We start from the raw sequence: 71320 nt of genomic DNA on the forward strand, positions 1-71320 counted from the left end.
TGACACTCTCCAGGGAGGCATCTATAGCCTATTGCACTGAGGTTTTGGGGGGGCTCCCCATCCATCCCCAAGAAGAACTGCCACATCATCATCACACCCAAAATTCTGTCTGAGGAGGAGGAGGACTGCTGCTGTGCGCTTTACAAGCTTCCAGAGGATTTTCTGGAAGGGCAGCCCTGATGCATCTCGTGAGTGTGAAAACTCCACAGAGCCCCATTGCCAGGTTTGCATCAGCACCACCACAACCAGACAGGAGATGGAACAACAGACGGTAGCTCTGCGTGTGTCATGTTAAGGGCTGGACTCTCGCCCGCTCCCTCCGGAACTCTGACCTGCCCTGTCTGAGAGCCCTTAGAGGAAAACAGTTTGTAGACATTGTTGCTTTGTTGTGTGTGTGACTTCTCTGAAAAGGTGCCACCCACACCCAACGATTACCCACACCTCCCCGCCCCCTCTCCTCCCTTCTCACACAATATTAAGAGACACTTAAAAGTACCAGGCCAGGATGCAGGTTTCCTTCGCCTGCACTGAGCACAACCTCAAGAGTCGCAGTGAGGACCGGCTGTGTGGCCTCCGCACGGCTCCACCGCCCGGGGGGAGCAGCGGGGGAGGAGGGGGAAGTGGTGGAGGGGGTGGTGGCAGCGGTGGCAATAGTGGAGGCAGCAGTGGTGGTGGAGGAGGAGGGGGCAGTGGACAAGGGAACAATGGCAACTACATGTCCCAGAATCCATGCAAGACCAGGGAGGGTCCCGGCTCCCGTCAGGCCCCGCACGGCCATGCCCACATGAAGGAGGCCATCGGGCGCCACTCCAGTATGAAGTACAGGTGAGTATTATTGAGATCAAGGGGGAGGGTTGCTTCACATCAGAGGGGCATGGTTTTCATTTCACTTTGATTACAGCCATTTGGACCTGCGGATTCATCTCACAGGTGGTTTTACAGAATGGCCTCTTAATTCCTCCATCTGAAAGGAGGTAGCAAGATGTGAAGCTCGACCAAGCAAGGCTTTTGTTTATTTGTATTTCCGTCAATCTCTCTGTTGAGGTGAGGTTTAAAGCTAAAGTGCGTAACTTCAGTCGGCCCCATGAATAATTCTGAATAATTACAACAACACCTGTCAGCACATCTGCATGAGGTAAGCCTTCGGTGACCGTGCATTGACTTGATACCTTCTGCTGTACATCCAGGTTTTTCCTTAGCAGTAGAATCAACAAGTGAAATATTTCTTGGTGTCAGCTTGTTTGGCGATTGCTTGAACGTAACTGACATTCATTTATATGAAAAAGTTAAGCACAATATCTTTAACCAACCTGCATCTGTATCATACTGTATTGTGCAGGTGTGCCTACACATTAGCCCAGATGAAATGCCCCCCCCCCCCCCCCCCCCCCCCCTCCAAGTCAGCACGCACACAGCAGTGATTTTACGGACATTATAAAAAAATATGACATTTACTAATGAAAATTCTACTACTGGTGGATGTGAAAATGCTTATATAATGCATACGAAACCGCCATAATGTTATCACAGCATAACAGGCAGTGCGGATAAAGGAGCATTTGCCACAGGCTTATGGGTTATATGCAGATTTTGCCCTGGCCTCTTGCACTTCACCACAGATTAATACAAAAAGCCCAACCTCCCATAGCAGCTTACCCCAAATTACCCGGGGGCACTCAGTCTTTACTCTTTTCCTTGCAGGGTTTCAAAATAATTTTATTTTCACAATATATTGGCGATGCCGAGTATTTTAGGACCGTCGCTGTAAAACCAGTTCTGAGTCACAATGTAGAAGATAAAAAGGCCAGATAAACAGCAAGCAAAGAATGACGTCGAATGTTTTTGCCCTTCTAGTTTTTTTTTTCAAAGAGTCAGGTCCCCTTGATGGATTCAGGCTTCAGCTTGACAAGGACACTTGCCGTTAATGCACCGTCCACTCACAACGTGTTTTTAGGAGCAGTGGAAAATAATGCACATTTATATGAAATGCATCTATAACCACAAAGCATTAGCTCAATATGACACAATCCACAATGTATAAGACCGTAACCTCAAACCGCCTGTTTCCTCCATTAAGACTGCACAATTCAATAACTAGGAGGAGAGTTCTAATGACCTGTTTTCCTGGTAATCAGGTTGATGGAATTGCACCCATGCAGTCAATTTAGTTTTCATTTAATAGGATGTTTAAAAAGGGAATGAGGCACAAGACGAAACCTGGATACATCCACCGCTGTCCCCCCTGGGAATGACATAGATACTTCTGATTGGGTTGGATCATTCTGGTTGCTCTGCTGTCAATGGAAAAGTCTTGCTAATAGGAAGTGCAGCAGCACAATAAGTCCACACAGCATATGGCCAGCTCCAGTTGCCAGGGGCAACACCCAAGGCATTGCCTTTAGTTTTTGTCTTGTTTCCTAATCAGCCAGCACTGCTGTCCCTTATCAGTCCCTCCTGCAACTGAGTCTGCTCACACCCCGGCCACACAGTTCGTCTGTGGTAGCACAGTGGTTTCACATTCTCCATTTTACACTGCTGTTACAATAAGGAGGAAAGAGGACTGTCCATGAAACATGTCCACATGCTGTATGAATGTGCAGAGAGTGAATGGCCTCAATCACATGACAGGGATTGAGGCCAAACAAATACCATGATGGAGCTGAAGTGAGCAGATGTGAGGGAATTTGATCTCATCTGTATTCCATTTTCCTAGATGGCACCTATGGTGGCCATTGTTTGCCCTGTAGGACTGCATGTTTTCTAATCCCTTCTGCAATCCATTAACCCAAGCTTTCAACGCTCACTGACAGGTCACAGGATGTGTTGGCACCTGCTGCTAGTTATCACTCACATGAGCCCTTGCTGTCATCCCATGCCCCAACGCTCTCTATTAGATTTGATCTCTTTATTTTCTTATTTGATTTCAAATGTTTGAGGGATTTTCTTCAAATGCTACAGGGAAGACCATTGCAATGCATTGCATCATTCGGTGTTTAGTTGAAAACATGTGTTTGTGTGTCATTTGTTAGATTAGGGACAAGGGAACCAATGTTAAACCACTTAAACAACAGAGAAATTGTTATTTGGTGGCTGTGATGGTGCCTGCTATCACATCCAGAGAAAAGCCGATCATTTCATGAAGTTTTAATACATTCAATCAATATAGTAATTTCTACAATTTAATTAGTTTGATCGAGTCTCATTGTGTGATAACAATAACTTTACCAAAGCTAAAACACCCACTTCTCCAAGAAAAGCAGAAAGTCAACGAAAAGATTGTGCATTCATCACTTTCCTGAGTTACAATTTAGTTTTTGAATTCAAATTCCTTAAGCCTAAATAAGCACATAAGCCAAATTAACAATTCATGTTTCAATAACTATGTATTTAGCTAAGAAATGCTTTGTAGACACTAGTGATACAGTTATTTGGGGACTTGTGGAAGGGTAAGTCTAGAAGTCACTCGGGCAACGTCTGTCATTCAGGAAATAGGCAGTTTCTATGGTAACCAAGCCCTCTTTTCTTCACTAACAGCAACCTGATAAGCAGGTCAGGTGCACTTGTTGAAGCACAGTACTCATCTGCCACAGGATTTTTTTGTAATCTAATGGCCGCGAGACACGTTGAGTCATTTGCAGGCGGCTGGATGCAATGCTCTTAACACATGAGTGAGCGGAGGAGCGGGCAAGTACGGAAGCCATGCTTATGTAAAACACTTAAAATGTTCTGTCTGAGAGGCAAGACATATTTTTGGTTGTAGCTTATATAACAACTTCAATGACAGTAGGAGAGACAGGGTGGAGTTCTGGGATGTTGCTGCCATACTGTGGTTCTACAGAGAACACATTGTTTTTTTACATTTAGCACATTTTTCTTTGGTCAAAGTAAATGTTTGACTTTTTGGAAAACACACACATGTTGGTTTTGTGGCATCGAGTGAGATGAAATAATACCAGTCTCATCTCTGGTTGCTCAATATTAAAGCTATATATAGTTTAGCTTATAGCACAAACATTGGAAACAGAGTCACCGCTGTTTTACCACGTGACAATAAGACTGGCAAAGAAATAGTCCATACATGACCTGGGAAAACTACTAAGAGTTGTGTTTAGACCTCACACATTACATGTTAATTAGGGACCAGTATAGAGGTGTTGGAGGTTTTGATACTGTTGGAAAGAGCCAGGCTAGCTGTTTACAGTCTCAATGCCAAGTTAAGCTAACTGGCTGACAGACATGAGAGTGGTATCAATCAAAGTTGATTCCTTTAACAGTTCAATATTTTTATTTTTTATTTTCTGTAACAGTAATCTGTGTATCTGAATCCGAATTTGATGAAAATGGGGGCGGGACCTGATAAGCCTTTGGCTTCTTCCGTCTCCCTTCGGACAACACAAAGTATGATGTATGAATATTTGCAAGAGAAAATTGTGTATTGTGTGGAATTGTCCGAAAGAATAATAAATAAAATAAATAAAATAAAATAACCTCAGGTTATCCAATAAGTGTCATATAGTCTTGCTACAGATGCCTTTAAAAACGTTTTTAGATGTTGATCTATATCAGGACAAGGAGTTCCCTCAGATGCTGTGTTATGGTAGAACGCTTTGGAAAAGGTTAATTATTGGACTTTGAGTTAAGATCATTTTGTCAAACTACTATTTACGAGGAAATATATTATCTCCATCATCACCAATCTTGTAGCACTAGGGCTCACACGGTGATGCCTTTATGAACTATGTTTGCCTGTATTAGAGAAGAGTAAGCTGGGAAGTTAAACCATTTAAAAAATAGAAATTTCCAGTAAATGGTGCTATGCCAAAAAGAAAAAAAATATTTGAACAATACTAAATATTCAGTTTCACCTTGATCTGGAGAACAAAGCGTTCATGTATTTGTATCAGGCACTGAAGTGACCTGACATTCAGCTGTGCAGAGAGGTGCTGTTCTTTAACCGAGTACACTTGAACAGTAGTGTTTTGGAAAGCCTGCGCTCTCTGCAGCTGAAGTAATGATCATGTCGTTGGCACAGATGAACAACCCAGTTGAGTTGAACAGATATATCGTGGTCATTTAGTGCTATGAGACAGTGATCCAGCCCCATGTCTTATTACCCTCACAGTGTGCCCGTTGCGGCAGCTACCCTTTTACTCACGCCGAGGGTCAATGACTTCACAGCTTCCGTTTGTTAATTTGATCCCAGAATATTTACCTTACGTAATGTGGTTTCCAGAGTTGCATCACACATAAAATCAGCAAGCAGGCTATTCCCACTTTCACAAAACCCTACGGACAGCATGTGCATTTAGCTCACGATGAATCCCAAACAGTGATAAAATATGGACTTGACAGAGTGGAGTCATCATGATGATAATAATTGAGTGATAATGAAATCATTTGGCCTGATATTGTTTTCATGATTAACCAGCCATTGGAAAGAAACTGCCTGTGAAGCCGGGAGGAGAACGAGCGTATGCTGGAACAACCTTGACCTTAAACTCTTCTCTTACTGAATGTTTGAGTTTCCAGTCGGCTCAACAGATAAGTGACACCACTTTGAGGTCATGCAACAGGTTTCAGTCAGCAGCTGTACCCTCACTTGCTTGATTTCAATCTGGCATATGTGGTCTGTTTTTTGGCAGCTAAACTGCAAACATCTGGCTACTTATTTCATGTGCCACCTACTGCTACTAATTATATAGAATATAGTTGTATCTAGTTTTTATGGCAAGAAACTGCAGGTAAATAGGGTCAAACTTTTCACTTAAAGATATCGTCGTGAAATTCTGCCAATTGATCACTTACAATAAAACAATTATTTTTGAAATGTTTGAATGAGTATGTACGCAATGTTTTTGTGTCTCGCCTTAAGAGATTTTTACATAAGTACATAAAGGCAGGCAATCTCATCTTTTTCTGTATATGTGAATGGACTGCTGGGTCAGTGATGTTTAATGAAGCTTACATTTGTCAATATTTGCCTGTGGATGAAAGTGATGGCAGCGGCAATCAGCAGGATCGTTCCCAACGGCGAGCATCATAATGAGGGCCATAAAATCCACGTCACGTTCTCTGACTGGGCTGTCTAGTCAGAGGACAAAGCCTGAAAGTGTCTTCAGGCTGACACAAAGTCATCATTGCATGTCATTACGTCAGAGCAGACACATAGATAAAGGTCCCGGAGAAGTCTCCAAAAGATTTTTTTTTTTTTCAGACCTTATTCATGTAATGTTTTTGAAAATATATCTTTGCATAAATGAGAATGTCCTTGTCGTTTTTTTAAAAATAATAATAAGCAAAGCAGCTTCTTGGTCTTTTTCCCTTTTCTCTAAAGAGAAGTTTGTTTTAGTTTTTTCTCCCGAGTGTCTCCCTGTGCCCCCCAATTCATTGAGCTGACAAAAGTCCATATATGTGAGGCAACAGAGCGGGACACTGTCACATCATCCCAGTGTGTTCAGCAGGTAGCAGCACAGTGCACTGACTGACCTTTTCGGATATTGAATTTCATTAGTAAAGTTTTTATTTATGTATTGTTTCACCTTCAAGTCACATTATACACCCAGTTCCCCTTCAAAGCATATATGTGGCAGCCTAAGGAGTGCTGCCTATATCCTAATATTTTATATATTTTTTACACAGTTTTTTTTCCACACTTGGTGGTGCTTTTTCACTTACAGTTTCAATTAATAAGAGAGTCACAACCACTGATAAAGTGTGCAACAACATCAGAGCTGAGTGTGTGTGTGTGTGTGTGTGTGTGTGTGTGTGTGTGTGTGTGTGTGTGTGTGTGTGTGTGTGTGTGTGTGTGTGTGTGTGTGTGTGTGTGTGTGCACTCAAAAAATAACTCATTGGATGAACTCAATTAAATTGTGGGCAGAATTTCCATCCAACAAATATATGTAACCACAACCTAAAACAAGTCCATCCATTCAATGTAATGTATTTGAGTTCATCTACCACATTTCTTTAAAGTTGGTCCAGATGAAACTAAATTCATCTATCTAATGAAATAAAATGTAGTTACCTCTACATATTTGTGTCAAAGAGAGCCAAACCAAAGTAATTATATTAAAGTAGTTAAAATAAATTGTGTTTGTTAAATCTCAAAATATATGGTTAATTGGAAATTAATTACTAAAAAATACCCCCGGCCTCTGAATTGAGACAGAGCTCTAGACTCAAAGGGCGTGGTCACCTCACCTGCATGCTCCCCTATTGACCTCAATCTGTTTAGGTTGAACAGATAGGTCAGCAGAGACGATGAATAGATTTAAGTTACATGTGTTAAACTATTTTGGTTTTTCTTTGAATTAATATATATTTTATTAGAAAAATAGAATATTAATGTGTCACATCTAAGAAGGGCTTGAATAATTTTTTCTGAGTGTGTGAGAGAGAGTGTCTGTCTGTGGTCTTTTCATTTTATATTCATTTTCTCTCACAGCAAGTGTATTTTATAATTAAGGCAGACCTGCTTCTCTTAACTGTTTTAATACAATTGAATTAAATGCCTCCCATCACATGAAAAGCAATGAGTCCTTTTCTTTCAGATTTAAAAAGTCGTTCTCACTTATAGCAGTACAGCTAGGGCGAAATAGTGCCCGCAATTTGCCCCGTTTAGCATCATATCCACAAAGGAATTTGCACTAAGTATATGGCGCTAACACGCCCACAAAGTTTGCCATCCAGTTTGCCTTCGTTTTGTTTATGTGAGTAAGCGGTAAGGCCCACCATCAAGGGGAAAACATCTGTACAGTTGTCCCATGCCCAGGAGGGGTGGGGGGCACAGGGAGACACTCGGAGAAAAAAGGAAAAAAAATAGTTCTCATGAGAAAGGGGAAAAAGATGAAGAAGCTGCTTTGCTTATTTCTTATTTTTTTAAACTATACATTATCATCACACTTCTGTGCTGGAGCATGTGAATCAATATTTTGGGTATTTTATCCACGCAAAGCTGCAGAAGAAGGGGTTGCGGATCCACGTCATTAACCTAATGTGCTGTGGTATTATTTGCACTATGGAGAAAATGTGTTCCCGGGCACAGGCAAGACACACATCAGGCAATAACGGGTCTCTTCCCAGGTGAGACTGTTTCGGGCAGCACCATGCGCCTTTAGGGGAGTATAAAGGAATAGCGCGATTTTAATACACGGGTTTCATGTGCAGTAATTGCTTCACTAAAACGGCCTGTTGCAGTTAGCCTTTGAGGGTAAGGCGCTATTTACAACAAGGCTTTGAATAGGAATGCACTGAAATAGGAATGCACTGAAACTGCCCTGCCGTCTGCGCGGCAGGGCAGTTTCAGTGCAGTCTGCGTGCATTTCCCTCTTTGCGCGTGCTCTGGTGTTAGGGCGCTATCTTTTTCTCTCTTCTGCACCGTTTTAGCGGTCGCAAGAGCAGGGCAATCCTTAAGTGGATGTGGCCCCTAGTTTTTATTTAATTTGTCCAAGTTCTGAGATATCTTTCTCTATCTCAAATTGATGCAATGAGAGTGAAGGAGAATTTGTTTCTTGCGTTCAAATTTTTCATTCAGCAGCAACAGGGAAAAATGTCCCCAATACTCTGGATAACCTACGGCCCCTTTGATTACCGTTAACAGATCTATGGATCGTCCAGAGTTACAAGGGCACTAATTATACAGAGAGAGATGTTGGTGTTCGTTTAAACAAATCTTATTTTAGTGCTGTGAGCACTACAAATAAAAATGCATTCTCCTCCATATGGACTGAGGTAGGGCTCTCTTTCTGGGTGAGATATTCTGTTCCTTGTAAATTGAGTGGACTGACCCTTTAAAAACCTTGAAACGGCCGCATACAGCATTATTAAAAGAGAAGAGTCAGTCCACTGTCTTCCCACAATTTGGACTCAGAAAACGCCTGTATAACACACACACAGACACACACACACTGACATGAGCGGTAATAATATCTAGATGTGCTTCCCTCTGGAGAACAGTCTGCTCAGCATGTGTGTGGCATTTTATGACGACCGCAGAGAGAAAAAAAACCTCATCATGTGCACCTAACCATCTGTGTATAGTGTCTTACTCCCGTCTCAGGCGAAAACAAACTGTAAATGTCAGCACAGGTTAAAATGCTGACTACACCGTGACAGAGCACCTGGGTGCCTCCTTTCTCTCCTCCATCAATAATGTGTGGAGCAGCCAAGTCCCTATGATCACCTTGTTTGGAGTCCTTGATTTATGGCGAGAGCATAAATAGACGAGAGGAAGAAAACACAGTAAACCCTACTTATGAAGGCCTCAGAGAAGCATCTGTGTTCCTCTGTGTGCGCCCCGCTCAAAAGTGCATTCATGCACGACTGTATGCAGATCTGTGCCTGTGCTTGAGTGACATTCCCATCAAGCGTGAATATTCACACGAAAGCATCGACCGGCCCCACTGATGCTTGCACAATACAAAGATCTCCTCTTTTTTTTTGGATCCACCAAATCCATGTTGAATGAAACACAGGCCGAGCATCTGTGTGTTACAGAGTGCGTGCGAGTGTGAGAGTGTGATGGAGATCGGGAGAGACTGTCGGGTGGGAGATAGTGAGAGCAAAAGGGAATAGCATGTGTCTCTCTAGACTCACTGATAGTAATTTAGCAGACTGCAGCACTGCAGAGAGTGTCGGAGTTGAGAGCAGGGAGGGGGTGGCTAGTTGTCACACAGAAAAACAATGATATCCTCCATTAGCCAGAAAGAAATATATATATATATATATATATATATATATGTGGCAAATTACTTACTTATATATATATGTGGCAAATATATATATGTGGCAAATTACTTATGAAATTCACCTTCTTATGGTTCCTCATTTGCTCCTGTAATGACATGCTCATACATGGTGTTAACCTACCAAATGTGTAGTTATGTTCAATCATCAAATAGCATATGGATATAGGTAAAATAAAACAGAAAAAGTGTGTGTTTGTGTAACAGCTGTAGATGCTACTGAATGCTTGACATTCTCCTGGTGCTGACTCATGTTTAGTGGTGGCATTATTTTTTTATTCGCCGCTCTTTTTTTATCGTCTAGGTACTTGAACGCGTACTCTTTTATGACTAAGGGGTAAACACAGCTGCATAGGTTTTGGTCGTTTAATCAGTTTGCATTAATGACATGTGCAAAACAGCCTCAGGCTAAATAACTGGCTTATCATACAAACTAAGATGTAGCCTAAAACTAAACATTTAAAATGCAGATCATATGATGAAAATAGAAAAAACGTGTGTGTATGTAATTATATTTATTCAATCTGTTATATACAGTGCATTGATGGACAAATAAAGTGTTGAAAATAAAGATCAATTACTGACTGGTAAAGAAAGGGTAGGATTAAATAAATGTATACTTCTCCCTACTCCTATTCGGGCACGTTATTCTGCTTATTTGTGAATTCCTTTAATTGAATTTTGTTTTGCTTTATTTTGACATGTCTTTTATTCATTCAAAATAAGGGTCTTGTTTAGCACTGCACTTTGACACACAAAAATGGTCAACCATGTCTATAGACTCTCAGCAGACACAATAGTTATCTTGCAGGTGACGTTGAGACCTAAACACCATGCATCTTTATTGTATGATGAATTTCCAGACTTTTCTTTTTGGCTTTGAAGCCAGTGAGTATTTTTGGGATGCTGTCATTGGTTATTGGTTCTTTTTTTAACTTCCTCTGAGTGAAGTCATTCAAAAAAGGCGTCATTTTGACGAATGTCACAAACAATGCCAGTAATAGAGGGAAACAAAACAAGTGGGGGAATAAAACGTTAATTTAAAAAAAGGTTTTTGAAAAAGCCTCTGAAGTGTGTTTTCTCCCATGTGCCTAATTTATAAATCCACTGCCAGTGTTCAAAGTAACTGTCAGTGCTGTCATGGTATCATCAACATCAAACCCCATAACACTTTCCCCTCTGCATGGCATCCCTGGCCTTCCACCTGTGTGCTATTTTGACAGTTGAGTTAAAAGAAATGACACAAACAATAAGCGTTGCACACCCACACACCCAGTGCACACATGAACACTGACGCCCCCACCAAAGCAAAACCCTCACACACATGCTCACATATGCAGGAATCTAAAAATAGCTTTAGGTCAGGCATTAAAAATAGACCATAGGAAATAAAAAGCAGGAGTCGTTCGACTGAGACAAAATGCTCTGACAGTCTGTCTAACTGCATTTGGCTATTTGTGGCAGACGCAGGCAAGCAGACAGAGAGAGAGAGAGAGAGAGAGAGAGAGAGAAGGGAGAGGCAGAGATGAAAAGACGGCGAGTTGCACTGCAGTTCTGCTGCCTCTCCAGCTGGCATCGCCGGCTAATTAGAATGGGGGAGAGTGCGCGCGTGGATGACGAGGAGAGCAAGCATGAAGCCCACATCATTTTCAGCCGCGTATAAACACTCCCGCGGTCAGATATGCAGCACTCTGCCTCTCTGTGCCCTCGCCCTTCAGAATTCAGCTGTCATAGTAATCAGATGAGGCATGTTGGGTAATGGACTCCTCTTTAGCTTATGGAACATTTTGGGCCATTTACCGCACAGACCGAAAGGAGCTTTTGCCTGGACTCCCTCCAGCTGCTTCACTGACCCAGGTGTAATATACTGAACTGTTAAAATACAAAAGATAAAAGATAAATTGTTCAGAAATAATTAGACACAGACAGCATTATAACCACAGGCAAGAAAGGCTTTCACTCAGCAGATGTAGTGCAGAAGGTATTCACATCCAGGAACACTGTGGACCATGTATTGTGTGGTATACACCTGCTTTGTGTTACATCTTATTAAATTAATTATAAATCCTTTTATTTTACGTTTTGTGATCGTTTAGAATGCATCTAAGATAACATCTGCTTGTCTTTTTTTGGTTTTGAGTATGTACACAATGCAGAACAAAAAACAAGGTGCAGTAATCCAAAGTAGCACTAGCAGCATGTTTAAATACTTTAATAGTACTGTGTCAGCAAAATGAAAGTAGCAATACAAATATACAGCATACTGTGTTATAAGATGATTGTCACTGTTTAGACATTTGAATGCTTGCTATCAAAATTCCTTATAATATCACTGAATTTCTTTAAAGGAGGTAGCAGAGTGTGAGGAGGTATTCACTGATTTTGACCAAAAAATGTATTGACAACATTCATTGTCCAGAATTGCTGAATCCACCTTTAAGATGGAGCCAACAAAAGCCAAACGCAATGTTTCCCTCTGAAATGTTGTGCAGTAAAAGTGTAAAAGTAGCATGAAAGGACAAAAGTAATGTGCTTCATACTGCGTGGGTGCACTTCAGTAAACGTTCATCTGGTAGTTACTTTCATCACTGTGTTACTATTATATAAAACTATAATCCAGGATTATTTTGCTCTTTATTTGTCACTCACGCACATCATTGTACCGAGGACACCGAGAACCCCAAACACATCATACCGTCTTGACCCATTTTCTGTATCTGAGCTTCACAGAAAGTTTTTCTTTCGTTTTTACACAGGAACCTGGGAAAGTCTGGCCTACGTGTTTCCTGCCTCGGGTTAGGTGAGTTGGTTTGAAGGCAGGAAAAATGATTCACCTCTGTTTCATCCCGTCAAACTAAACAAATGTCTCTCTCTCTCTCTCTCTCTCTCTCCATCTCTTTCAGGCACCTGGGTGACTTTTGGATCACAGATCTCTGATGAGGTGAGATTTCTGTCGACTCTCTGTATTGTTCGTACAAGTAGTCAATGCCTAAGCGCATATAGCTCTTGTGGAGAGCTATCTGCGCTGTGTTTGCAAAATCCCAATGTTTTCGTCTATAAATATGTTTCAAAATCCCGAACACCAACTCCTGTAGCTTGGTGAGATATTAGATCTTACTGTGTGACCCTCCCTGCATAGTGCCCTTCATGGTCGACCTCTTGGTAATTGGAATTCATCCATCACCTCTCTCTCTCTCTCTCTCTCTCTCTCTCTCTCTCTCTCTCTCTCTCCATCTCAATTTTTGTCTTCCCCTCAGATGGCTGAGAACCTGATGGCCATAGCATATGAGGCCGGAGTGAACCTGTTTGACACGGCAGAGGTGTACGCCTCTGGAAGGTCAGACTCCACTTTTTCTTCAAAGCAGGATTTGTAAAACTTTTTGCTTCTGTTTTGCCTCTTGTAGAAGGTTTTTTTTAATGTAGATGTTCTTCATCCCTTCTTATGCAGCTTCTCTCTTTAAGGGAAATGATCAATTCAATAGAGGGTGTTCAGGTTTCTTTAACACGTGACATGTCTGCATAGGATTGGTGCCACAATAAGCAATGTCTTTCTTTATAGAGCGGAAATCACTCTCGGAAACATCATCAAGAAGAAAGGGTGGAGGTGATGTTTCTCATTTTCCTAAACTTACTCGAATGCATGTGAAAAGCTTTCAAACTCCATTATATCAGAAAGATGTTTTTTTGCAAGTGTATAAATCCCCATTAATCCCCTTGTACTGCAAATGCACTGCTATTCCACATGTTTTTATTTCTGTTGGAACAGGCCCACCATTACATTTTCTCAAGGGAAGTTCCGGCTTTTTGGACAAATGAGACGCTTTAGCCCCAGAAAGACTATAAAAGGATGAAAAATGTTACCACGTGAAAATAAACTTCCGGAACACAAAACCTGTGGGAAGATATTTAGTTGAGATATTTTGATCTGGAGAAAAATATACGGCTAAATTAAATGTCAAAAGAAAGAAGAAAGAACTATAATACTGGTCCAGCTATGCTTTTTCAATATACCACTGATTTTGTGCACAAAGAAAAAAACTATGACTGTTTTACTTGTGTTTGAAGAATTCCCCATAACTGTTTTTTCTAACCCTGTGATGTGTTCTTGTTAGGCGTTCAAGTTTTGTCATCACAACAAAAATCTATTGGGGAGGCCAGTGAGTATAACACCAAAATACTTGATGCATTTGTTATCCAATCACAAACCATTGTTTTCATTTCAATGGGACATCAATAATGTGTATTTTATTCACTCCACAGAGCAGAAACAGAGAGAGGACTCTCCAGAAAGCACATTATTGAAGGTAGGCTATAATATTTTCTTTGATAATAGTATTTATTGTGTTTTTCAGTAAATTACAGGACATAATTCATAAAGTAGCATAACCAAGTACATGAGGATTAAGTTTATCATTCATTAAATGTTATCACACAGCTCAAATATTATCAAAAAGTTCAACATTAGGAAAGAGGTCAACAGCGAAGTTTTTGTATTACTACTAAAATTCTATAAAAGCTGAACATATATTTAGAGACTAATTTAGTTTTTTATTGCAGTGTAGTACATTTTTATTGTTTATAAAATGTTCCCTAGAGCACGTCAGTTCAACCACTGGACAGACCCCGAGCTGTAGTGAATCATTTTATGACCCTTTAATCTTTGAGTGTGAGCATGTTTTCCTTGCTGAGCTAAAGTCACGCCATGTCACATGTCACAGTAAATACATCAGCTAGCGGGAAAATCAAATAAAGTGCTATATGTTGTAACAACCAAAGAAACTTCCTTAGCAGTAGTCAATGGTTGTGTAGACATGTTAGTCTTTATGGAACTGAGAGAATGATTGGCTTAGATGTGTCAGTAAATTGTCACCTAGTAGAATAGGTTGTTGGTCACGTCAGTCTGCCCCAGGGCAGCTGTGGCTACTCTCGTAGTTTACCACCACCGGTATGACTGTGTGTGAACGAATTGAACCAGGAACCCTGTAAAGCGTCTTTGAGTGCCAAGGCAATAAAGCGCTATATAAAACCTATCAATTATTATTATTGTTGGACAATCTTTGTTAGGAGGTTTTTAACATGAGGCCAGTGCATAATGAAGGATGTAGGTTCAGGGATGGCGCTCATATTAGGACTTTTCATTTTATTTGACTTCCCCCACATCTATTTGATTACATAACAAAAGTTGGACAGTTAGCAGGAAGGATATTGATATTTAAAAACATTTAAAAATTTTAAAATCTATCTTGAATGTTTTCAAAAAACGTAACGTAAAATAATAGATTTGAATTACCTGATAAACACCAGCATCTAAGCACGCTGATGCTATAATTTAATTCAAAGTAAATCAGTGCCTAAGTACAACATGTTCTTATAAGGATGATGATGATGATGATGATGATGATGATGATTAATCATTGAGCATTTTTTTACAGGTTTAAGAGGATCCTTATCAAGACTCCAACTAGACTATGTGGACATCGTTTTTGCCAATAGAAATGACGTCAACAGTCCGATGGAAGGTCAGTTATGGACGTTGGACATGTCTATTCTTGTTTGCTGATATCCTTAGGCAGATATCATAGCAGAAGTCAGGTAAAGATATGTCCTCAAATTTGTCTGATTTCTATAAATGAGCGTGATTTGAATATGTTATTTGCAGAGATCGTACGGGCCATGACGTTTGTAATAAACCAGGGTATGGCCATGTACTGGGGAACCTCGCGCTGGAGTGCCATGGAAATCATGGTGAATACCGATCTCACATTCAGAGAAAGCCCGCTCTTTACAAATGTATTACTGCCATAAATGCTGATCAGTAAACGCTGCATTTTGTCTCTGTTTGGCACCAGGAGGCGTACTCAGTGGCACGCCAGTTCAACCTGATACCACCTGTGTGTGAGCAGGCAGAGTATCACTATTTCCAAAGGGATAAAGTGGAGGTGCAGCTTCCTGAGCTCTACCACAAGATCGGTCAGACATCCTTAGTCTCACAGCTCTATTTCACTTTATTCTTTTAATTGAAGGGTCATTTGGTTTCATACGCATGTTTACCCTCATTCCACTCTTCCAGGTGTCGGAGCAATGACCTGGTCCCCACTTGCTTGTGGATTAATCACAGGGAAGTACAGTGATGGTGTACCAGAGTGCTCCAGAGCAGCAATGAAGGTCAGTTTGATTTGAGCGTGGGCCTCCCCTGGGATCTCTCTCACAGAAAATCAGGCTCAGTCAGTGTAATTCTCTCCCCGATCAGCGGGGTATTGCAGTGTGAAATCAGTGCCGTATCAATGATTTTCTCCATTTTGCTCCTGGCAAAGGGATACCAGTGGTTGAAAGAGCGAGTGAACAGCGAGGAGGGCCGCAGGCAGCTCGCTAAAATCAAGGAGCTCCATCTACTGGCAGACAGACTGGGCTGCACTGCTGCACAGTTAGCCATAGGTAAGCCCCAGGCAAACTCTGCAGTGAGTGTAGACATATTGAGACTTGATTTCTGTTTTCTTTTTCTGTGTGTGTGTGTGTGTGTGTGTGTGTGTGTGTGTGTGTGTGTGTGTGTGTGTGTGTGTGTGTGTGTGTGTGTGTGTGTGTGTCTACTATACAATGTACTGATTTGGGATTCCTGTAATGATGTGGCCTTTAAGGCTTATTTGGCCAACTTTGTGTTACCTATACATTTTTAAACTGTTTAAATCTGAAACAGTAGAATTTGATCTGAGTCCTGCAGAAAAAAAACTAAAATCGAATCTGCCCACTTCTCTTTGGTCATCACTTATTACCCTCAGTTTTAATAGAGCATGCATTTCATTGTTTTTTGGCTCTTTTGTACAGCCTGGTGTCTGCGCAGTGAGGGAGTCAGCTCAGTACTTCTGGGTGTTTCTACTACAGACCAGCTACTCGAGAACCTGGGTGCCATGCGGGTAGAATGTCTTCCCCTTTTTGTCCTCACACATTACTTATTCTCTGACTTACAGAGTGATAGTTGTTTGAACCAGTAGATGAGCTTCTCTGTGTGCAATTCAACATTGGAAAACCGATTAAACATAACCAATCACATTTTAAACACATTCCTTCCTTCCTCCTTGCAGATTCTAACCCAAATGACCCCTCAAATGATTACGGAGATTGACGCCCTGCTGGGAAATAAACCACACTCCAAGAAAGAGTTGCGCGCATGAAGATGCATATCTGAGTGACGGATGACGTTTCAAGAAGACGAAGAAGACAGTGACATTTAGGAACATTGCTTTTTGCTCTGCTGTATTACTCAACAACTTGCATGTCCTCAGCAACATTACGCTTCCAGTGTGTGCGCATATCCATTTTGCGCAGTACATTGTGTCATGTATGAAAAAAAGATCTCTCAATTGTGAAAAAAACACAACAACAACATCAAAAAAACAGGACATATATTGCTCATCACCGATTGTTCACAGACTAATTATTTCTACAGCGGGTGGAGGCTTAAGCTGGCTGGCGCGATAGGTCACTGCCACCCGCGGACACCAAGAGAGCTTGAAAGATATGTTGTCAGAGTAGATTTGACTCTTGTTAATCAAATGTTTTAAAGTGGAGAGAAAAGAAAAAAACACGTTTGTGCTAAAAATGCTACTTCACTGCGTGAACGGTTCTTTCTCCCCTCACAGCTGCCTGTTATTCTGTATGTTTAGTAGCCAGAAGCCAGAGAGCCAAAGGTTAGTACTCATGTGTCCTTAACATTCCCCATAATGTGCATGTGACTGGTCTGCCACGCTCACAGCTTTACAGGGTTGGGAACAAAGTCCTTAATATGATCTCAACATACAGTCCAACACATATTTACACGCACTGAAATAATGATTGAGTTTGGCACAAATTGCTTGTTCTGACGAATGGATTCCAGCGAATGGATTGTGTTACAACAGTAACTGATGATTATGTTAGTTATTACACTAAAATATTTCGCAATCGGGAATTAGTAGTGGATGAGATTTTATAAGTAACGTTCCCAACCCTCCTGCTTTCCTTACAGTATTTTTGCCTCCTCTGTTTGTAAACTGTGCGCATGTCCCTTTAAGAGAGAATAGCCCTAACAGAGCGTAAATGTGGCATGGCTTTTATGGCTTATGTAGACTTGCATTGCCATTGTAAGCCATTTTTTAAAAACTCTAAATGGTCTGGCAGTTTGATCCAGGATCCGTACTGGTGGGTACTCTTTGCTTTAAAAGACTCTCTGCATCCTAAAGACACAGCTGTGTGCCAACTGGCATATAATCTTTGTATTGTCCTAATCTGTATCAAAAGATGTTGACATCACTTTCAACAATTTTGAAGAGCATCATTGTTCCTTAATCAGAGGTATGAGAAAGTTGGACTGTGTGGAGAAGTCAATGAGCATTTGACTGGCACATAGATGTGGATACACTGTGGTGAACCAGTAGTTTTCAAATGATAGGATAGAAACTATTAAGTCAGAGTTTATGAAATGTTATATTAGTCTTGCCAGGTCTCTTGGTCACTTGGGGTAAGATTTAGAAAATGTAACCTTTTTTTTTTTTGTGGAAGCCTAAAAATATAGCTTCTTTGCTCATTTCTCTGTGAGTTTTCTCTCTCTCTCTCTCTCTCTTACTCTCTCTCTCTCTCGCTCTAAACCATTTGTTCCATTGATTCTTGCACACATGCACAACTAATTTTACACTGTGCATCTCATGTCTTTTCCCTTTGGTTTTGTATTTATTTCACTACTTTGTAACGTGAAGGGAGAGGGAGAGGGGGATGTGTTCCATTTGTGATTTCCCATGAAAACAGCACTAATCTCCAGAGTTGGGGTGTGTTTTTGATACATGAAGTTGTGTTTAGTTTCTACAAGGTTACATTGTACTATAAATAGGCTTATTCTTTCGGCAGCAAGACAACGAGATAAAGGTTAAATATATGAATCATGAAAGATTTTGTGAAGGGGTTTTCAAAGCGTTGCTCCCCTCTTTGATGCTACTGTGATGATGTACAGTTCGACCGGGTGTAGCTTCTAATGTATATAGATACTTCAATCAAACTTTGAAAATGTAACTCTGCCTGCATAACTTATATTTTACTGTCTTGCAACAAAGAGAAACAAAAACAAAAAAAAAACAGAAGAGACTACTTACACTGAATGTATCATGTCTTTTGCTCAAACCTATCCAACCTAAAGTAACAAAACATGTACGGCATGCAAAGGTATTGTTTTTAGTTTGACACGGTTTACATAAAAACCTGGAAAGCCATTATGCAAACACTTACCAGAACATATGGGCTACTCATAGCTGTTATGTTAAAGATTCCATAGGGATAATAATTTACGGAACAAAACGTAGTGGGATAGCATATGGGCAAATTAGCCACAACGCTGTTATCTCAGCATCAGTTCTAACATACCACATGATCCCATTAAGGATTTCATCTTCAGTGAACGCTTCACCGAGCAGCATACGGTTGACGGAAACACTCATTTAGATGACTTACTAACTGACAACAGAGCTGTAATATCTCAGATTCACTACTAAGATTTTAACATTGTGGCTGAGCGCAACCCTGAAAACAAAAATGTAGACAAACAAGTTGTAGATAACACCCACACCATGATGCATACACAGTATTGGCAAGAATGGTCAAACGTTGAATCTACCTTGAACTCTGAACATGTTTGCCTAATGTGCCTTTGTGTCACTGCTGCAGTTCTGCTTCCTGGCGTCTTAGGCTGAAAAAAGAATAGGGAATTGTTTTGCTAGTGTAGACACTGGCAGCAACAGGTACTGACCGTAAAAAAAGGGGGTTTTCTGCTCTTCTGAAGTAAAATATAAACTGAAAGGGAGGTTTTTAAATCTTCTAGCTTGATTTGGCACGTCAAAAGCTTGATTAGCCGATCTATGTGGTTCATCAGACTGTATCCTTCTCAGAGAGAAAGAGCTGCTTATGAAATGTCCCGCTGAGTGCTGTTGTACCCATGCCGGCTCCCTTCTCTTCCTGAGTGTTTCTAATTCTGGCACAGAAAATGTATAAGCAGACAGGACCAAATTTTTGCTATTTATTGTTTATTGTTAATAGTGACATTTATGACAAACAGTTTTGTTTTGCACACACACTCATTAAATATGTGACAAAGGGCCCAGATCTAATAAATAACTATGGTGGCTTTTAGGCCATTAAGGTTTGAAATACGGCACTTTTGGGTTAATGGCCATTTTTACACACAGATATACAATTGCAAATTGAAATACAAAGAACACGAGGCTTTGCATTTTAGCGTTTCACGGTAAGATGTAGTTTAAAGCTGGGGTGGAGGATTTGGGGAGAAAATGTGGCAGTTGGGATAAAGATTCAAATCCAAATACCTCAACCACTCCACTTGTTCTCTTTGGTCCCTCACCTATGGTCCCTCCCTGACACGCTCTACACCAACAAAGTCGTCCCAAAGTGAATGGACAGTCTCAACAGCCAATAAGAACAGAGAATCGGAGCCTCGCTCTGATTGGTCAAAGTGTATACAGCTCATGTTAACTTTGACCAATCAGAAATCACATACTCCAGCTTTAAGGTTTGGTACATAATGACTCTTGTTTTTGATTTAGTAAATCAGATTATGATAATATTTTTGTAAAGAGAAAAAATTACTGCTTTACAAGGAGTAAATAACAATCAAGGCCAACGAAAAGGACAACTCTAACATGCAAATAATTATATTTTAATAAAACATTTAAAAAATATAAAGAGCTACCAATAATTTCACAAGAACTCAAAGTAAATGGACTTCTGTTATCCCCTAAAATGTGTGGCAGCTCTTTAACCTGAGAGCCCCGGGGTCATTTAAAAGGGTGTGACAGCCATGTGTCCACCACTGCCTGTGCTGCTGGAAGAGCAGAGCATTCTGGGACATCGCACATGCATTTCACAAACAGAATAACATCTGTGGCGCCAACACTGATAGCCCCTCTATGACCAGACTCCCACCATAGTGATAGAGGAAACACATGTGTGTGTTACACAACAAGCCACACTCAGATGAAGTGTATATGTGCGAGAAAAACAATCCATGTGTCACTGCCAACACTGTTGAGGAAAAACATGCATCGCTGTATGATTCATCCTTCCTGTGAAGAAGCTGGTTTGGACATGCTGATGAAAAACAGAAACTGAGGAAATAGCCGGTCAGCAGATGAGCACAATTGTGATTTACAAGCCTCGACATCTAATAAGGTACACTTCATATCATGCCTAGTTCAACAACTGTATTACTGGCCGGGCACAGCACACAAGTCCTAAATAGCCTGTAGTTGCTGCTGTGTACCCAAGGGCACAAGTATCAAATGAAATTCCCCCTACATTGTAACAAGTCAATGGAGCAAGGCAATCCCTGCCATGAGTTCATAACCTATGCTATACAACTGAATCTATCTTGTGACATTTAAATATAGTCAGCAAAGTTTTAAATTCCCGGATCATACATCAGGGTGCTGAGAAGAACATATTATTTCTTCATTTCGTCTTTAAATGGACTGTTGGCAAATCCTGATATACTGTAGCATGGCCTATTCCTCTGTGCTGTAGGCCTTTATCAAAACACATCCGTGAGCCATGTGCATCAGGTGACATTTTCCTTTATGACCATGAACATGGCCACTGTCACATTGACTTAAAGAGATAGTTCAGTATTTTTGAAGTGGGGTTGTATGGGGTACTTAGTAAGTATGTATTGGGTACTTAGTAAGTATGTTATGGAGCTGGCGATCAGCAGCGCAGTCATTTATAGGAGTTTAAGGGAGATGCTGCTGTAGCAGAGGTCAGCATTTTATTATTGTAGTGGGGGCAAGAAGAAAAGTAGTTTTTCTTCACACGTATAAATGCTCATTTTAAACCTTAATACCTTCAATTGTACGCCATACTGAGATTTTTTCTACAGCTTTAGTGTGCCATCTGACATGTTGGTTTTCTTATGTTGTATATTAATCTGCAGTAGCTCTGAGTCGAGCTACTGATTGTGTGGTGTGATACAAAAATAAATGGCTGTCTGGCAGCATCTAAAGCTGTGGAAATAATCTCAGTTTAGCATAGAATTTAACAGAAATGTAGGTTTTAAATTAGCATTTATATAGGTGGAGAAAAAAAATGTTGGCCCCTTCTGCAACAACACAATGCTGACTTCTGCTACATCCACGTCTCCCCCAAATTCCATAAAATGACTGCTCTGACCCCTATCTCATAAGGTAACAGATTTACTATGCTTAAGTACCCCATACAACCCCACTTCAAAAATACTGAACTATCCCTTTAAAGACATAAACCCTCCTACAACCTTAAATATTCACTAGAACACCAGATGTGTATTAATCCTCAGAGGAAAATAGTCCCCAAGAAATTAGCCTTAAAAAAAAGAAAATATGTATTTGTGACCTGCTTTTTAAAGATTTACATCTTCAGATAGAGGGACTGAATGGAAGTCAGAAAGGAGATGGATGAACACATTGTTGTCTTGGTCTTTTCATGGGATTTGTTGACAGCATAAGCCCTAATCCTCTGAGCTTTTAATGACGATGCAACAATATTGTAATCGCCTTGCTAACCTACAACAGCCTTCAAGTTGAATTGTTTCTCATATTGATATATTTTCCATTCATCCAGATACTCAAGACAAAAACTACCAATCATGTGTCATGTCAGTTTGAAAACTTGGAAAATAGAGAAAATCTGCAATTTATCCCCAAATACAAATGCTCCTCCGAGCCTTAATTCATCCCTGCTGTCTGTCTGCACATCTGCTGAATCACACTCCTCTCCCCACAGGTCGCTCTACAAGCAGAGCCCTTCACAACATTTCAAAATGCAGCTTCCTTTGGCCGCCGAGGGAATTAAATCCTCCCTCCAGCTGATAAAGTGTATTTGATTGCTGCTCTTTCAAACCTACCAATTGTTATTCCTCGTTTAAATGATTATTACTGTTTACTGTGGCAACGGCAATAGTTTTTATAGAAGGTTAGAGAACTACCGTGATTGGTTCAAAATAACTATTGTATCATAAGAACCAGAGCATAGCCCCCCTCATCATTAACTGAATTTCTGTAAAGTTTATCAAACTGAAATGACAATATCTTAAATAATATGCCTTACTCTTTTCAGATGCTTACAGATGAAACTAACTCCCCAAATTACAATTAGACAGATGTTGTGGATTTGGGTCTTTAAACATATCCCAACTGTAAGTTATAAAAAGCAAGCTTACAAAGAGTCGGGTGATCACAGGTTACTTTTATTTTCTACTAAAATACATGTTTCATGCAGGTTTTGTCACTTTCCACAACAGTCAACAAAAACACAATGAAACTAGTGTGGAACCACATGGAGGTGTTTTTGCCTCATGAGATTAGGCAAGGAAAGATGTTTTAGTCTCTCAGTCCAAGGTTTTGTATCAATTCCTAGCGGCTTTATAAATGGTGAGTCTTCATCTGCCATGACGTGATGTCACATGCTTTCCTTTGAAAACCAACAGCCAGCCAATCACACTCGCTCATAATGCTGTACTTAAACAATAGGAAAAAGATGGGAAAAAGCCTGTTGAGAAAAATAAATTAATAACATAAAGTTAAATATTGCTTTTAAAAATTAATGTACCAGTGTGCAGTACAAAGTTGCCCAAATGCTCCCGACAGAAGAAGCAGCATGTGAAAAAGTATCTCTTTCGGTGAATCGATAAAAACTCATAGATGTGGTACAGTTCGATTGGTCTCTTCGTTGATTAGCTGGATGTGGCAAGTGTAGAGTCAATGCTTATTTTTTCCTTTCCAGTTCTGTGGCACCCACTGTGACCTCTAGAGAAAAGGTGGTGTGCTGACAGGCTGTGACACATCATATACAGGATTAAAGAGTGGAGTAGAAGGCATATGTGAATCAGAGTATACTCAATGTAAAGGAGAGACTGAGCACTGAGGGAAAACTCTACGCTCCCCTTTACAAGGCCTGCTATATGATGATCTTTATATGAAAATAAAAAGAGGTAGGCAAATTCTCTAACCCTGCTCAGAAAACACTGAGAGTTCAATAAGATGCAGAAATGGGTTTGAAGTTATTGTCAAACATGCTAGTACACACAAAGCCTGTTTTAAAAGATGACAGTCCAGCACAGCATGCGTGAAGTAAATAATCCCCCTCCCCACCCCAACCCATTAAAAAATAGTTTCCTTACATACAGTTGGTTGCATATTACCGGTAATAAATACTATTAAGACTTAAATTACTTTTTCATGTAAACAAGGAGACAAGAAAACACACGACTCATGCATGCATTATTCTCTCCAGAATGTAGTAGAACAACAGTAAACACGGATGGATGTTACTGCACGGCATAGCCTATTCAGTGGCTTTTGCTTGGGGTTTTTAGGTTGCAGGAGAATGTTAAAGAGAGCTTTGTTAATAACACGGATAAAAGCAACCACAATTTCTTCAGCGCATCTTCTTCTCTTTCTTACTGCCCGTCTGCATGACATCATTGAGGGTGAAGGACATGAACGCAATCTGCTCCAGTTCGCTCTCTTTCCCGCACTCCATCAAGCACGAGAACTGATCCTTGTCCCCGTTGTAGGCCAGGTCCGAGTAGCCACTGGGTCCCCTGTGGATGATCCTGGGCCTGTCCCATCCTGAAGAGTGCAGTGGGGAGCGGTTCAGATACACGCCCATGTCCCTCCTGCTGGACTTGTTGGTGGGGTGGACGAAGAGGAGCCAGGTCTGCGTGTCCGGAGACAAGAGCGACGTGCCGCAAGCTTTGCTCTCGGCGTCATCGTTGGGGACAAACTCGGGAGCGGGAAAGCCTATGATGCTCCCCTGGCAGCCCGAGCGCGTTTCCACCAGCTCCGGGGCCACGTGGGGTTTGTCGAAACACACGCCGCTGTTCTCACTCAAGGCCTCGCATCTGGGGCCTCCGGCGTTGCGCGCGTTGCAGTAAAGATGGCTCCTGCCCTCGTGGTCTATGATCTCAGCCATTTCACACTCGCACGACTTCTTTCGGAGCATCTTACCTATGCGCCAAGTCTGGCCAAAGTCCTCGCTGTATATCGACAGGGCCCGCGGGTAGACCGTGAATGGAATGGGATAGGAACAGCATCTGTACGGGACGTAGTAGGCGTACGCCGGGATGATCAACCGGCCGTTCTCCAGCTGAACACCATGGCCCGGACCCACGGCGAATGTGGCCCACTTGTGGATGGTCTCGCCGATCACACTCTCGGTTAAGTCTCTCACTTGACTCCAGGTTTGGCCGTCGTCGCTGCTGCTCACACAGCAGAGACGCGCCTTGTTCTTACCTGTGAGGATCTGCTTGACCTCCGTGGTGGTTCCCAGGACGCAGATGAAAAACAAAAACAGTGTTTTACTGTTTTTTTCAAACACCGGGCAAGGATTCATTGTGCGGTGGTTTGGTAGACATGCCGTCGCCAGCTCCTGACTGGACCACCACTGGAAAAACACCATAAAAGACAACAATTTAAAAAAAAAATAAGCAAGGGTATGCTACTGGTAACAGTTATCGGTATAAAAGCAAAGGCTAATTTGTCAGTCATTTTCATTCAGTCCTTCGGACAACACAAAGTATGATGTATGAATATTTGCAAGAGAAAATTGTGTATTGTGCGAAAGAATAATAAATAAATAAATAAAACATTTTGAGTAAATAACAATAACCTGAACAGATCCATCATCTTTCCGCGTTCCCCTTCTCATGACAAGAATTTTGGCATTGTGGTCACAGGGAGAGGATCGTTTCTCTGCAAAGGCGAGGAAGGTGTGACAGTGCCTCAGGTAAATGAGAGCAGGTATTCTGTATGTGATCCCACTTGGCTCCCTTTCAAACAAAGTTGTTTTGACGGGCTCCTCTCCGCTGCCACTCTTTGATGGTGTGTTTCCCATGGTGGATCAGAGTTCCTGGGAATGGAAAATATTGCAAATCTCTTGTTAAGTCTGTTATACTTGATCATAACAATCTTTAAAGCACGTAGACAGGAAGAGTTCACAGTCCAGCAGCTCATCATAGACACATTATGATTGCATTGTTACAAACGACATCCAACGTTTAGGCTACTGCGCATGCATAACAAATCCCTTACCTTCACTCGTCACTCTTCACATTGGTCACCCTTGATCTCTGCGTGAACGGCATTATACCGTCTAATTTCACGCCAAACCAGGGGACCTCTGATGTTCACGACACTGGTGCTATGGGTTCGTCTGAAAAAATATGACGGCATTGAAGCGAGAGGAAACACTGACACTTACTTCCGTGTTGGCTTGGACTACATTAGACGTCGGGTTTACCTGCCTGCTCAGCAACATGCCAAAAGGTTCAGTGTGGTCCAACGTTTATCATTTTCCTGCTCAAGCACGATATATATCTGACAAACAATTTAGCTGTTAAGGCACAAACGTTTTAAAAACATACGGTAGCCTATCCAGCTCACGCATGCGCAATGTGGTCAACCCAGATACGTTAGCTATCTAAACAACATTTTAAACGAACGAGGGTCTTACGTACATTTGTCTCGAAAAATTATTTGAAACTCCTGTGGTGTAAACATAGACTGTAAAAAAAAAAGTTGTAAACGGAAAACTACTAGCCTATCTGTTGTCTTCGCTTCTATATATCGAAGGTTATTATCTTATCATTGAATAATATCTTTGATAAGCTTTTCTTCCGCCTTTGCCTGTAAAGTAAACACGCACTTTCACTTCTTACCGCCGCGCACTGGACGGGAGGAGCAGCTCTCCGCTTACGTGCTGTTGCTAGGATACAGAGCACGACAGTGTAGCTCAAGATCAAATGAACTGTAGCAAGTTGTTGTGACAGTTCAGTTCGTGAAAAAGTTTCCTGATATAAATGGATCACGCGAGCGAACAAGATGACTGCAGCATCCTATACAAATGACGGATATATATTTTCGATCAAATGTTTCCCAGCCCGGACATTACTCAATCGAAGACAAGAAGGTGCGTTAAGTGAAATTATATTCTGAAACAATTAGCCTATGTTTTGATTGCTAGTTTAATGACAAAAACAAACCTATAGCCTAAACAAAATAGCTATTTATGAATGTAGACTAAATAAGGCTTATTTTCAAAGTTTAAGAGGTATTTTGTCTTAATACATTGCCTGATATCTATAGTTTCAATAATGGAATGATATTCTAGCCTATTAGGCCTACATGCTATTAAAGCCTATTATTTACATAGCCTAATTAGGCCTACCTAGGCTATAAAATAATAGCTAGGCTAAATAATAAACTGTCAAAGTAATAAAGCCCCAAAATGCAAAAACAGCCAACTTGAAAAAATGTTATAGTATTAAGCAAAAATGCAAATATTAATTTGATTCGTCTTTTCAAATGTAGCCTATGGGCCTAATGATTTGCTTATTTCTCAGTTTTATATCATCAGGTATGGGCTACTGATCTGACATAATACGTTATGTAAAATCACAGTGGCTGTTTTTAAAACAAATTTTAAATACAAAATTATTCATTGGAGATGTTTGACTTTCTTTGCAGGTGCCAGTCATTGGCATGTGGCTTACAGAAAGGCAGAGGAGCAGAAATACAAGGACGTGCTTAGAAGAGTTAAAGAGTCTTATACAAAATGTGAGAACAACACAAAGGCTGATACTCCTCATGGTATCACCTTAGATGGACCTTTCCTGGTAAGGCACTGAAATCTTTCAGTATTGCTTATTTGACAATAGCCATACGGTAGCCTACCTCTTGTCTGTTGGTGACCGCAAACAATTACAATACATTTTTTGTCTTTGTAGCTCCAGTTACATCGTGTTGATGAGCCGTCTGAGCTCTGCTCCATTGACATCAGTGAACAAAATCTGAATTCTGTAATCCTCTCTACTCACATTTTTGTACATTTGATAATCTGTGGATAACATTGATAAAATGTGTTTTTTCTTCACTGTGAACAGGTCAAGCCAGAGGACCTCAAGGTGTTTAACAATGTTGCTTACATTGATACATCTATTAACTCCCTCTCCTTAGGTAATTATTCATGTACAGTAGGCTATATAGTGCACATTTATCTTCATTAAGATTTTGTGAATGTTGAAAAGTTCCATTGTTTTTGCTGCAGGGTCTTTCAGCAGTTTTGTGTCTTTAAGAGAGCTCAATCTGTCATTAAACGGACTCTGCAACATGACCTTTCAAGCTGCTGACTTCCCTCATCTCGAGGTAAGATGATACATTAGTGTTATAATTACTATTTTTTTATATTGCATATTTTTATTCATCAACCAATCACAGGAGTCATACAACTTAACACAACTCTTTCAGTTCTAAGAAGATTGAAAGCTTTTCACTTCCATCCATACAAATGTATCTCTAAAAACAGTAATCAATTAACACTTGAGCAGAAGCTTTTGTAGATAATTCTTTAGTGTGTTACATTGGTAATATTTTGATTTGCAATATTTCAGGCTTGTACCCTGCTCCTCCTCTGTTTTCTATTGCTAATTGTGGTTATGTCTCTTTAAATCATTCATCTTGATACTAATAGGTTTTGGATTTGTCCCACAACTGTTTGTCAGTTGATGATATTGATACAATTGGTCAACTTCCATGTCTAAAAATCCTTCATCTGACTGGAAATGAGCTTCATCATCTACCTCCTCATCTGGGTTGTTCCAACCACGGCCCCAACCGACTGTTAGTACCTTATTTTCCATGAAGCAGCAATGTAGGAGTGATAGGTACCATATTTAACTTTCTCACTGCTAAATTAAGGAATGCTTCACCACCTTTGGTCACACAACTTGCCATATCAGCTTAGATGATCTGCATTAAAGTGCATCATTACTCTATTTTGCTAACTTTTTAAGCTTGTCTTTCTACCTATGATGTTGAATTGTCAATCATCCTTATCAGTATACTGAATCAGTGCGTTGGTACAACCTTTTCAAACAGTTCATTACAGAGATAGGCCACAAACCCAGTATTCATTTGAAACAGTTTTCCGATTGACCAAGAGGGGGCGGACAAATGTTCCAAATACACACTTCTGATTCTGGTGAAGCAAATGCATATAGATGTTCAATCCACCTGCTCTATTGCCAGGTTTATAAAGATGAACTGGAAATGGTTCACACACAGACTGTATGTTGTATGTCACTCTAACTTTGTGGATCATGACATACATTCAGTAATTATCAGTATGGATTTTATCATGTTGGTGAATTGTACTGTTTTTATACAGGGCTGCTAAAGAAGAAAACTCCCATTTTAAAGCTCTTGAAGTCCTGATGCTTGACAACAACAATCTGTCCTCTGGAGTCTTCAGCAGTCTTGCGAACCTTAAGAGGTCCTGACATGGTTTTAAGTTTGCTACACGAAACAAAATATTACTAACGGCTGATTCATGTCTCACATTGTACAAAAACAGATGTATAAACATTCATTTTTACTTGTCAATTACAGGCTTAAGTATTTAAACCTGCAGGGGAACCACATTTCCACAATACCATATTTGGAACCAACAGGCTGTGCAAAACCTTTGAAGACTTCTGCTGAAGAGCAAGCTGAAGAAAAAGCAATTGGTAAATGCTCAGCATCTGCTTGATGTGATTTTTATTGTGAGTAACTTAACAAAGGTCCTGCATGTGAGAGATGTAGTCCTTTTTATCCCCTCAATCCAGCCCACACTGAGCCAAAGTCAACCGCTGACCAAAATGTCAACAGGACCTCACAGGTGATTCACGCCACAGTCAGAGTTTGAGATTTTGCATTACTGTGTTTCTATGGCATATGTTTTAAATCTCTGCTTTTAAATCTGCGGCCTGCATCGACCTCCCTAGATCATTTACAAGGAGGAGTACTGTGGAGAATCCAGTTTGCCACTACCAGAACTTCAGTACCTGAATTTAGCTGAAAACAAGGTTTTTGGAAAAAATAAACAAACCATGACCCCTTTTTCAAAAAGGATTTAGAATGGCTCATCAGTGTTTTGTCGTCAGATTGCAGAGGAAGAAGCACTGATGGCTGTTGCTCTATTCCCAATGCTTCGAGAAATCGATATTCACTCCAACCCTCTGACCAGAAAGACAAGTGGTAACCCTTCACTTTGCTCCTATAAGAGGCCATTTTTAAAGATTGGTTTTACATTTATTACATTTATTTATTAAATTTTTTCTCTGTTTTGTACACAGGATACTCTCAATTACTGACCTATTACCTCCAAGACAGATTGGGGATAACAATAAAACGTACGAAGACACAAGAAGCTTTGATGCCTCCGGTGAAGGTGTCCACTGATCCAAAATGGAAGGTTGGATATGTTGCACATTGTCGATGTTGATGGATCATGACTCTGAATATTTTGTTATTTAGATCATCCTTTTTTATTGTTGACATATATCTGTTTTGAAGGTAAAAGGAAAGTTCCTCGAAGTATCAAAGAAGCCATTGTTGATGGACACTCCTTGTCCTGATCAAACTCAGGTTGGGGAAAGGGAGGCAACACCAGAATCACTCCAAGAAAACACAGAGCAGTTCTTTGTTACTCAGGTAAGGCTTTTCAGATATACACAGTCGATCGTCCTCTAAGTCTCAACCTTTCAGAGAACTTTTTTTTATTTCAATATTTAGGCAACAGATGTTCCTGAAAGTGAGTTTGATCTTCAAGCTGACCTGACAGAAATGGCAGAGAACGAAGAGAGACACATCGGTCAGGACTTGTAGTTCCACTTGCTGCTACATATTTGATTTTGCACATTTATTCTTTATTTTTTATTCATTGTCTTTTTCCATACAATCATCCCATAGCAGTAGGTTTTTTTTTCTTCTGAACAGGAATTCAAACAGCTGTTCGGATGCTGGAACAAACACTGAAGAATCTTAATGTTTACAGAGACTCCAAACCAAAGCTTGATAGCATCCAGACACCATACAGAGAAAGAGAGAAAAAGGTGAGATATTTGATGTTTTGATACACAAAAAAGTCTATTACTGACAAATTATTATAAATCTAGTAAGTGAAGAACAAGGAAAATGTCCCCTTCATGGTTTAAAAGAAACAAATAACTATTCTGTTCACAGATTAAGGAACTGCCACCTTTGAAACCGATAATTCAGCCAACTGAAAGAGTTGATGAAATGATCAAGGAAATCAAAGCGAGTAGGCCTACAACGAGAAGAGAAGTCCCCTTAAGTAGGCACATTTCTGATACAATAAGCTAACATTGAGTTAGCTTATTACACATGAGTGAGCTAACATTACCTTTTTCAAGCTTTACCTTTCCTTATAACACTTTGTTTTTCTGTAAAGGCAGCGCCATAAACAGCACAGGTGTTAACAAGGAAGAATATAAGGAAGCCCGGTCGCTGCTGAGGGATATGAAGACAAAGTACAAGATGGTCCATAGGAAAACAATGGAACAAGAAGCCAGCATAGAGTCTGACAACCAAAATGGAGCAGAACATCCACCTGTGCAGATGCTCTGATTCATATCCCAGTGCTGAGCTCAACTGTGATTATTATTATAGTATTATAGTATTTCTTGTTGCATGTCGAAAAATAAAAGTGGTGCTGAGTGAATCTCGTTGTGCTCCTTATTGAACATAAAATAATGATTCCTTGTAGCCAAAATAAATCTTCAAACTTTATTTTTGAAGTTTACCAACAGGAAACATATAGCCTAGCTAGCGTAAAGCAGGAAATAAATCATTATGTGGTAGTTTATTAAAGTTCCTTTAATATTATATCTGTTAGGTTTTAGGTAACTGCTCTCTGCACAGAGAGAGCTACGGAGTTCATTGAAATCAAGCAGAGTGAGCTGTGTGTAGTTGTGAGTGGGTGGCATGTGTTTCTGTCTGTTATCTGATAGATACAGTGACAGGAATTGTGTGATGGTGATTGATGACTGAGCAGCTGCAGCCAGACTTAATCCAGTACGCATCAACTGTTTGCCATCAAGGTTTAGCTGCAACAGTGAAGGAATGCCTTCTTTGGAAAGTGGAAAGCCACTTTCAACTGTTACGTGTTACTGGTGATTAGTCTAAATCCAATACTATGCAAGAGTGGTGGGAAATATGTGGTTTCCAGCACACGTCTTGTAAGCCTCCACCCTGCTAAAGTGCCCTGGGGCATGAAAGCAATACTGCTTTCACTCTATTTCACCTTTCACCTCATGAGCAGTGAAGAAATACAACACAATGTTGGAGATTAATAAAATCCACAATGAGCACTGTGGCAATTGAAATTGTGAGTTAGGCCTATCATGTGCAATATCCTATTGAAAAGTAAAATTTCAATTGGCAAAACAATATAACAAACCCCAGCCCCAAAATAATTTATTTTGGCATTAGTTATAACACTGCAAATATTAGGTTTGACAGACCATTGATCCACTCTTGCATAACCGATCACTATGTCTAGTGTAGTGGAGCCTGCTGTCATGTATTTGGCAGGAGAGAGAGGATTTAGTGGAGGAATAGCTTCAATATGATTTACCAGGATTTACAGCACACTTCTGTACCCATATAAATTACACCGCACGTTAATACATCATTATGTGACATTCCTACAAGCTTGCAATGGATGCTTTTTAATTTCTAGTCATGCTCATGTTTTTGTTTTTTTATTTTGCGGGCTCACCCTTCATATGATTTCAATTATTTCTTTATCGGAGCAGCTTGCAGATGTGGAATGCACCCTGCTCTGAAGATGTTGAGATGGGATTTTTCATTATTACATTCAGATGTGGATATGTCCCTTTTTCTGTATGTATTGAATGGTGAATAATATATGTGTTGCATACATACAGTAAGCCTAATGTATACAGCCAGACCAGTGGATACTTTCTGGTTAAAGGTGAAGAAAGCGGTTTATTTATGTTAAGTGTAAAATCGCTCTTTATTCATACAGTGATCACTCACATAATGTGCGCGTTTCATAAAGCCGATCTCTAAGTCAGCTGCTTTGCATGTAATCGGCAAATAAACTTATTGTAGTATCCCGAAATTTGTATCCAATCAGAAGAGAGAACCTTACACTTCGACAGGCGTCTCACTCATATATGATACACTCCATGGTCTCACTGCCGGTGCACGCCAGAGCAACAGATGGGTGGATGTATGCGCCTACAATGGCGGATCAGGTAAAAATCCTTCCCAATGTCTGTTTTGAGGGTTTTTATCATGTTTTATCACACTTATGGATCTGAGATGATGCTAGATAACTTGCTGCTTGAAGACCGCAGTGCATTAATGTGGTGACGTAGGGACGAGCGAGGGGACTGCTAACTGCAGTAACTGACAGGAAGTTAGCTAAAAGAACCATTACGCTTACAGCACCTTTAAGATAGATATCTAGTGACTTGTGTAACAAATATGATCCAAATATTTAGAAAGTGCTTTTTTGATTAAATTCCTTGGAATAAGCAATATTCAAATTATTTGCGTATGTTTTTTTATTTCATGCTTTAAAAAAAATCACATTAACATACTTACAACTACAAGGACATGGTAACCTTCATAGTTTGAACACATGAGCAAAGAGATGTCAACGATGTCACAAAAATATCTAAAGCTGCAACAACATCGTCAGTATTTCACATATGTGACAGTGTGGTTTGATTCAACATTTAAAAGTGTACATGATGTGTTTGCTCTGGTTAATAATTATAAATACATTAACATATTGAGGAGAACCAGCAGTTTCCTATTTGTGATCAGGCTGACTCCTGGCCTTCATTCTGAGAGGGTCTGGTTGGGGTCTACTCATCTTTAGCGGTAGCCTATATTTGATGGTAATGAGGAGAATGTGCCAAATGGCAGTGATTTGACAAGCTGCAGAACTACAATTTTCCAGTCCATTGGAGCTCCACTCAGCAGAGCTTGCCTGTGTAGAAAATACTGTATACCACCCTGGGATTGAACTGTGTTAGGCCAAATCACCTCAGAATTTCACAATGTTTTTACTGATATTTTCTGACTCGACTCAAGCTTTTCCAACAACAATTCTTCTCTCGTTTTCATATCATTTTAAACATTAACGGCCAATGGTAAACCAATGGCGATAGCGATAGGGCTGACCGTTCCAGCGCTGCGACAGAAATGCACTGTGAACACAAGAGCGAGCGAGACGCAGCAGTTGCAGTGTGGCAGTTTGTCACGTCTAGTGTGAACATGGCGTCACACTGTTTTCCCAGCTGCCCCAGATCGGCAACTCTCAAGCCATCCACTTGATGCCCTCACAATTTCCACTGGACCATCTTCACACCTGCCCTTCGTTGTGCAATATATTAATTGATTCTTACGCTTTCCAACAAGGAGCATAACATGTAAAGTAAGTAAACCAGTAAGTACACAGATACAGAACAGGCCCTCTCAGGATTTGTTGTTGCGTTCAGTTAAATGATGAAGTTTGTCCCCCAGACTCTGAGTCCTGGCATGGCTTTATTTTTTGCCGGAGTAGATTGTTGTTACAAAGCAATTGTGAAGTGATCATGTTTAGTGCTTCAAGCAACTACGAGTTGCAAGTGTTTTCATGCTGGAATTGTCTGATGTAAATATATAGCCCTATAAAAAAAATAGACGTGTACTATTGCGAAAAAGGGTGTTATGCACTTAAATATTCCACAGTTTGGGTAATGAATGATCAGTCACAGTAAAGCCTGTTATATTCCAAGCAGATAGTAGGCATTCACTGACCTCATTGCAGACTCACACAGCTTTAAGTAACCCATCAGAAACAATTTCCCCCTGCTTTTAATGTTCACAAGATGGCGAATAAAAGCATGAAAGTGTTTTACTGATTACCTTTCAGCATTTGTCGACAGTTATTTGGTGATAAACACACATTCCTTTGTCCGCGTGTGTTTGTGCCAGCTATTACACACTAAAACAGCCAAATGCCACACACCTTCACCACCATCTATTCAATCCTAGAAGTTGGCAGCAGAAGAAAAGTCAAAAGGGTAGTTAAGTACAAAAGCATAGAACAATTCCAGGTCCCTTTGAGGTCGGATTGGCCCGATCAGGACCTGATCAAAGTGAGTCATGCTTGAATCTGTCAGCACGCTTTACACAGAGATTTTCTCTATAGATATAAATACAAGCCTAGAGGACAGCCAAAAATACTCCAACAACTCCCGAGCATGTTTTCTGTAAACATATCATTACTGTTTTGTTTTCACAATGTTTCAGAGAAGTATTCCCCATGAAAAATCATCAATTAGAGCAACTGTTAAATGGGCGTTCTGCATGGTGATTGTATAGTGCCATAAAGTTTCAATAGACATATGACGACAAAGAGATAGTTCAAAATGGATGCGGCAGAGGTCAGGTTATCCTGACTTTTTATTTTCCATGGTTTAAACTACACACACTGGATCCTACTCTTCCCATAATGCAACGTGATTCCATCTTTAATTTGATCCTCCCTGCCTAGTAATCATTGTAAACACGGTATTCAAACTCCACACCCAAACTCTGTTGTCTTTCTGTTATTATTTTGTCGACAGGATAACCCATTGGAACACCGCCCAATACTCCTCAACTGAACGTGATTTCCTAAATTAGTACTCATTAAATATTTTTACTTTAATGTTACTTGATTAGCCTCCAAGTTAATTTATGTGCCTTTTTTAAAACAGTCCAACATTATGACTTTTAAACATAGCAACAAAGACATTGCAAACACTGAGCAATTTGGCCTGATAATGTTGGTGATTTAATCTTATAAATCTTTACTGACCTCATGGAGGCATGCTTAATAGGTGAAAATGTTCTACTAATGTGACAAATCTCTTTAAGACTGAATATAATTACTCAATGCACACATGCTTTTAATCTATTTTATTAGTTACTCCAGCTTTCATTGCAATAAAGACCAAGACCAAGTTAGTTTTACTTATTTGCTTTGTTCCATATTGTAGAGTGACGGCGGTAGACAGTAGGCCTAATGTCTCTTTTATTTTATTTCTACTAGACTCTTACTTAGATCAAAATCAACACAGTAAAACAATACAACAGACAAAAAGCCTCAGTAAAGGTTTACCCCTGTGACCCCTTTTGTTCTTACCATGAAAAACCAATGAGGTGAGTTATTAACTGAAAACACATTTTCCATCCACGCTCTCGTGATATAACAGAATCTGGCAGGAGGGTGAGCTTTTCCGTCCAAATGCAAAAATAACAAGACTTGGTTTGAGAAAGGCATCGATGTTCAGTGTCTTAGGCCTGACAGATATTTGTTTATATTTCTAAGCAGGTTTTTTTGTCAGTATATTTCAGAACACTTCATATACGGAGCAGTGATCATCACTGCAATCAAGCCTGAGACATGTTTGGGTAAGATTTATATGACTCTCAGACTGAGGGCCAACAGTTAAGCTTTGAGAATAACCCTGTTGAGACTCCAACACCAGATTTGGCCTGGGGGGAGAATGGGCCCGAATACCTCATCAACACTCCTCATTACTCGAGTGCCAAATGAGTTCACTGCAGACTGGTCCTATTCATTATTTCTTTTGATGGACAATTGAACTGTAACACACTTATCATGTAACGCTGGACACAGGCTTTCAGATACCCTGGCTGATATCTGAAAAGAGGCCTTTCCCAGATCAGAACCGTAATGTTGTTGCTGCATGCTCTTCTTTAATCTGTGAAAACAAAAGTTGTAAGCCGTCATGCTATGTCTTTTAACTTTTAATAGTTAACAGTCATTACAAGCACAGGCTTTTAACAATTGTGACCTTTAAGCCGAGCCGCTCAGGATAAGGGGACGAACCAAAGTGTTCATGGCAAATATCCTGGTATTGTCCATTGCTTTTTTGGCCCGCCTCCAAACCTCAGCTAAAATGATCAGGGCCAACTTAATTAAGGAGAGGGTAAGGGTGTAAAAAACAGAGTCCTTGATAGATTTCGGAAGTATTTTGATGAAGTATAAACTCGAGGGGTTCTGCCGAGCGCCTTAATCAGCTATGAAAGCAAACACATCTATCAGACTTAATTAACTTAACACAATTTGGCTCCCTCTGAATCAAAAGACTGTCTGATTGATTTGCAATGCTTCAGTTCCTCACAAACACTGTATGCATCATCAGCGAGGAACTGCTCGCTGCAGCAGATCAGGAAAGGTTTAATTTCATCTTTTGAAATTTGTTCAACTCAGCTGCTTTCCTATGCTAGACTGAGTGGTTTCTGCCCTAAAAAAAGGGTTTCTTAAATGAAATCCATGATGGACTATACCATTAAGGATGTGTATGTGACATGCATGAATCATTGTTCTCTTACTGTCTTGCAAAGGGAGCGGCGTGTAAAACGACAGCAAAGATTTGTTCATATTGCAACAATGGCTCAGATGTTCCTCCAATCCCGGGGCCGAGCCGTGACCCCTAGTCTCACATTTTCACCAAATCTGGGTTACATGGGCGGCAGTGCGGAGTACACACACACTAACACACACACACACACACAGCTGATCGACTGCAAGATTTATACCAACTGACTGCCTCCAGCTGTTCCAATTGCCAGAGCCAAGACTAAGCATTCATAGCTGAATTGGCCTGTGAGACAAATTCAAACATTCGTAAAATGAGGACTTATAGGATTTCCATCAAATGCCTGACAAAGTCATTTAAACATGCAGTGCCACAAGCGGCACCTTTGTTGTAAATAAAACGTGTTTTAAACTCACATGCAGGCTAATATTCATCAATTAATGACCTGCCTGGGAAACTGGTGTCATGAAAATGTTAATTACAAATTTAAGTTGGCAGCAATAAAGTAGAACACCCCCTTTCTCACCCCTTTGACTGGAACAGCCTCATTGGACAACTAAAGGAGAGACTGTTTTAAACGGCCAGGTCCAACAGTTTAAATACAAGTATGAAAGCCTTTTTTGGTAGAGTAATAAAGGAATACAAGGAGAGTGCATCTGTTCCAAAATATTTTTTCATGCCTTTAGCAAGAGGAAGACAGAGCTGTCTGGCGCAAAGTGTGAAAGCAACACAATGAGTCATTGTGGAAGGGGAGGGGACCGGGAGAGAACTTCGGGAGATCACAGAGAAGGGAAGCAATATAATTCTCAAGCGCCCCCTCGGTCTTCCTAATGTGCAGTTGTATGCTGACTGAGTCATGGGAACCACAGTGATAATTTGACACCTGTTGATCAAACAGGCCTGAGGACAGACTGCACACAGTGCCGCTGAGCAAAAAGACCGCTTTCACAGATCATGCTTACATCTAGGGAGTCCATTATTTCTATGACATTATCTATAGGGTTGGATTTGTTTGAACCAAGTATTGGGGGTATTCTGGGGAATACAAAGTAAAAAGTACAACGATTACACAGGTATCAAACAATTGGTTCCATGAGGTACTGTATGGCATTTAATAAGAGATTTTTGTGAAAAAATGCTGTTAGCAAAATATAATATTTGTGTATGTGTGTGTGTGTTTGAAAGACACTGTTTGGGTGAGTAAGGGGAGTTTGAAGCTCTGCTTTTGGTTTCCATGCCTTTGATAACATTTCATCTCAAGCAGGAAAACAGTTTATCCAAACTTCCTGAGTCCTCTTTAATGGAAGCCTGCAGGCAGCAAGGGTTTTAGGACGTCTCTGCTATGGCCGGCATGCAGACAATAAACGAAACAACCATTTTCAAAACAACTGTGAGCTCTGAGCCAAATCTTTCTGCCGGTCTTGCCATGTATGGCCCCATGCTAATAATTCCATTTTAGGATAGAAAGATGCAAGTTGTAGCTTAAAAGAAAAGAACAAAGACAAAGTTATTTCTGATGTAAAACAGTGTAAAAATCCTTTATGGGTTCAAATTGTGTGCAGAAGTACAGAGTGCATTCAGCTACATCAACGAACTATGACCATTGAAGAATACAACTATTTCTAGTATGTGGAGCCCTTAAAATGTCATTAGGATATGACAACAAACCATATCCTGTGGCTGCTTAACAGCTACAGTGGGTCTATATATTGACATTCATACAAAAACATTCAGAACATCAAATGTATATACACAGGAAACAATATGCTTTAATTAAGGTGACACAACCTCTATTTATATTTACAATAAATATGTTGATTATTACACATCCTTAAAAAAGACACTTAACATTATGAACATAATCTAAACAAATACACATGATTTTTATAGGATTTGTCTGAGTAATACTGATCCCAAAATGTCCTCAATCACACAATAGATGGATACTGAGGCTGTCCCCAACTCTGAGCCCTTTAGGCCTACTCGTCATTCACATTTGCCTATTGTTAATATTTGTTTAAGCGCTGGCACCTAAACCCACTTAAGTGTTTGAATCGTGACTGGAGGCAGAACCTTCTGCAGGTCTATGACCCCAACAGACAAACACTAATGTCCCCTGTGTTCTTGACCTAATAATAATTTACATAATAAAGTAATTGATTATTAAAACACAACGGAAAACAATGTATCAGCCAACTATCATAATTATAACATGACTCCACCTGTTTAACAGTAATGACACAGGACATCCAAGTACAACATGTATATGAATAAGGTATGCTCTGTATTTTTACCATGTGGTTATTGGGAATATAGATACATAGAGAGTCAATGGAAGAAGATCTACTAGGGTGAGCAGAGGTCTTCAATCTGCTTGGGATTTAGGAAAGTCATCATCTCTCGAATGCCTTCTTCACAAATTGTGGTCTGAGAGGCTTTACCCAGATTCTCTCCCTCATCTTTGAATTTTCTCCAAGTCCCTGAAAAGAAAAACAGTGAAAACTTGAATGAATAAAAATATGTCACATAAAAACAAAAGTATCACATTAAAAGAATTCAGGAGCATTTAACAAATTAGCAAAATGTATCAAACCTTCGTCGAGTGTTGTAAGTAATGTGTAATTCTCTGGATGATCCATAATATCTTTTCTTTGGACGTCACCAATCTCCATTAATTGTAAAACACCTATGAATAGAGAAATCAGATGAGAGTCAAACATTGGTGCAGCAATGCTGATATATTTGTCTTAAACTGATAGTTTGTCATTTTGGAAAATACGCCATTTTGCTTGGTTGCAAAAGTCATTAAAGAGGACCTATGATGCTTTTTGACTTTTATGACCTATAAACGTTGTTATGATGATTCATAGTCATGCTTAACCATACTAAATTATCAAATAATGACTTACATGCATTTCGACGTATTCCCTGCTGACCGTCTGGGGTGTCTGTGCAGAGCACTAAACACTATTCTAGCCAGTTGAGAAGTCACGTCTTCAAAGCGGTCTACCCTTTCATAATTCGTGACGTCGCATAAAAATTCGTGACGTGACCACGCGGATGTTTCCATGTATGGTAATGCTGTCACTTCCCTGTTCGCGTCTGCCTCGCGCCATTATAGGTCCATGCTCGCGCTTCCCGCCACTGAAAGTGTTCCGGAAGGAAGGTAACCAATCACAACGGAGTGGGGTTTGCAAGAGGGGGGGGGGAGGGTAGCGGAGATGGCCGATGCACAGGCGGAGGGAGCGGAGATTGCCGAAGCACACATACTCAAGTGTTGACAGGATGTGCTGGATCGCCAAAATAAGAGAAAGAGCTTCCCGAAAATCTACATAGTTTTTTGTGATGTGATTCGTGTCAGGTTGCTCTATAGCAGTGTAAAACAAGAAATTAAGACCAGAAAAGTAGTATAATAGGTCCTCTTTAAGACAAGTTTGCTTGTTGGTGGAACATGTGTTATGTTACATAACATGTGTTATGTTTCACCTGACAGAAATGTATGCCGTTTCCAGATCTACTATTCCTTTCCTTTACATTTTGCTTTGCTAACTATGAACCTGCTTTCTGGTCACATGCGTTAGACCCAGTCTGTACAAGTATTTAAAAAATAAATAAATAAACACACACTCACAAGCAAAAGTGACCAAATGAAACCTGTGTGTGTTCACTTAAATCTGTAGACCGCAGAAGCAAAAATTCCAGCTTTAATTGAGAAAACTGACACCACTCTCATATCTTTATGGTAATGCAGCTACAGCCAGCAGCTAATTAGCTTAGCTTAGCACAAAGACTGGAAACAGGGGGACACAAGTTAGCCTGGCCAAGTCTAAAGCTAACTAAATCCTTGGACCAACACCTCTACAGCTCATATGAACATGTGATATCTTATTTTTTGTAGGAAAAGTTCTGACTGTATGAAGTGTTAGGCCTATGTGCTGGACAATGCTGTGGCTATCGGTTTCATACAACCTCTTTTCACTCTTTATGCTAAAGCTAATCTAATTGAACAGATATAAGGGTGGTAGCCTATTACTATCCTCAAAAGGTTTCATTTACTCATTTAGAATAGCCTACTTCCCACTAGTATTAACAGTAGCCTACCTTCTACAGTGTTCCATACTTGCACTTCAACCTCAGCCGTACTTTGCCTCTCAACAGCAATGATCCTCACTGTGTTGGTGGAGTCCACTTTCAAAGACGACTGTACTTTATACACCAAGAGGTTGTTTTTGAATCCAAGATAACACTGGGTCTGGTTTCTTTCAGCTTTGCTTTCTAGGGAGGAAAAACAGAGATAAGTTGTGTGGTAGATGTTTAAAGCCAATCACATTATGTCAGTACAAACATTTTTACTATGTGATGATCCCATGTTTGACTAGTACCGGGACATGTCTTGCAGCACTTCCCCGCTGATTTAATAGGATGCTGGCATGGGTACTGGCTGGGGCACGTGATACGCTTGCAGTCCTGAAGGCCATCAGTACAAGTGCACACGATGCATTCAAGGACCTTCCCCAAAACTGGGTGCCACGTGTCACCGTGAGAGTACGTCTTGCCGCTGTACAAACATGCTGAGAGACATGGAACACGCGGAAACGATCGTTAGCGTTATTAGGAACATCGATAATATAGAAAAACCTCTACAATATCTTTCTGTTTTGTCAGTCTCACCTCTTTGGTGTTTTCTCTGCAACAGGATCTTGACAGTGGTCTCTGAAGCCCCTCTGAGGTTCAGTTTACTGAGGCTCAGACCTCTAGCAGAAGCACGAGCCCGGGGTGAAGTGGCACGGTCAGACCGCGCCCTGCTCTGTTCTCCAGAACACTGGTCCACCGAATGCCTCTTTTGTGAACACAGGTATAATAAAACACAAGTTATCTTTCAACTATGCAGCCATTGGCTTCACTTGGCTTTTCCCCTGAGTGATTTAAAAAGACAGTTTTCAGTCTTACTATCAGGCCAGAAGGTCCATGTTTCAAAATGGAGAATGGGTAAGGAGAAGCAGTGGTGAAGTGGGTAGGGAGATTGCCTATGGAGTGCTGGGTCGGAGGTTCAATCCCCGCCTATACCGCCACATGTCGAAGTGTCCCTGGGCAAGACACTGAACCCCAAATTGCTTTCGATGGTTCAGAGAGCGCCTTGCATGGCAAGCTACTGCCATCGTGTATAAATGGGTGAATGTGGTAAGAAATGTAAAGCGCTTTGGGGCTGAGAAAATCGGCTAAAAACCACTATATAAGTCAAGTCCATTTACCATTTTATTTACCCCTTAGACAGGGAGGTCAAAGGTCAGCCACAAACTCGAAAGCCTGATCCTCCCTTTTATCTAACGTCAATCAAACATGTGTTGATTTGTACGAGAAATCAGTGAGGACCTACAACGCCTCTGTTCAGCTGCTGGTTTCCATCCTCAGTTGATGAGGACCCACTTGTGCTATGATCTAAAGACAAAGGAGGGAAAAAAACGAAGAGTAAGGACAACGTTATTAACATGATAAATAAATAAATATATATATATATATATATATATATATATATATATATATATATATATATATATATATATATATATACATATGTTATAAAAAAAACATAACATTATTGGATTTGTAAAAGCATATGATTTTGTGATTCAGAATAATTGTTCGCTTACTTGTACTGTATATTTGTGATACATTTAAAAAATAGTCGCAAACATTCTTATTATTATGCAATATGCCTGGGCCTAATTTAAAATCCATGAACAAAATATTTGCAGGTTGGAAACTGAACAGAGAAATGTTCTCAGCTTGGAGGAGTTGCACTACCTTTACACACCAAACAGCAGGTATCTGGGACTGAGACTGGAGAGGAACAGGTGATTGGTTGGCATGTTTTTAGAGCGCAGAAGATGTTTCCATTCTAAGAAAATGAAAAGGGAGGAAATATGTATTATTTTCTTATTGCCCAGGTATGCACTCCGTAGGGCAAGCCCTTCAAAGTACTCCAAAGTATCTGCAGGCCTCTCTGGACATGTATTTATATGGAATCACATGTACAGTACTGTATATCACTCGGAATAACAAAGACAAGGCCAAAAAAGCGGATAGTCAGCGTCTTCTATAGTGTTTTTGAAAAATGCCAACCAACATCTAATGAGATATTAAATTTATTTGAATTCTTCCCCCAAAATGATCATTTTCAATGTCACACATACTGTACACATGCCAGTGGTGGCTGAGCTGCTATGCAATTAAGGGTTCAGCGTCTTGTTAAGGCCAGGACACACCAGTCCGACATGTTCCGACTACGCAAAAAATGGAGTCGGCCGTTTCAGGAAGCTCCAGCTTCCCGTCGCTGCTAAAGAACACACCGAGACGACTGTTTATTTTCCGTACGCTCGCGGGACGTAATGTCTCCACAACAGCAGGCGGCGCTAATCTGTATTGTGGCCCGAAAAAATACGAAAGCCGGAAATGATTGGACATCTCTCTAGTGCATAAACATAGATAGAAATACGTATTTATATTTATGGACCATAAGAGCACAATTTTTAGCAGAGAGTGTCGAGCATGGTGTCGAGCAGTCAACAAGGGTTGATGCATGTGAGTACTCTCAAAACGAAACGAACAAACACATTAAAACGATGGCTAGCTGTTGTTAGCTGTTTGTGCTACCCGCCTCACTTCCGGGCTTCACTGATTCGCTAGCCCTCCACCAATCAAATTGCTCCAAATGAAAGACGGTCGGCCGCCGATTGAACATGTTCAATCGGCGGCCGACAGGCTCAAAACAAGCCCGACGACCTCTACGTCGGCCGACGTCACGGCACACACCAAACAGATTCGTCTTTTTTTTTGACGACGGCGATTATCGGGCTGGTGTGTCCTGGCCTTTAAGGACACTCAACTAGCAACTCTACAAATGATTGGCAACCTGCTCTAGTACCCGAGAAACAGGACATCTCAAGGCATGTCTTGAAAACTATGGTAACTCATAATCCCGATATCCTCTGTGATATGAAGGAAAGTAATGAATAAAGCTGTCAGCATGTTGTACAGAAATCAAGGCCCTTCACAGAAACTGCCAAAAGAATTAACAATTAATATTGATTAATGGATGCCTGGAAGAAATGTATTAGGATAAACATGATTTTGTACAGTAATAAAATGTATACAAGGCATAATTTTGTTAAGTGTATTGGTATGTGCTGTCTCCTTGGAAACATGGAAACATCTGTAAACAAACACAAGTCCGGGGTTGTTTGTCGATTTTGGCTTGACTCGCGGTTTCCTCTCCGAAATGTGCCTTGTTTTTTTTCTCGATACGTTTTTTTCCCTCTAAATAACAACCCTCGTCCATTCTCTTGTGCCAAACATGACCAAGCCAACAGTCAAACGAGAGCAACATGCTTTCACCAGCATGTGGGTTAATTTCATCATTTCATTTTCAATGCACAAGCATACGATGAGTAAGTGGGACGGAAAACCCAACACACACACACACACACACACACACACACTCACACTCACACACACACACACACACACACACACACACACACACACACACACACACACACACACACACACACACACACACACACACACAATGCTGTATCATGGGGGAATGTTCAATGTTGTACCTGTTGCCTTTAGGTGGATCTAGTGCAGAGGCTCAAGCTATTTTTTAAATAATGTTTAAAATAATATTTTTGTGACCATAAAATAAGTGTTATATTGTGTTAATGCATCACTCAAGTTTTTAATTTAAAGTTTACTATATACATCTAGTAATTCAAATCAGAAAAACATGAGCTTATGATTTTAGATTTCTTGCAAACTGCACGCATTTATAGGATTCCAGAATAATCATAACGCAGTGTGACTTCAAAACAAATAGGAGTCAATTAGATCAAACTTACAGAGCATGTGCACATGACACACTGATTGCTTTGCTTGGATGGGAAGAGGTTGTACTTAGTGAAGGTCTCCCCTGGCTGATAAATGCTTCCATTATACCTGCAGGACTTCACCGAAGCTCGCAGCCCGGCAGGGATCCTAGGCTCATCTGAGGATGGCACATCACACAGTACAGAGGTCACAAACGAGAATCTCATTTAAAAATAAATTAATAAAATAACAAAACTGATGAGAGGATTTAGAGGAGGGTCATCTACTGTAGGCCTATACCTGTGCATCTCGGGCAACACTGCTGAGGCTCAGTTACTGGGTTTTCACATGGCAGAGCAGGACACTTGATTGTGTTACATTTCACATGGCCTGTCTAAGAGAGAGCAATGTCAGAGTTTACAAGCATGCTACTTTTAACCCCTCTCCCCAAAAAAACGCAAAGTTAGCAACTAAAAAAATCCTGAGACAATGTCAGAGTAATATTCCTTAAGATGTTGATCATTTACAAATAAACATTTTTGATAATGATAAAACGTTTTTTTTAAAGGCACCTCTGTGCAGACACAGCGCATGCAGAACATGAATCCGAACGGCTCCAGATAGGGGTGCCAGCTGTCTCCTGGGCTGTATGTCTTGTCTTTAAAAGGGCACACCACCCCAGACCCTGGGAGTAAAAAAAATTAAGAGGATGAGCAGAGATAGGCCTATGGCGCAGATGAACCGAACAGCATACACAAGAACTTTTCCTCTATGCCTATTTAGGCTAAAACAATTGGTCTACAACATTTAAGTGAAAAAGACAGTCAGCTCTGCATACTAGAGAAAAACACGGGAAACGGCAAATGCCACTCTGATCCTTGTTCTTCACAGAAATCACATGCAAGTTACATATCCTTCTTTTAGGTAGCAGAGTGAGGGCATACACTTCTCCATCAAACATCAACGTTTTGTTCAGAGCAACAGAGGTTGTCAATCTGAAAATATCCGCTCAGTCCGGGAATACTCTCCTTTACAGTTTCTCTGCTTAACCTTATTTTGAGCCCTACAAAACGCCTGATCAGGACAAACGCAGACGCAGCATCAGCAGGGTCTGCTCTTACCTTTCCGGGCTTTTAACTCTGCATCTGCAAACCAAATTATAAAAAAGAACCAGAGCATGGACTTCATTTTTTTTCTACATGTGCGTGGCAGAGTCTCCAGCGCGCAATAAACGTGTGTTTCTGCTAGACAGAAACTACAGGACAGTGTGAAACAAGGATTAAAAAAAGAAAAAAGAAAAAAAGATTTAAGGTTTGTCTTGGTTGATATGGCGCCCTCTTCATGGCACAAATGGAAGCGCCCGTTTACAAAACATGCAGGGCATTGGAGTGAACGCATGGTCATGAAATAGATTAGCATGGAGGAAATGTTGAGGTCATTTAATAAAGTAAAAGTAGCAACACTTCACATTTCTAGTAGTTTAAAAAAGTGTTTGCACAAATTACTTTTTTTAGTATGCTCATAAGGGTTCAAGTGTTAAGGCTGGTTGATTTGGACAGTTTTTTAATTATATAGTGTACAAATAACTTTTAAGAGTCAGCTCCAAAACATAGTTTAGTAAAAGTTAAATATTACCCTCTGAAATGTGGTAATGTATTTGGTAGCTAAAAATTTAAGCATTCAAGTAAAAAAACACTTCTATCAAAGATCAGACTTGGCAGAAATGAGGGCAACATACAGAGTTATCCATTTATTAACACATAAAACAGTGCAACCATCTTAAAATAGACATCATGTATCCAAAAAAAGAACCTTACTTGGAGGAATGATGAAAAGAAAGAGATGCTATATATACTATTCCCACAATGAGTCTGGTAGTCTCGCTCGCTGCTACGATGTCTTTTGCAAGTCATCGCATAGCTTCATAATAAAACATTTAGTTTGACCTAACAGTTCAATTCACAGTCAGTGCAGATGTATCGAAACAATGAAACATCTCAGACAGGACCACAGATTTCCTAAAACCCACAATGAACAGCACATTTGTCCTATAAGGGGATTCCTCTTGCGATGGAGGAAATGGCATGCGTTCAACTTTACAATGTTCTTGAACAGGTTGAGACTAGGAAAAAATACAACTTAAGCCAAAATGCTCATCGATTGGCAGCCTTTCTGTTTCCCTTTTAAAAACTGCCTTGGATTATAGAACACTCAGTCAGTCAGTGGGGGACTTTTTATCCATGGTTTTAAACTTTTATCCAGCACTAGCCAAAGCTAAAAATCGTCAATATTTAAAAAAATAATAATACTAATTCATCAAAAATTTAAAATCGCTGCCTAAAACTGTCTTTAACTTTTTTTTATTATAAAGATATCGGGTGTTTTTTAAGTCGCTGATCAGCCATTGCACACATTTAAAAAATCCAAACAAGTTTCTCATCCTTATTGGGTGTGAGAAGCTTGATGACTTGACAGAATGTCACGGGCAAATGTTAACACATGAATAAAAATGATCCAAGTCCTGGATCAGACAGACACCTGAGCATCAACGGAAACAAACTTTCATGATTTCAACACAGTTCCAAAGTCAGACAGTTGCATACAGAACAAGATTCACCGTCTGTCTTTACGAGTTGTACGTTTAAAATGTCTGATGTACAGGATATTGCATTATAGGAAGAATTAAGACTGTGCACACAGACACAGCGATGCACTCTCTCTCTCTCACACACACACACACACACACACACAACAGTAGACGTAAGGCAAAAACCAGTGGAGACTCAAGAGCTGCTGGTGTGTGCCCCTGTGTCATCCTCCTGCTTCAGCCGTTTCTTGGCTCTCATTTCATTCATAGCTTCCTCTATGGAGCGAGTGTCCCTCTTGTTGGCCACCGGCACTATGAGACAGAAAATAGTAACGTGATGAGGTAATAAAGACTTGCAAGCAAAAACAACACAAGTGCTTCTGTGGGAGACAGGTCAGTGCAACAGCATGTGTACTCACCCATGCCATACGAGGTGTTGGCCTCTAGTGTGTGTGCTGCGTCCTTTGCAGACGAGGTGCCAATCAGGTGAACGTACTTGTCTCTGTAGTTGGAGTTGGGACACGCCTCTGGCTTCTTCGTCTTACTGGATTCTGTTTCCTCCAATGCAGCTTGTTCCTGTGGTGAAGAGGGGGGGGAAGACTGTGACGGAAGTTCACTCACAAACCCAACCGTTTTTAGAAATGTAGATATCACTGAGCTGCAATGTGGAGTTACTTGGTAATAAATTCAAAAAATACATTTTAATTAACCTGCTCTCCCTCAACAATTTACACATTTCAATATTCTTTACTGAGAATGTACCGGGAGTCAGGATTTGTTGCAGTACACTGATTGTGCACAATATAAACTACATGTGAAGAGCAACACAATAATGATTTTAGTTGCCAAAGAAGACCCTTTCCAGTCAAGGCAATCTAAGTGGAGGCAGTTTCCCAAACACACAACATGTCATTATGTGAATACCAATCTTAATGCTTCATTGATGTTACAAGAATTCCATGATGACATTTGTTTCTGTTGTGTAGAGTGCCTGCACGCGATCGGAGCTCTACTCATTGATATTCACTGACTTTGAGAAAAAGTGATTTTGACAACAAGCATTCTTAAAAATTGCTGACTCCACCTTTATTATGAAGGCATGCATTTAAAAATGTGTGCTGTCGGTGCTTGAAATCCATTTAGAAATTCTGCAAGGACCCACCTCGCAAGTCAGATTATTGTAAAGTCATGCACGCCTGAAAGCGATTTTAGAGAAATATTCAAATAAAAGGCATGCAGTCTTACTTTTAGTCTGCGCCGTTGCTGTGCCAGCTTGGGATCCCACTCCTCACCTTTGCGATAGGCTTCCAGCTCCTCATCTGACGGAGCAAACTCCTGTCAGAGGACATGTTGGAAATAGGTCAAACATTGTTCTCTCACCATTTCAACATCTGACACTGGCTTGCAAACAAAAGTATTCAGACCTTCTTAAAAAGCATGACATAACGGCTCTCTTCGTCCTCCCCGAAAGAAAAAGAAGTCAGGCCGGCCACTTCTGCAACATCATGCCTGCAATACGGGGAGAAATAAAATTAAGATGGCCGTGAGCATATATGACAAACACATGTAATGTTTCTTGCCTCAAAAGAGGCAATTATTATAAAGTAATGGCTACTTACAAGATGCTACGTTCAATCTTTCCCATAGGATTGTATTTTCGTTTCTGTTGCTCACTGTCTTGAATGAAATCGGACACTTCTTTCTCCATCTAAACAAGAGATGGAGGCAAACAGTGAGCATTATAAAACTAAGTTAATTCAATAAGGTGGGCACTGATTGTGTTTTCAATGTGTCTCTTGGAGACTCACCTTTTTCCGGAAAACAGCTTTCTTTTTTTTCTCATCTTCCTCCATTTTCTTGAGTCTTGCCGCTTGCTCTTAAAAGGACATAAGTTCAAGTTGTAAACACAGACTGTGCAGACATACAGCCAAAACATGGGCTTCCTGTATTTTAACATTGTTCAGTCACAAAACAGACTTCTTTTAAATCCCATAACCACATTTCCAGATCATTCAGAGCTAGGGTACAGTGACCCATGTTGTATTATGTGTTGCATCTGTCTGCAGACAAACATCCTATGATGTTTTATTGCTTGGCGTAGCCCTAGCCTACTCAAGTTAATTCAGCCGTCTCTATTTTCACAACTACTGAAAAGTGGGGAAATGATACAGTCATTTTGACTGTTTAAAGGCTTTGGAACTAGGAATCAATATCACAACTGCTTCGGAGTTCGGAGAGCTTCGTTTCCCACATCACTTGCACAGACTGGGTTTACGGGGCAGTTGTTTGCGGGACAAGCGGTGGTGCGTGCTCCGGTGAGGCGGTGCTAAACGCGGGCCAACAAGCTCAGCGGACCAATGGCAGCAACTGACTTTACTCTCTGCTCCGGTCTTTTACATTATCAGGTCAATCTCAACTGTTTGAGTCAAACGCAGAATGACGCATAAATAAGGCAATACAGTAAGTACCTCGAGCCTTTCGTCGGCTTTCCTTGTCGCCGACTGTTGGAGGCTTTTCCATTGAGTTTAAGATTGAGCCTAGGAGGTCCGCCATCTTGAAATGGAAAGGGAGACCCATGGACATATAAAGAAATGGACACCGTATTGAAACATGGCGCCCATTCATTCCTATGAAAGCTGCTCATAGGCGCAGAGAAGCAACAAGGAAGTATAATCCGGAAATTCCATACGGCCCAAAGCATGACGTAGCATCGACGTAGCTGCATTATGGACCTATCAAGAAAGAGGGCGGCAAGCGTAGCGGACTGGAGGCGGGAGTAGAATCATTCTCGTTCTGTAGCATCTAGCCTGGCGAAAACAAACTGAAAGCCGTTAAAAGCCGTTGGGCTAATAAAACGCTTGAGGTGGCGTTTTGAAATGAGAAAACTTCAGTTTTAATAGTATATGGTCTAAAGATAAGTATGAGCCTATGATTGATATCCAGAAAAATTTTGCAGAGACACAATCTTGTTCGCCGCTTGTACTGTGTGGACAGGGAAATCTGCCTACGGGCCGCATGAAAATAAGCTCCACCCCTCACCATGCAATACTAATTGGTTGGCCACATGTCCATGCTGGTTGCTCGGAGAAGGCACAGTCCTGGGGGCCTGGGGAGACCGACAAGACAAGACTGTTGTTGTTGTTGTCGGTGCCCGCTGCGCGTGCGCAGACGACCAGAGTTTTTCTTCTCTGTTAAAAAACTGGCGTGTAACATCTATATCGCCACCCTCTGTACTACACCTGTATTACTAGTACGCAGCCATATATGTTGGTCGATGAAATAACGATTTCATAAAATCATAAAGAACTTGCTTTCGTCTGTAGGCTACATATCCACCTAGGCCACCTAGGCTACATAACATAACCTAGGCTATTACAATACTCATTCCATATTTATTCCCCTACAATCTGCACTCTTGCACATCATATTTGTGTTAACATTTTACAGAAAGAATACATTGAAATTGTATGATGTATTCATATAGGCCGTCTATAAATGTATCTATTTTTTCATCTAGCCATAGGCTACTTGTATGCACACAGGCCTATTAAAGGTGCAATGTGTAATAAAGGTGAAGCCTATTTTGGCGGCAACTAGTGGTAAAAAATCTAGATTGCAACCTATTGCACCTCCTGTTCAGAGAACTTACAAAAGCCAAGGTGCGTGGCCTTCTAGGTGAAGATGTATTTAGGTATTTATTCTATAATAGGGCCTACTAATTTTTCGTCTTCCAACAGGTGCATTAACGGCGGACACAATATGTAAAAACACGTAAGGCCATTACGTTTTTCTGTTCTACTTTAGAAACATGGGAGTGCAACTATTATATAGGCTGTACTAATTAAAACATAGCCTACTTATGAATATTTCATTCCATTTCAAGTCTGTTTTGAAAATCACCAACTCCCTTTACACTGTGGCTTGTTGTCCCTGTTTATACTGTAGTATGCCTGTTTCTATATTCCTAAATTGTTGTAGGAAAAGTGTGTGTGTGCTTTCAAAAGCCTATTCTGAAACATGTCAGGTTGCTAGGCGTCAGGGAGATGAAATGGCTTTCTATCTTTCATTGCAGCCCAACTATGTGAGTTCAGCTGATGAGATGGGTGTACTTTTAACATGAAATTCCATCGAGAGTAACCTAAAACCAACATCCTTTATGTAATTCACAGGAAAGAAAACAATTTAATGTCTCCATTTCCTTTTCATCCATCAAAGATAATCAATGTTTCAATAAAAAATAGAGTGTGCAGCGATGGAATTTTAGATAGCTGCTTGAATAAGCTCTTTTTCAGAAAAATAGCTTTTTAATTTGACAAGTTGTTCATGCCATGTGCTTTATCCTGCACAGATCACAGTAAAGTTGATGGGCTTTTTCACGCTGAGTTGCTTTCCCGGACCAGTGATGGCAAAACGACAGGCTTGAAAAAAGCATACTTTAAACTGATTCATCATTGATTGGATCATGATTTGTTCTTTTTATCTTGGTTTATCAGTAGGGGTATGTGTCAGACAGAGAATATTTACTTCCCATTAGCACTAGGGGGCATGCTATACAAGTGTATGGTTATGTGCCTGTGCCCAGTGTTGTAATTGTTTGGTTAAATTCCACCCCTGTGTCACCGGAGCAGCGTGTTTTGTGCAGCTTGACTGTAGTTTCACAGCATCAGCAATAACACATGAACTACTGCCATATTCAGATGTGAGCAGAGTGGTGTAACAGAGGGCAGCCCTGAAAACACAGCAGGACGGCCAGAAATGTACTGCCTACTGCGTCTAAAGCAAACAGATTAGTTCGAAAACTTTGCCTGTAATTATAACTTTTGAAGGCCTTGTTTTGAAGGAGTGTGGTCTGTATTATCGCCTCTGTCCCGCCATAGGGGTGTATGTAAGTACAATGCCAGAGAGCTGTCACTTTTTCCTTTAGATATACGGTATGTCTTGGTCAACAATACGGAACGTCTAAATCTCTAAATCACAGAGCAGGTTGAAATTTGAAGTATTTCTTCACAAGAACAAAAAAATGACAGTGCTGTTTTTCTGTGAATGCCTAAAACTAATCTCAAAATTCTCAAGAAGCTGCTGCAGTTGACTGAGCTGAGTAAGCTGATAGTCCTGACCTTCATCCCTCAGACTGCCATCATTCAGGGAGATACTTTGTTATTGTGATTTAGGACAGTGCACGACGGACTCCTCCCCCGTGGTTGTAATGCTGTATAAATGCAGAATCAGCCTGTCCACAACACTGTCTGACAGCGTATTGGTACCCAAACATGAAAGGGCTGAGCTTGGTTCTCCTTGTGCTTCTCCTGATGCTCGCAGTCGGGGAGGGTAAGTGATGTATACTTTTTCTTACTGTGTGAGAATCAAGTCAAGCAAATCATGGTATGGCAAATGCTGCTATTCTATACACTGCTGCACTCATACTTGGCCTGTTTGTGTGGATCGGAGGAGAAGAAAAAAGAACTTAACTTCTTTTTAACAATGAGAAGATTTGTTGTGATTACAGTTGACCTAAAGGTAAAGATTCATGAGAAAACATGGTAGCATATTGGTTATTCCTTTATAATCATCTACAGGCGATGATCCAGAAATGCAGTACTGGACATGTGGGTATAGAGGACTCTGCAGACGGTTCTGCTATGCTCAGGAGTACATCGTCGGTCATCACGGTTGCCCTCGGAGATACAGGTAGGCCTGCAGAGATCATAAAGTAGAACTGTGCAAAAATTTGCAATATATGCATTTTCCTTATAGAGATGATTCGTTTTTTGCAGAACAAACAGGTGTATCGTAAAGAAGGTGAAGTGAAATGATTGCTAATAGCAAGATTTGAACTGTGCTCATTGTTAGGTGCTGTGCCATGCGGTCTTAGCACCTGTCACCTGATGAGGCCTGCAAGATGTCACGGCTGACGTCTTGGGGGTAGCTGGGATCCTGGTAACTGACCCAGCGTTCTACTGGCTAAACCATATTGACGACTTCCTTTTCCGCTATCGACAGCTGTTGGACTACTAACATGCTGTGGGATGTGACTGATTTCTTTGAAGTGTACTTTTTTGTTAGCAGCTACCAGTGTGCAACTGCAACCCATTTTGTTCATTAATATGTTACTGCTGCCTAAACCTTTGTGTGTCTGATTCTGGATCTCTAATTTAACATTTCATAATCAATGCTTTGTGAACAGTTCAGCTGAGCACTACTCTTTGAAATGCAGTGTTGCCAATAAATGCAATCAAAATGAACCTACGCCTGTTTGATTTGATGCTGTTTGGTTGGGATCATCATCACTATTGGCTTAAATTGTACCATCCCAATGAGTAATGCAAGGTGATTCTTTCGCTTGACATCCGAAAACCAAAACCAAAAAACAAACAACAACTCTGAAATATGGCGAATTCCCCACTTGGCTTGACCTTAGGGAAAGAACAGCATGGAAAGCAGTCTGAGTCTAGTCTGGCATGCGTTCGCTCAGCGCTGTACTGACAGGGGACAATAATGGTCAAGTGACTGACCCAAATAGCTGTGATGGAATAGTGAATGAAGTGTTATGCCTCTTGTCTGTGTTTATGTTATTCGCCATTCTGTCCGTCTGGACAACATTGTCTGGAACAGCAACGCATCAGACACGATTGCAAAGCAAATTCATTGTCATATTTCCCGCCTATCTCCGATTAGTAGCCTAAGGTCAAATGTCTTTGTTGGTGAACTTTGGCTTTGTAGTTTATTTATTTATTTAGTTTAGGAAGCGATGTGACTGTTCGCTGAAAACAAATATTCTCACCTCAGTTTGAGGCACCAATGTTAGTAGACAGAAAAATGGCTGGTTTTAATAACTGATAAAATATGGATATCCAGTAACATGCCTGATTCAAACATTGTATCCTCCACCTGGTTACTGAATGTCCCACCATAGAGCCGGGATCTGAAGATGGTTGATGACTGGCCCTGGGCTAGTAGGTGTTAAATGCATGGATGCTATTTGTAAACACCAGCCACTGTATTGTGCCCTGCATTGTTATCCGGGCCCAATCTTTGTACTATTCAGACAGCGCAGCGTGACCAAACTACAAAGGGGTAGACCCCCACAGACCTGTTTACACGAGGCAGTCTGTCTTCACAAAGCCGACAGCAACAGCTTAAAACAGAAGGTTATTACAGAATGGATGTATTTCTGAACACTCACAGTGTACACCTGTTTCAATGAAGGGAAATAGGGTTTGAAAATGCTTCAGTTGTTGTTGTTTTGTTTTTTATACACTGTGTGCAAAATTTTTAGGCAAGTTGTATTTTTGAGGATTCATTTTATTATTGAACAACTACAGTGCTCTCGGTCAATCCAAAATGTTAAAGAACCTAAACCTGAATGTTTACGAAAGTAAAAGTGAGTTTTGTCTTTCTTACGAGAATATATACACTGTGTGCACAATTATTAGGCAAGTGAGGATTTTGGCCATATCATAATTTTTATGCATGTTTCCCAACTTCGAGCTGTATAAACCTAAGTGCTTATTGGATTTAAGCATACCAGGTGATGTGTATTTGTGTAATGAGTTAAGGTGTGGCCTAAGGGGATCAACACTCTATATCAAGGTGTGCATAAGTGTTAGGCAGTTTCTCTTTCTCAGGCAAAATGGGCCAAAAAAGAGATTTAACCGACTCTGAAAAGTCAAAAATTGTTAAAAGTATTTCAGAGGGATGCAGCACTCTTGAAATTGCTAAGATATTGGGGCGTGACCACAGAACCATCAAACGTTTTGTTGCAAATAGCCAACAAGGTTGCAAGAAACGTATTGAGAAAAAAAGACGCAAATTAACTGCCAAAGTTTTGAGAAGAATCAAACGTGAAGCTACCAGGAACCCATTATCCTCCAGTTATGCCATATTCCAGAACTGCAACCTACCCGGAGTGCTCAGAAGTACAAGGTGTTCAGTGCTTAGAGACATGGCCAAGGTAAGGAAGGCTGAAACCCGACCACCACTGAACAAAACACACAAGTTGAAACGTCAAGACTGGGCCAAGAAATATCTGAAGACAGATTTTTCAAAGGTTTTATGGACTGATGAGATGAGAGTGACTCTTGATGGACCAGATGAATGGGCCCGTGGCTGGATCAGTAACGGACACAGAGCTCCACTTCGACTCAGACGCCAGCAAGGTGGAGGTGGGATACTGGTATGGGCTGGTATTATTAAAGATGAGCTAGTTGGACCTTTTTCGGGTTGAAGATGGCCTCAAAATCAACTCCCAAACCTACTGCCAGTTTCTAGAAGATACTTTCTTCAAGCAGTGGTACAGGAAAAAGTCTCCATCTTTCAAGAAGACCATGATTTTTATGCAGGACAATGCTCCATCACATGCATCGAAGTACTCAATTGAACGAAAAAATAATGACATGGCCCCCTTCCTCACCTGACTTAAACCCTATTGAGAACCTGTGGGCCCTGCTTAAACGGGATATTTACAGTGAAGGAAATCAGTACAACTCTCGGAACAGTGTCTGGGAGGCTGTAGTGGCTGCTGCACAAAAAGTTGATCGTCAACAGATCAAGAAACTGACAGACTCCATGAATGGAAGGCTTGTGACAGTTATTGAAAAGAAGGGTGGCTATATTGGTCACTGATTATTTCTTTTGACATGTCGGACATTTTTATTTGTAAATTGAGTTGTTTTATTATTCTCACTTTAACAGATGAAAATAAACAAGTGAGATGGGAAAATTTTCGTTTTTTTATTTAGTTGCATAATAATTCTGCATACTAATAGTTGCCTAATAATTGTGCACTTATATATATTCTCGTAAGAAAGACACAACCTCACTTTTACTTTCGTAAACATTCAGGTTTAGGTTCATTAACATTTTGGAATGACCGAGAGCACTGTAGTTGTTCAATAATAAAATGAATCCTCAAAAATACAACTTGCCTAATAATTGTGCACACAGTGTATATGTTTTGCTATTATTAGGCAACTATTAGTATGCAGAATTATTCTGCAACTAACTAAAAAAACGAACATTTTCCCATCTCACTTGTTTATTTTCATCTGTTAAAGTGAGAATAATAAAACAACTAAAAATTTACAAATACAAATTTCCGACATGTCAAAAAAAAATATCAGTGACCAATATAGCCACCCTTATTTTCAATAACTGTCACAAGCCTTCCATTCATGGAGTCTGTCAGTTTCTTGATCCGTTGACGATCAACTTTTTGTGCAGCAGCAACCACAGCCTCCCAGACACTGTTCCGAGAGGTGTACTGATTTCTTTCACTGTAAATATCCAGTTTAAGCAGGGCCCACAGGTTCTCAATAGGGTTTAAGTCAGGTGAGGAAGGGGGCCATGTCATTATTATCCAACTAGCTCATCTTTAAAGATACGAATAGTTGCCTTTAAAGATGAGCTAGTTGGACCTTTTCGGGTTGAAGATGGCCTCAAAATCAACTCCCAAACCTACTGCCAGTTTCTAGAAGATACTTTCTTCAAGCAGTGGTACAGGAAAAAGTCTGCATCTTTCAAGAAGACCATGATTTTTATGCAGGACAATGCTCCATCACATGCATCGAAGTACTCAATTGCATGGCTAGCCAGTAAAGGGCTTAAGGATGAAAAAATAATGACATGACCCCCTTGTACAATTGTATTTGTACACGATTATAATGTAGGTTTGAGATCTGAGCATCACAAATCTGAAACATTAATAATTCTCACTGGCCTTAAACCTTGCTGAAACAGGGGTTGTTATATTTCCTGCGCCCTATTTTTGTAATTTTGCAACTTCACATCTGCAGAAAAGACATGCTTAAGCCCAGGCACCTGGACCTACAAGTCATGGGTTAAACTGTCTAAAATACCACTGCTGAGTTACTAACAGTAAGGTGCAATATTTAACATTGGTAACAAAGCACTTATTAGCTGCTCAGTGTATGACCTGCTACAAAGGGGAAGAAAATCCTAAAAATGCAATTTGCCAATGAAATCAAAGCAGTGGGCTGATCAAAGCCTGAGAATGTGATTGTCTTAAGTGTGTTTTGGTGCCCAGTGTCTGATGAGCCAACAGATGTGGAGGCTGATTCACTTTAAATTCAAAATGTAACCCGAAACTTCATCTAACAGATTATTCAGTGTTAAGCAACTTGTTATAAAAAGTATGATAGAAAAGGTATTCAATCTTTTACTACTTTGACAAAATTGTAATTATTATTAGAACATGTCAAAATAAAGTGAAATGAGAGTGCATAGACAACAAAACTCCTTTCAAACAGTTTATAAAAAAATAAAGAGCCAATCTAACAATTCAAAGTGCCTTCCAGGACACAGCAAAGCAAACACGTCTGGAACTTTGAAATGAACATAGTCATTGCTTGTTACAGAGCTGGATTAGCAAAAAAAAAACTCTGACCCGTGGCTCACGCACAACTTGGCAACAAACACTTGAAAACCCAAGAAAAAAAGATATTCCACTGGAAAATGACAAAAGCACTGAACTTAATATTGACAACAGTAAAAACAAAATTTGCAAACTTATTTACATTGATCGCTTAGTAAAATAGATAACAAGTATCATCCATCTCCGCACTCATCTCCTACCTTTTAGTATGCCGAATGCTCTAACTGAACCATTCACAAAACAAGAGAGATATTCTGTCCCAGACACATAAGATGAAAGGGTTGTAGAGGGGCGGTGCTCAGTGCACACCAGTAAAAATACAATCACAAAGACTGACTACCTGTAACTCATAACTGGCTTAAAAACTAAGATGATGATGATGACGATGATGGCATATTTTGTCAAATTTAAGAGCAAAAAAAACAAGTTTGGCAATGCAATGCAAACAGCATATTTAGATTTATATTTGGTAAAAAGTTCAATGGATATTTTCAGTCCTTTAAAGCTGGGGTGGAGGATTATGGGGAGAAAATGGCATTTGGGATAGAGATTCGAATCCAAATACCTCTACCGCTCCATTTGATCTCTTTGGTCCCTCCCCTATAGTCCCTCCCTGACACGCTCTACACCAACAAAGCCGTGCCAAAGTGAATGGACAGTCCCAACAGCCAATAAGAACAGAGAATCGGAGCCTCGCTCTGATTGGTCTAAGTGTACAACTCATGTTAACTTTGGCCAATCAGAAATCATATACCCCAGCTTTAAGTGAAAAACCTAATTACTACAAATGATTTTTTCGTTCAGCCTAGATTTAGTAGCAAGAGAAGCATAGCAAGTGATTCTGATGCTGTTTGAATGAACTCCTTTCCAGTAGTGATAATCGGACCACACAAAACAATGCATGTTGCCGGATTTCATACAGCACCAAAGACCCTGTTGATCGTAAAGCACAGGCCTCGGAATCAAACTTTTACACTTAATTGTATTCAGTCAGCACCTCATCATGTAGTACATTTGTAAAAGACTCATAGGTTGGTGCTATGGCTTAACGGTCATTTGAAAAGAAATATATCACTGCATGCTTCAGATTTACCTTTAAAAAAAATCGCCCTTGTGGTGTGTCTGTGCTGGATTATTTTGAGCTCAGCCAACACCTGGGTGTCATCGTAGCTCAAAAGTGCCCCCTACCATTAGGAAGGGGCATCAAAAAGGCTTTAAGAAACCTATGGAGTGATTTGTTCTTCCCAAAACGGTTCAAACTCTTCTAAGTCAATTACACCGAACTGAAGGGTCGTAGAAAGTTTACATTCAAAACAGCAAAAAAAATATGTTCTTAAAAATAGAGGAATTGAGATGTTTCAATGTGTGCTGAATTTAAGTCAGATATCCAGTTTGAGGTGCCATAGTAAGTACTCTTTCCAGTGGTATTAGGCCTGCTAAAACTAAACACTGTCTCCATGTTATTATGACATAATCTAATATGTTTGCAAACCGTCTGTTACTCAAAAGAAGAGACATAACTTTAAAAACAGCTCGGCTGTGCAAAGTGGATGAGCGTTCACTATTTAACTGGATAGTTGTTGTTTCGGCTGTTTTTTAGTGCACCTTCCTAGTCATCAATCATTGTCTTCATCAGTTAGAAAAGCCACTTTTCACTTCATAGCCTCTAAGTTTTGTGCAATTTATGAGCTTTTTATTTATGTTTTATATAAATTGTCAATTTAAAAAAATATGTGGACCTAAACAGGAACTGATTAAAAGTTTATCCAGCTCTAAGGTCTATTCTTTTGCAAAGATGATGACAAAACAATTGATATATAAGGGTTTGGAGATGGGACAAATACACCAGCTTTTAGCGATGCACTGAATCTATGGCTGATGGAATTAGTTTGCCTGTGCCGCAACCGGATCCAATGCTCCAAACATGATGCAATTTTACCACTAAAAGCACAATGGTTATGCCATGAGCCGCCAATGTGGGGCTGCCATTAGTATTTGCTTGCACGGCATAAAAACTGTGAAAAGAATACACCATCTATTGCCAGTTAAGTGGTGATGGTGGCCAATTTGATAAGTCTCCCCCATCGCTTCAGCCCTTATATGTAATGTATGGTGATGTGGTGGCACAGAACAGAGTTATGAAAGTAAAAGATATATGGCCAGAGATATTCAAACACATGGTATAGCCGTGTGTCACACTCTGAGCGTCATTAGCTCTAGGACAGTCCAAGGAACTGATCTGATAAAGCACCTCTCTCCCATCGTCTGGCCAAAACAGGTTACACATTGGAGTAGAGTCTCCGAGCTCACTCAATACTTTATTTGATTCAGATTTGCAGTCACAGAGGAGTACCGACAGGTGCATCTTCTTCTCCACAGATCATGAAATTTAAGTCCACTTTTTGGTCCCGTTCTTCATCCTTTCATCTGAGTAGCTGGAGTAACTGTTAAGGATTTGGGATTATTCCTTGCAGTCCAGGGATGCTGCTGGCTTTGTATGTTTGGTGGTGGTTCAGGCTACTCACAATCAATGATGTTCAAGGCAGGAGCGGTCATTTGTGAAATAAGTAGACGGGCCTCTGAAAACCTGTTGTGATGAAACAGAGAAGTTGAACACAGACATCCAGCAATCGATGTGGAGAATATGTCACGCCATAAAGTTGTTTCAAACAAAATGATTGAATTACCTCTCATTGAACACTTGGGGGCCCCGAGGTACTCATAACTGGTGAAGCCCACCTCGGTGGTAAGGTATGATGAAAACTGATCAGGTCTGAGGCGGATGCTGTGGTAATTCCTGCTGATGGTATCCTGTCAAATGAGAGGGACAACAAGCTGCTTAAAATTCAAACCAAGCTTGTGCATGTGTATTATTTTTTCATTATTCAAAATGGTTTGTTTAGTGTATATGATTGGATGTTGCACTTGTTTATGGTGAAGAATGGGGGTAGGACTTGACATGCCCAGGCTGCTTCCCATCCCTTTTCGTGTTTTATGTTGAAATTAGGGCTGTCAAGCCATTAAAAAAATGTATCTAATTAATTACAGGCTCTTTGATTAATTAATCTAAATTAATCGCATACTTATATGACACTTTTATGCCTGTTTATAAACAACTGTATAGGCTACCGTTCGTCTCTCTCTCTGGTTACTACATTAAATAAATTTAGGAACTACTAGTGCCGAAAAAAAAAACAAGCAGGCTAAATGACTGTCTATCTCCCACAACAGACAGCGTTGCCACAGGTGCGGTGCGCATAGCCTATGCCGACTCATTCACCGTCCTTCTCATAGCCAAAAATATTGACACACACACACACACACAAAAAAGACAGGCATATGCTTGGAAGAGTGAGAGGGGGCGGGTGTCCGTTTGAAGGAGACGATCGCAGCTAGCAAACAAAAGTGAGACACAGAGGAAGATTGAGAGATAGGCTACTGTTTTGAACCTATTGTTAATTAGGTACCCACTAAATCAATAATGCACAGACACTGCAGAGAATAACATAAGATGTATTCCTACCTTCATGCTTATTTGCCCAGAGCTTCCCATAAAACGTCCCTCTCTATGCTTCTTTCTTTACTCTTTAATCCCGTGCGGGCCGTGTCAGCAAGCTACAGGTGCAGCTCCGCTATCGCCTCACCTCTTTTGCACCGGGTCAAAGGGCAATATAGTGCGATTAATCTGCGTTAATTTTTTTTTTTCATAATCGCGTTAATTTTTCTGTGATTAATTTATCGAAATTAACGCGTTAATTTGACAGCCCTAGTTGAAATCATCTTAAACATTTTTTTTTTAATATTATTTTTCCTTTCGTTATTCTTTTATTAATTTTTTTAAAATCATTCGAAATGAAGACTGCATTGATTCGTTCCCAGATTCTTACCGTCAGCTTCTTCCTCCTGACGTAAGACTCCCATGGCTGTGGCTCCAGGATGAACTTGCCTCCTGGACGTAGATGGTTGTAGACCCTCTTGAAGAGCCGCTTGAGGCCACTGTCTCCCCAGTTGAGGTGAACCCACTTGGTAACGCTCATGCACAGGATCACGTCGTACTCCGGCCGCTGAGTCACAAGCAGGTTGTCGCTCTGCAGTACATAATTGGCCTAAAGGAAAGAAGAGAAGCGGTGAGTAGAATTTTTGGATTTCACACATCAAACTATTTTGCGCTATCACTGTAATACTGGGGCGGCACACCTGTCAAACGGTAACGCAGGTGTCCTAAGGCGAACAGAAACCTCTGGCAGAGCAGATGTACAAAAGCTTGCTAGATCTTGATTTTCAGTAAGTTTTTTTTTGTTGCCTTTTTAGACATGGACATGTAAGGAAATGCTGGTGGCAAGACTATGTATACACAAACAAACAGAAAAAAGACAGGAGGTATCGGGGGGAAATACTAATACTTTTACTGCTGCTCTTGTGAAACCATTGGACTTACAGATGTGGAGATATGGAACTTTTCTCTGCTTTGTACAATTTGTCACTATTGTTCAGACAAAATAAAACAAAGGGAATGTGTCAACAGAGTCTCTGCGAAGTTGCAATGGGAATTTGTCATTTATGCCTTTTCTTTTGCAACACTGATTTACTAATCTTGAAAAGTATCATAAAGCACTAACATAGAGCAGGTGAGTGGAACAGCAGAAAACATTTACCACCATTACGAGCAAGTGACTGTAAAGAATGGCGAGGTCAAAGGGTTACTGACTGTACAAAATTTCCCCTGATTATAATATAACTGACATTTGATGATCAGCAGGGATCTTTTTCACAGTAGATATCTTGAAATGCGTATCAGGAAAAGCATAGGTATTACCAGCAATAGCTGTGGTTAGGCATGACACACCATTTGTTATAGTTATAAAAGGGGGTGAAGATTTTTTCTCCTGGTCAGAGAAATTATTTTTGGTAACTTTTATCATTTGGGAGCTGATGAGGAATTAGTCATATGGAGTAAAACAAAAACCCACCTGCTTTACTAAATGAAATGTACTTCCTTACAACTTACCCCATACCGTACCTGAAAACAGGGTAGGCATGTTTAAACAATTAATTGGCAGCCTGACATTTCTCTCTCAAATCCATTTAGCCTTGTGCAGTCTGAGGGAACTCTAGGCGCTTGGCTTGAGGCTTCATTTTGCAGGGGAAGTTCTGTGCTGGGCTGCCATTTATCTCTAATGCTCATAGCAGGGAGAAGGCATTTATCGATTTCATTCAAAAAACACAAAGCTTTCTGCATCTAACCAATTCATGTTAGCAGCCTACGCAAAGCCTGCGGGCCACAAAGCTAGTCGAGTGAAGGAAACCTTGACATAAATTTAATTGAGAATCCTTTGTATTTATAAGAGAAGATCTGTTGTAATGTCAAATTCTCAGCCGGGGGGCGGCGGCACGTGATTAAAAATGCCACCAGCCACATCGCTACAACTGCTTCCTCTTCACTGCTTCCATCTTTCACTTCCCAACATCACTGGCTCAGCTTCAGAGGTAAAGTGACTCCGGTTGTAGACACACTCAATGAAGTGTGCAACAAACACAAAATCATAAGGGTGGGCAAGCCAGAGGTAATATACCCTCTGCAGTCTGAGCAGAAATAAGTGCCTCAGAAAATTAAACTGGTCTATGTTATGGGATCTAAACATGTAGGATTGTGGCCAACATGAATGCTTTGAATATATTTATTTTTCTAAAACGTATAAGGTCATTGGTGGGTCATTTTGACTAGGAGCGGAGAAGCTTTTGTTAGATCACAGCAATTAGATCAAAATGTAATGAGTTTTTGGTGCTTTTTTTGTTCAAAAATTCCCAAAGTTGTTGAAACTTTTCAACAATGGCATCCAAGCAGGCAATGATGACAAATATCCTGAGAGATCTACTCTACCCATTTGATCTCTTTACCTTTGTGTGGCCTATAAAAAAATCGCTTTAATCATGAGGTCTAGAAGACTCTGATAAATTAAGAAATGTTAAGACTAAATTTCAACATCAATATTCCATTGCTAACATTGTATGCTATTTAAAGCTGCTATTCATTTTCCTGGTGAGTTAATACCACGTGCGTATTATCCAGATAAGCCACATGGTGCAACCTGCATGCTATAAAAAGGAGCTGACTGTGCTGTGTGACAGTGCTATTCATAATAATAGGCAAGGAAATCATCATTACCGGTGTTTAGTGTAAGTATATGAATGTATATTTATTATGTTATGTTTATTTGTGAGGAAAATAAACGCCGTCTCACCTTGACGAAAGACACATTTTCTGGGAACTTCCCAGGATGTGTGGTGGATGTCTCTGTCAGTGGAGGTGCAGCGATGGGCCCCCTGGAGATCCTCAGGGACACGGGGAAGGAGGAGCTCACCAAGTGATCGACGGGGGTTGAATCACAATCTCCCTGCTCCATCTCCTCTGTTGTGCTTTCCTGCCTGTGGGTCCCTGTCTCCTCTGTGTGACAGCACTCATTGTCCTTTACAGCCTCTGCAGGGCCACCTTCTCCTTTCACCGGTTTCCCGTTCTCATCCCTGCTCTCTGACTCCTTGTGCTTCTTGTCTGCGCCTGTGTGGCTATTACTCCCATTCCTCTCCTCCTGTTTGGTGCTCTTCACTGCCCGCCTGGCCTCTTGGGTCTGCAGCTCTGACAGATAGTGTCTGATGTTCTTGCGGGCTGCGTTCACCAGTCCACTGTCTATGTCCAGGCCCAAGATGCGGGCAGGTCTCAACACTTTGGCAATGTAGAGCGTTAGGTGGCCTGCGTTGCAACCCAAATCCAGAACGTCTTTCCCTTCGAACCATTCTGGATGAAACAAACGCACCCGCGGGTCTTCGCTGGCGCCTGGGTTGCGGTAGCCATAATACTTGTTGTAGTTCCCATACTGAAACTTGTCTTTATCCTTGGCCTGGCTGTTGGGCTGCTGCTGGTGTTGGCGACCCCCCGGCCCCGTTTTGGAGCCACCACTCCTCGGTGTGTGGAAGGAGGACTGAGAAGAATGTCTGGACCCCGCCGTGCCACAACTCCTGTCTCCAGATGCTGCTGACTTTGCAATTGGCGTAGAATGCGTCACGGGGGCCTCCATTTTGCCAGAGTTACGCCTGCGCTTGCGTCTGCCCGTGTGTTGATTTGGAGGAGCTCCCGATACGGCGGACGTGGAATCCTCCATAGATACAGATGTCACCTCCTCCTTGGAGCTGGCCAGGTTGTCAGTTGAAAGCTCGTGGGAATCCCCGGAGACGCTGGAGGAAACGTTGGACTCTTTGGAGACGTCTAGTGCAGAACACGAGGCTGACAGAGCCGGGAGCGACGTGGACAGGCTAGATTTAGCGTCACTTTTCCCTGATTCTGAGAGGTTGATCTGTGTGGCTGAAATTCCACCACCACCTCCTCCTCCTCCCCCTCCTCCTCCGTGGTGCCTGTTGCGGTGTCTCTTCCTGCCACCACCACTCTTATAGGGGGAGACCAAGAGGCTGCCGTCCGCTAGCCCGCTGTTCAGGTTGAGTGGATCTGTGATGTCCCTGGGGATGAGGATCTCCACCGGGTCTCGACTCTTGGCAGGCAGCGGGGAGGATTTGGGCGTCTCTGCGTTCAGCGCCTTGTTGACCTCCTCGTCCAACAGGCTGTTGAGATTGAGCGGGTCGAAGATGTTGCCGCCCAGGAGAAAGTTGGTAGGCAGGACCGAGTCGCTCTCAGAGTTGGCCCTCCGTCTCCTCTTGCCAGACACTGGGTGCTTGAAACTCAAGTTTGCCGTGTTGCGACGCTTTGTCACTCTTGTTTGTTGCTGCTGCTGCTGCTGCTTGGAGTGATGAAAGCTGTTCCTGCGATTGAAGTGGTTGTGATCGTTCCCCCCGGCTCCCTGGCCAGCATTGTCTGAGTGGGGGAGCGCGTCAGTGGCCGGCGCGCTGGTGCGTTCCAGTGATGAGGCTGCAGTAGTGCCCCGGACAGGGCAAGCCGCTGCAAAGTCAGGGGTGGCTGCTGTGCCCTCCACCATCACGGACACACTGCTGTAACCTCCAGTACATTCAGAGAGCTGCTGCAGAGATGATGTCGCGCTGGCTCGTGGACTGCCAGTCTTTACAGTATCCTCGTCAACAGACATAGCGTTGGGTTTCCAAAGCTGGCGCAGACATAAAAAAAAATCTGGATCTGAAATTCACAGAAAACATCAGTCAAAAAAATTAAATGTAGGTGCTGAACAAGTCATTTAAAATAAGTTAAACAATGTTAGATTAAAATGAGGTGACTCCCTGTTGCTGCAATCACACACCCCCTCAAGTGCAAAGTAAAGCCATTACAAAAACAACTATATGCTTAAGTCCAGGGATTCTGCACTTCCAATAAAACGAGGGTCACTTTAAGTGTACATCCTGGTCACTCACTTTACAGAAGAGGATGTAGCCTACCAGATAACCATTAACTTTCCACTGTCATTTCCCAACATAGTGTTGCAATAATACCAAAACACTCCGCTTTAGATGCAGAGTCTAGGACTACACTTCTATCACATGGGGGATCTGACGAACCCGATTAGTTTCTGTTCTACTCAGGGGTTATTGGCCTGAAAAGTTTAGGATTCCCTGTGTTGGACAGTTATCCAGTTAGCACGCTAGCTCCTAGCTTCTCTATCGCGGGCCAGGAGACTGAAACGTCGACTAAACGTTCAGCTCCAATCTGGCCAAAAAGGCGATCATATTAGACCAACAGTCAAGCCCCCACCTCGATATGCTGCCGACTATAACCCACCTGAGTCACGTTAATGAAAGTGTTACTATCTAGCAGATGGCCACCTATCAGCGTACAGTCAACAGTGCAGACACACCATCAAAGTAACAGTCTCACCTCAAGGTAGTACTCCCCGCCTCCGACCGGACTGTCTCGAGCTAACGTTAGCGTAGCTAGCACAGCGCAGCACACAAGTGTCCCTTCATCAACACAACGGTGGCACGCGACGCAAAATACGCGAGCAAACCCGGCAGGGGGATTCCGTGCTGGTGAGTCCACGGTAAAAGCTCCGCCGCCCACCAAACGGTCTCATCGACTTCTTCAGTCAACTCCTAGCCGCCCTGCTGTGTCAGGCAGGTTGGTGAATAAATGATTCCATTCGCTGATAGACTGTCGGCATGGCGGTGCATCCGGGCTCCGAGCTGCTGCCCAAGAAGACTGGGGTGGAGATATGTGACTGGGAGGACGACTCCCTCTCCAGGATATTATAAGCCACTGTGATCTTCTATGTTGTTAACATTAGGGCCACAACAACTATCGTTCATTTTCGATAACGTTAATTATTGCTTCAATTGATCAATTATTAGGCTAATTGTTTTTTTTTGTCTGAACAGCAGTCAAAAACATAGGCCTACAACGATGTCAAACAAAAAATAAACAGCTCATCCCATCCTGTTTTGAAAATATCCATTGGCTACTTGGAGGAAAGTTAAGCCTTTGTATTTCAACACAAAATAGGCTTTAGCTACTTTTTTCCTTTAGCCTACATATTCATTAGGCCTAGTTAAAACGTAGGCCTACAAGCAGCAAGAATATTATTTAGGCTTATTCTGAATAATAAGTGCACTGCAATTATTGATTTGAAAATATTAAATCATTTTAGATGGTTAAAAAAGCATTTTACTAAGGTTTTCCAGAAGAACTGTAATTTCTGGTGTTTATTAATAAATGTAATATGCAGACATTTCTATGGACGAGAATGACTGCAGCCTCTTGCAGTTACATGAAGGAGGTTAAATCCCAAAATGTACCTTCTTGTCTTCTCTCTGCACAGTTGGTGACCAATGTAATGCGAATGCAACTTCAAGCCCATGGTAAGTTTGCTCACAAAGTCACTGCCACATTTTGGATTTTGCTACACATCAGAATTACATGCACTCAACAAATATGTCTATGAGATTAGATGAGATGATTTTATCTTTATTTATTACAGCATCACAGACATGGCTTCAATCCACAAACCAGTTGTTGGTGCTTTGGTTTTGGTGACACCTTCGCTGTCAACTTCAAGGCCACACTCTTCAAGGTAGGCCTTTTCACCCTTCCATTACTCTCATGACCAGTGTCTAGAGAAAACCTGAAATTACAGCTGTGCATTTGAACCAAGATGAGATTTAGCTGAGGTAACAGGCAGGGCGACTTCTTGTCACTTCAATCTCCACATAATTGTGGTTGTTCTCACGACATTGCAGCTTAGGTGTGATGAAGGGTTTGATAAAGGCCGATGTTAAGCCCCCAGGTTAGTGCTGACACTCAGTGGCCATGGTGCAGGGCAACAAATTGGTGAGTGCTGCTTGAGCCACACACATTCTCTAAATGAGTTAAAGCATTTATTTGACCCACTTGTCATCAGAATGGTCTTTGTGATCTGAAACTTAACCTCCCGGTTGTGAGGAATGAAAGTCTTACACCGAGTGGCATAGATAAACGTCATTGTATACACATTAAGCTACTGCCTATAAGACAATGTGTGTTCTTGTAAAGTGCAATTTGTGTTGTTCTATGATCTTAAGAATGACGTGAAATATGATAACCAAACTGATAGGAGATCAGTAAACTTTGAGTGTGGCAGACAGTACAACTCGTTTTTTGGTATATCAAAATAAAAAAACACAATGAGGTGCATGCACGCAGGTATGACCTTATATGCAACTTCCTTACAGGTGCAGTGTGTAATGAAGGTGTATTTTTGCATCATGTAGTCATCAAAGTTTCCGTGTCTACGCCTCCCGTTCAGGGAATTTAAAGAAGCTATGCAGGCCTTCAAGGACAATGAGCCAGTTACTAAAGCTGGCATCATTAACCACTGCCTTTCCACACTATCAAGTGATGATGTGAAGATGTATTTAGTAATGTAGTCTATACTGTAGTACTTCTGTGCATTTCCTTCAGACACCCACTATATTAAAACTGTCTGTCCCTGGGGGGCTACTTTAGCTCAGTTGGTAAGGCGTCCCCTCCATGGGCCTCGGCCAGCAGCGGACCCGGTTTCGATTCCAGCCCGCGGTCGTTCTTTGCATGTCACTCCCCTCTCTGCCCCATTTCAACTCTGTCAATAAAGCATAAAAATGCCAAAAAAATATCTTAAAAAAAAATATATATGTTTGTCCCAGGCCCCCAGGATTAGCCTTGCACCGCCGGCCTACCTACTTCCGCTCAATTTTCATTTCACTTCAGTAGTCAGTCTGGGGCTGCGGTGTATTCATGGGTTCCTGCTCAGGCAGATTTCTGCCGGTCCAATCAGCGAACAGAGCGAGTGGCTGAGACAGTGACGTCAAAGTGGCGCTCCAGTTTCAGTTGAAGTCAGAAGCCGGCTCATGATATACGTCACGACCAAACGTTATGTGATTGGTTGGCCGATAAACTTCAACAGACACCCGCCTCCAAGTGAGTGAACGTTTGTCAATAGAGCAGTTCCAGACCTTCTATACAAATGAAACGTACGATGGTCTGGTAGGACCAGGCTAACCCAGGATTAGCGCCAGAATCAAATGCAGCCATGGGGGCTTAGCGTCCAGCCTTGGTATTGCATCCACTCCAATGCTAACAGGGGAGGAGGATTCTGTCATTGATGTTTTTGGGTATCATACCGAACCATCACAATACAGGCCAAATGGTACTGAACCATAAGGTACCACAATACGTAATTATGGCGTACATAGACTCAAGATGACTTAAATATGACAAATGTACAGGCTTGTTTGATTGCAGTGCAGAACTTGCACTTTGAGAATTTTGAGATGTATTTTATATAATGGAGACCTTGCTTGTTTGCAGCAGTATTTTAATTTTTTACTGAAAAAGACCCAGATAATCTGTAATTGTAGTTAATGCTGCACCTTAACACAAGTTCTTTCCAATTAACAACTCATCTCAGACACACTATGGTTTATACCCTTGTCCTTTGTGGCTCTTTTTTTGTCTTTAAACTTCACGTCAGGGTGATTGGACGTGATGACATTGAAATAGGTTAATTGCGGAATAAAGCATGGTACGATAGAGAGTTGTGGGTGATGTTTCATTTTGACAAGGGTATTCAGTTTTTGTCAGCAATACAACTCATTCTTCATACTTGGTTTCATCTTAATACAGCATATCATGAAAATATACTCTATTACACTGAGGATTTAAATAAATTGATTCTCAAAAGTGTGAAGTCTTCTAAATTCACTCTCACCGTGAAAATATCACCCATCCACTTAAGTTAATTAATATGAAATGGCTTGGCTATCCCTTAATTCCTTTGAAAGCAAAACACCAAGGGCACTGTTTCCTAACCTTATTTCTTACAAACGTAGCTCAGAGCAAAGGTTGACGGCATGAAAAGACACTTCATCCACTCGTTGCAAATGAGTAATAAAGTTTTGATCACTTAACTTGTTAGGTTTCCCTCAAAGCTTCTTAGTCAACATGGGAAACATAATTATGTACAGAAATAGTGTGGTAAATGTTGTCATTACCAAGAGAACATCTGAATATACTAGAGATGCTTGCTGTCCTTCAAGAAGCCACTAGGAGGAGACAAAACATGATTCTAACAATAAGCTTTGCACCATATAAGCTGCATGTACACCTCACAGACTGTAGGTGCGCCTACAGAAGTGAACTTTAGCAGTATTTCAGATCTGTCTTTCTCTCGTTCTCTCTAGTCTCTTCTTTTTAATTACACAATGTGGAGGCAATCATAAGGATTTAATTATTGTACCGCTGCAAGTTGAAACTTAAAAATGTTGCAGTTCTGCTCTCCCAATAATGTGGTTTATTTTTTTAAGAGTCAAACGAAGAAATGTCTTCCTTTGTATAAAAGTATTATTGTGGTCATGAGAAATTCTCACATTGTGGTTTGTATGATTAATGGCTCCAAACAACAGAGTGGCCTGATTTCACCCAGAGAGAGACAGAGGCTCCAGCACCAAAGAGTCTGCAGCTGTGGCAACAGGACTGTTTATGTTTTTAGGTAAAAGATGCCTTCAGTGGAAAGAAAGGAAAACTCTGAACTGCCCTCAAGGAATTTGGCAAGCTTTTGTTTTGAAAAACTTGTGTAAAGAACATTTTATGCAGTTTCTTTATTATTATCTTTATTTTACTCTCTATAAGTGCTTTAGCAGCTTTAACTAGCTCTTACTAGAGTTACCATGGCCAGCTGCAGATTCCTGTGTGCAAAAACGAAAATCCTCTATGGGCGTCCACTTAAATCTGAGATGTATGCAAAAATACTCAAAAAATGTACTGATTTTTACTACCTGCTGCAATTTAAACTTGCTCAAATAGAAACGAGTCATAATACAACCTTTTATTCACTCAACAGTTACAGCAACTGACATTTTAAAACCCTGCAGGAACTGTTAACATAAAAAAACTACTGTTTATGATAAGTAGCTCAAATATTTTCCCATAATGTTCTAATAAAAAATAATTTTATTGAGTAACTTTTAGCGAAACTGAGCTATTTTTATGTAACCATAGATTGAGCTTTTTT

General features: G+C 40.8%; 6 protein-coding genes across 6 annotated transcripts; 2 read left to right on the top strand and 4 right to left on the bottom strand.

Annotated features, from left to right (window-relative positions):
• Positions 1-505: 505 nt before the first annotated feature.
• LOC307260836 (voltage-gated potassium channel subunit beta-2) lies at positions 506-16912 on the top strand (the record flags this gene model as incomplete). The annotated part of the gene is made up of 14 exons (XM_080041181.1): positions 506-825; positions 12500-12543; positions 12647-12684; positions 13001-13080; positions 13303-13347; positions 13856-13900; positions 14004-14047; positions 15176-15262; positions 15403-15488; positions 15593-15713; positions 15814-15908; positions 16058-16178; positions 16566-16654; positions 16823-16912. 14 exons carry the CDS (start codon positions 506-508, stop codon positions 16910-16912), a joined length of 1305 nt encoding a protein of 434 aa, XP_079897307.1.
• Positions 16913-22982: 6070 nt separating this feature from the next.
• Positions 22983-25976, bottom strand: LOC307261188 (sialidase-3-like). The gene is made up of 3 exons (XM_080041668.1): positions 25841-25976; positions 25419-25658; positions 22983-25193 (listed from the first exon to the last, which is right to left on the bottom strand). Exons 2-3 carry the CDS (start codon positions 25641-25643, stop codon positions 24186-24188), a joined length of 1233 nt encoding a protein of 410 aa, XP_079897794.1. The 5' UTR covers positions 25644-25658; positions 25841-25976; the 3' UTR covers positions 22983-24185.
• On the top strand, positions 25952-31216 carry xrra1 (X-ray radiation resistance associated 1; the record flags this gene model as incomplete). The annotated part of the gene is made up of 17 exons (XM_080041450.1): positions 25952-25955; positions 27275-27423; positions 27535-27606; positions 27691-27763; positions 27855-27952; positions 28278-28426; positions 28974-29078; positions 29195-29313; positions 29413-29480; positions 29572-29652; positions 29731-29824; positions 29923-30041; positions 30143-30280; positions 30362-30440; positions 30566-30681; positions 30812-30923; positions 31041-31216. The coding sequence occupies 17 exons, from the start codon at positions 25952-25954 to the stop codon at positions 31214-31216; spliced, it is 1752 nt and encodes a 583-aa protein (XP_079897576.1).
• Positions 31217-38518: 7302 nt separating this feature from the next.
• Positions 38519-46142, bottom strand: chrdl2 (chordin-like 2). Its single transcript, XM_080041614.1, has 11 exons — positions 45993-46142; positions 45444-45556; positions 45172-45265; positions 44904-45049; positions 42808-42901; positions 42380-42441; positions 41674-41842; positions 41385-41573; positions 41104-41277; positions 39596-39688; positions 38519-39482 (listed from the first exon to the last, which is right to left on the bottom strand). The coding sequence occupies exons 1-11, from the start codon at positions 46057-46059 to the stop codon at positions 39349-39351; spliced, it is 1335 nt and encodes a 444-aa protein (XP_079897740.1). The 5' UTR covers positions 46060-46142; the 3' UTR covers positions 38519-39348.
• A 466-nt stretch (positions 46143-46608) lies between these two features.
• On the bottom strand, positions 46609-50021 carry spag7 (sperm associated antigen 7). The gene is made up of 7 exons (XM_080040698.1): positions 49927-50021; positions 49267-49334; positions 49078-49166; positions 48883-48967; positions 48704-48793; positions 47878-48034; positions 46609-47770 (listed from the first exon to the last, which is right to left on the bottom strand). Exons 1-7 carry the CDS (start codon positions 50009-50011, stop codon positions 47655-47657), a joined length of 690 nt encoding a protein of 229 aa, XP_079896824.1. The 5' UTR covers positions 50012-50021; the 3' UTR covers positions 46609-47654.
• A 7688-nt stretch (positions 50022-57709) lies between these two features.
• On the bottom strand, positions 57710-66946 carry mepcea (methylphosphate capping enzyme a). The gene is made up of 5 exons (XM_080040544.1): positions 66679-66946; positions 64091-65985; positions 61736-61954; positions 60536-60659; positions 57710-60435 (listed from the first exon to the last, which is right to left on the bottom strand). Exons 2-5 carry the CDS (start codon positions 65936-65938, stop codon positions 60401-60403), a joined length of 2226 nt encoding a protein of 741 aa, XP_079896670.1. The 5' UTR covers positions 65939-65985; positions 66679-66946; the 3' UTR covers positions 57710-60400.
• Between the last annotated feature and the right edge of the window lie 4374 nt (positions 66947-71320).

This window comes from Ammodytes marinus, assembly GCF_949987685.1.
Source record: "Ammodytes marinus genome assembly, chromosome: 14".
Lineage (NCBI taxonomy): Eukaryota > Metazoa > Chordata > Actinopteri > Uranoscopiformes > Ammodytidae > Ammodytes > Ammodytes marinus.

What these genes read in the sequence shown, in the direction of transcription:
- LOC307261188 (XM_080041668.1), bottom strand. Translation starts at nt 25,643, where the DNA reads ATGGGAAACACACCATCAAAGAGTGGCAGCGGAGAGGAGCCCGTCAAA. An exon ending in AAGATGATGGATCTGTTCAG is followed by an intron (nt 25,194 to 25,418) that starts GTTATTGTTATT and finishes GTGTTTTTCCAG; the next exon opens with TGGTGGTCCAGTCAGGAGCT.
- chrdl2 (XM_080041614.1), bottom strand. Translation starts at nt 46,059, where the DNA reads ATGAAGTCCATGCTCTGGTTCTTTTTTATAATTTGGTTTGCAGATGCA. An exon ending in TGCGCTGTGTCTGCACAGAG is followed by an intron (nt 45,266 to 45,443) that starts GTGCCTTTAAAA and finishes GCTCTCTCTTAG; the next exon opens with ACAGGCCATGTGAAATGTAA. An exon ending in GTGCTGCAAGACATGTCCCG is followed by an intron (nt 41,278 to 41,384) that starts GTACTAGTCAAA and finishes TTTCCTCCCTAG; the next exon opens with AAAGCAAAGCTGAAAGAAAC.
- spag7 (XM_080040698.1), bottom strand. Translation starts at nt 50,011, where the DNA reads ATGGCGGACCTCCTAGGCTCAATCTTAAACTCAATGGAAAAGCCTCCA. An exon ending in AAGCCGACGAAAGGCTCGAG is followed by an intron (nt 49,335 to 49,926) that starts GTACTTACTGTA and finishes TGTCCTTTTAAG; the next exon opens with AGCAAGCGGCAAGACTCAAG. An exon ending in CAACACCTCGTATGGCATGG is followed by an intron (nt 47,771 to 47,877) that starts GTGAGTACACAT and finishes TCTGTCTCATAG; the next exon opens with TGCCGGTGGCCAACAAGAGG.
- mepcea (XM_080040544.1), bottom strand. Translation starts at nt 65,938, where the DNA reads ATGTCTGTTGACGAGGATACTGTAAAGACTGGCAGTCCACGAGCCAGC. An exon ending in AAAATGTGTCTTTCGTCAAG is followed by an intron (nt 61,955 to 64,090) that starts GTGAGACGGCGT and finishes TCTTTCCTTTAG; the next exon opens with GCCAATTATGTACTGCAGAG. An exon ending in TCAGGAGGAAGAAGCTGACG is followed by an intron (nt 60,660 to 61,735) that starts GTAAGAATCTGG and finishes CTCATTTGACAG; the next exon opens with GATACCATCAGCAGGAATTA.